Raw genomic sequence first — 72,089 nt, forward strand, 5'->3', positions numbered from 1 at the left:
TGATGCCATCCAACCATCTCATCCTCTGTCATCCCCTTCTCCTCCAACCCTCAGTCTTTCCCAGTATCAGGTCTTTTCAAATGAGTTAGCTCTTCACATGAGGTGGCCAAAGTATTGGAGTCTCAACTTCAACGTCAGTCCTTCCAGTGAACACCCAGGACTGATCTCCTTTAGGATGGACTGGTTGGATCTCCATGTAGGCCAAGGGACTCTCAAGAGTCTTCTCCAACACCACAGTTCAAAAGCATCAATTCTTCAGCGCTCAGCTTTCTTTATAGTCCAACTCTCACATCCATACATGATCACTGGAAAAACCATAGTCTTGACTAAATGGACCTTTGTTGACAAAGTAATGTCTCTGCTTTTTATTATGCTGTCTAGGTTGGTCATAACTTTCCTTCCAAGGAGTAAGCGTCTTTTAATTCATGGTTGCAATCACCATCTGCAATGATTTTGGAGCCCAGAAAAATAAAGTCAGCCACGGTTTCCACTGTTTCCCCATCTATTTGCCATGAAGTGATGGGACCGGATACCATGATCTTAGTTTTCTGAATGTTGAGCGTGAGGCCAACTTTTTAACTCTCCTCTTTCACTTTCATCAAGAGACTCTTTAGTTCTTCTTCACTTTCTGCCATAAGGGTGGTGTCATCTGCATCTCTGAGGTTATTGATATTTCTCCCAGCTATCTTGATTCCATCTTGTGTTTCTCCATCCCAGCATTTCTCATGATATACTCTGCACATAAGTTAAATAAGCAGGGTGACAATATACAGCCTTGCACTCCTTTTCCTCTCTGGAACCAGTCTATTGTTCCATGTCCAGTTCTAACTGTTTCTTCCTGACCTGCATACAGGTTTCTCAAGAGGCAGGTCAGGTGATCTGGTATTCCCATCTCCTTCAGAATTTTCCACAGTTTATTGTGATCCACACAGTCAAAGGCTTTGGCATAGTTGGCAATTTGATCTCTGGTTCCTCTGCCTTTTCTAAAACCAGCTTGAACATCTGGAAGTTCATGGTTCACATATTGCTGAAGCCTGGCTTGAGAATTTTGAGCATTACTTTACTAGTTTTTGAGATGAGTGCAATTGTGCGCTCTTTGAGTGCACAGGCATTCTTTGGCATTGCCTTTCTTTGGGATTAGAATGAAAACTGACCTTTTCCAGTCCTGTGACCACTGCTGAGTTTTCCAAATTTGCTGACATATTGAGTGCAGCACTTTCACAGCATCATCTTTTAGGATTTGAAATAGCTCAACTGGAATTCCATCACCTCCACTAGCTTTGTTCGTAGTGATGCTTCCTAAGGCCCACTTGACTTCACATTCCAGGATGTCTGGCTCTAGGTGAGTGTGAGTGATCACACATGGTGATTATCTGGGTTGTGAAGATCTTTTTTGTACAGTTCTTCTATGTATTCTTGCCACCTCTTCTTAATATCTTCTGCTTTTGTTAGGTCTCCATACCATTTCTGTCCTTTATTGAGCCCATCTTTGCTTGAAGCGTTCCCTTGGTATCTCTAATTTTCTTGAAGAGATCTCTAGTCTTTCCCATTCTGTTGTTTTCCTCTATTTCTTTGCACTGATCACTGAGGAAGGCTTTCTTATCTCTCCTTGCTATTCTTTGGAACTCTGCATTCAAATGGGTATATCTCTCCTTTTCTCCTTTGCTTTTCACTTCTCTTCTTCACAGCTATCTGTAAGGCCTCCTCAGACAATCATTTTGCTTTTTTGCATTTCTTTTTCTTGGGGATGGTCTTGATTCCTATCTCCTGTACAATATCACGAACCTCTGTCCATAGTTCATCAGGTACTCAGTCTATCAGATCTAATCCCTTAAATCTATTTCTTACTTCCACTGTATAGTCATAAGGGATTTGATTTAGATCATACCTGAATGATCTAGTGGTTTCCCCCACTTTCTTCAATTCAAGTCTGACTTTGCCATATAAAGTACCATAAAATATGACATGAACATTATTGAGTGGAAGAGGAATTATTCTGCTTACAGCAAGTAAGTGATGCAAATTGTAGGAAGAAAATAAGTCAAATAGAAATTCTGAAGTTGAAAAGTATAACAACTGAAATTTTAAAAATTGCTAAACAGGTTCAGCAGCAAATTTGAGCAGGCATGATTAAATATTGGCACACTTGAAGATAGGTTCTTTGAAATATCTATTCTGAGAAATAAAAAGGGAATTATTTAAAAAATTTAACAGATGCTCAGGGATCTCTGGGACACCCATCTAGGGTACCACCTTATACATAATGGAAGACCCAGAAGAGAGGAGAGAGAAAGGGGCAGAAAGAATACTTGATCAATAATAGTTTACGCATTTCCTCAAATGAAGTCCAAATATCACATAGTCCTCAAAGACTGTATTGCCCTGTGCCTTGAGAGGTAGAATAACAGAGTGATAAACATATATATATATATATATATTATATATATATATATTATATATATATAAAAAACTCAATTCTATTCTGTGTATATATATATATATATATATATATATATATGACTCAATTCTATTCTGTAAAATGGAATTAATAGGGATATACTCTTTAGAATATAGGGTATACCTCACCTTACTTCCTAGGCATATACTATAAGAATTAAATTAGGTAATGTAAGTAAGGAGTTTAGCAGGATGTCAATTACAGTAAATTCTCAATAAGTGTTGACTTTTTAATATCTGCCAAGTTGTTATTATTTCTTATGTACTGAGCATCATGCCAAGCACTTTATACCATGTCTATTTTCAATTCTCATAACAGTCCAGTGAGTTAGGTATTATTATTCCCACTTTCAGATAAGAAAAGTGGACTTCAAAGATACAAAATAAATTCCTCAAAGTCATGAGCCATGATTTGAACCTGAGTCTAATGGGGTTGCAAAGAGTTGTAGATGACTGAACATGCATGCTAATGATATAGTTGGTTTCTCAAATCACCAGACTCAATTGCTGCTCTGGTAGGACAACATTTCTGTGAATTAAAGATATGTCAGGTCTCTCTGAGTCCTTGTGAAGCAAATACAAAAGACTTAAAAATTAAAGCCATCGGAAGTCTCTAATATTGAGCATTCTGATTTTAGACCAATTATGATAATATACAAGGTGTATAGTAGCTTAAGCTTTGGCTCAAAAATGACACTCAAATGACTAGAATGATGGATGGTAGAAGTAATAGAGAGGTGCTGTCACCCCAAATGCATATCTTAATGCTCTCATCCCTCATGTGACCATGTTGGGAGGTAGGGAACTTAGGAAATAAGATGAAGTAAGATCATAAACATAGCATTGTCATCCAACAGAGATCTCTTCCCACCATGTGAGGACACAGTGAGAATGTGCCTGTCTGAAAAGGCAGGAAGAGAGTCCTCATTGAGACTCAACTATGTTGGTACCCTGATCTCAGACTTACTGTCTTCAGAATTTTAAGAAAGTTTCTATTGTTGAAGCCACCCAGAGTATGATGGTATTTATGGCAGTTGAGGTGATTAATACAGGAGGTCAGCTGGAGAAATGAAGGGATTAGTAAAGTCAGATTCTCCTTTTAAGAACATACTCATTCACATGAGTATGGATATGTTAGCAAAGAATGTGAGTTGTCAAGACTTTATATATAAAGTATGTATAAGTATGACTCATCACAAATGGAGTTTCTGGCTAAACAGAATTCCTAAGCATTTGGGAAAATGAAGGTACTAAGTATAGCTGCCTCATTCCTTCTGCATGTGTTTGCTGATGGTTGTGGCTTACCAGGAGCAAGGCTAAGTATTGATCATTACTTGGTTGGGGCAGAGATATCTGTTGAGGTAGATTGGGAAAACTGATTGGATAGGAAGAGAGAATTCCAATGACAGAGCCTGCCAGACTTGGCATCTCTGAGTAATTCTAGACAATGAGGAATTTGGGGAAATTTGGGGTTGGGTAGAAAATGATTAAAAATATGCAGAGCAGTCCATAGGACACTCTAAAAACACAGGGGTCTAGAGTAGGCCAAAGCTGGAGGAGATCTCAAAAGCCCAAGTTCAGCAGGTAGGCATCTGGATTAGAAATGGAATGATTTTGAAAGAGGGGCAAACCTGTACAATAATTGAATCAGAGGATGAATGAGAGGAATGATGCATAGATTTTAGGCACCTTTGCCAAAATTTGGGAAAGACCAATGAATTTATAACACCCATTCATTTGCTCATTATTGTTGAGTATCTACTCTAGGCCAGAAATTGTGTTAGGTGCTACTAATACAATTATAAGTAAGATAGACATGGCTTGTCTTGTAGCTTACAGTACGGTGATAATTTTTCAGCATCTTCAACTGAAGCATCCTGTGTTTTCTTGGTGACATGTACTGCTTGTAAAACCACATAACAAATTTCCTCACAAGATATGCATACACACCTCTGATCCAATACAAACAGAGATTTCACCCTTATGTCTACTCTATAACGTTCAAACTCTCTGGATGCCAGCCTAGAAATTTAATGTATTGTTATAGAATCACAAGTACATGTTGTTTCTGCAACCATTCTCCCTGAGTTTCTGGAGAAGAGAAAGTAAACAATAGACATTCGGTGTTCTCTTAGACCTTGAGTTTTCTAAAATCATTTCTCTAGACTGTTTTATTTTTAATTAAAACTTAGGTTGAACTGAATGCATTAACTTTTGGAAAGTCACTCACAAGGTGCCTCCCATGCAGTAGGCAGTAATGCCAGTTAGTGTCATTTTACTGAAAATAGAGATAGTTATGTTTCAGCAGTGTTAGTACTCCCAACTCTTTGCTGATCCAGAGGGGACCTCTCCAAATTATGGAGGGAAAGAAAATTGTAGACACTATCTGAATGTGAACTTTTCCCCATGGACTTGCTTATATGTGACTAGGTGACTTTCTTTTAACCCACATTAAAGAATTTCATATTTTCATACTTCAGACAAGGTAGTTGATGTTCAAAGCAGAACTGAGAATAAGTAGAAGCATGTTTGCATCTGATGAGATCCCTGAGATTTGGCTGTGACTTGAGAAAGAAACCAGAGTCTTGTATATGTTTAACCAGTGAATAAATTCATTACTAATAATGCTCGATCATTCATTCACTTGGTGGCTGGAAACCATCTCCCCCTAGACACCTACTGTTAAACCACAGCTTTCTTTTCCAGTTCGAAGGAAAAGGGCAAGATTTATGAACAAAATGGTGACTGTTTGCTTCCAACATAAAATCCTCAGCCAAAGTCAGTGGCTCTTGAACAGATTCTAGAAAAACACAGTGGGAGATATTATGGAAAGAACATTAGATTTGGAATTAGGATTCTAATAATAGCTGTGTTCCTTATTAGCTGTGTTGTGCTAAGTCGTTTCAGTCATGTCTGACTCTTTGCAACCCGATGGACTATAGCCCATCAGGTTTCTCTCTCCATGGGATTCTCCAGACAAGAATACTGGAGTGGGTTGCCATGCCCTCTTCCAGGGAATCTTCCTGACCCAGGGATTGAATTCACATCTCTCACATCTTCTGCACTGGAAGGCGGGTTCTTTACCAACTAGCACCACGTCGGAAGCCCTCCTTATTACCTACATGACCTCAAACCAATATTTGAGTTCCACTTCTATCATCTGAGTGCTGAGGATACTCACAAAGCCATGGTCATGTTTCTTCATAAATAATTTCAGGCATATATGAAAGAGATAAGAGTGTATCAGTTCAGTCGCTCAGTTGTGTCCGACTCTTTGAGACCCCATGAATCGCAGCACGCCAGGCCTCACTGTCCATCACCAACTCCCGGAGTTTACTCAGACTCATGTCCATCGAGTCGGTGATGCCATCCACCCATCTCATCCTCTGTCGTCCCCTTCTCCTCCTGCCCCCAATCCCTCCCAGCATCAGGGTCTTTTCCAGTGAGTCAACTCTTCGCATGAGGTGGCCAAAGTACTGGAGTTTCAGCTTCAGCATCAGTCTTTCCAATGAACACCCTGGACTGATCTCCTTTGGGATGGCCTGGTTGGATCTCCTTGCAGCCCAAGGGACTCTCAAGAGTCTTCTCCAACACCACAGTTCAAAAGCATCAATTTTTCGGTGCTCAGCTTTCTTCAAATACCCATAAACTACAGCCAGGTTACATTTTCTTAAATTTTGCCATCCAAGCTTTATGTAGCACCCCTTCCTACTTTGACTAAGTATTTTAAAGCAAATCTCAGAACTCAAAGTCATTTCACCCCTTTATATACTTCAGTACGTGTTAAAAATTTTTTTATGTAACTTGAATGACATTAACAATCCTAACAAAATTAATAATAATTCTTTGATTTCTTTTATGATCCATTATATTCATAATTCCTGATTATATAAAAAATGTCTTTTGATAGTTGAATTGTTCAAAACAATGGCCAAATAAGATCTAAACAATGCATTTCGTTATGTCTCTCAGAATCTTTTTAGCCAAAGCACTGTCCCCTCCATCATTCTAATTTTTAATTCTACTGTCTTACTGAAGAAAATGATTCAGAAACTATTATAGTATCAGTTTTTCTGCTTGTTTCTTCATGGTGACATTTGTTTCTCTAAATCTCATATTTTTTGTAAACAAAAATTTAGCTTTAAGGGTCAACTATATTCAGATTTGACATTTTTTCCAACTAATATCTCATGAGTGGTACTGTGTATTTCATCCTACCTCAGGAGGTAAGAATGTCTTATTTTGCTTCTAGAAGTAATGCTTTAATGAATCATGGGTTCAAGTGGTTAAGAGCCTGATACCTCTTTCACAGTATTCTCTGTGTATTTTTAAAACGTTGTTTTGCTTACTGATATTCTTTACCTAAATCAATCATTCCATTAGAATTTTTTGAATGTTGATTTCTTAATTCTGTCATTTTTTCTCAGTCTTTTCAAATTCATTAGCTGGAATTTTCTTCTACAAAAGTACTTTCTTGTTCAATGAAGGCTACTTAATGATCCTGAAATACTGCTTATCCAGAAATGCAGAATAAATGTTTAATTATTTCCCCTTACTTGGTGATTTTCAGAATGAGGCATTACTTCAAAGTTGACCAATGAGGCTTTCGGGATTTTTTTTGGCAAGGAGAGCTATACATTTTTAAAAACCTTTAGATTTTTATAAATTTATTGAGGTTTATTTGTTTGACGTTAAGATTGTCTCAGCAAGAGACCATTGAGGCTGGTTCCTGGTTCCTGGGTCCTTTTGTTCTGACTCCATTACTCTTTGATGGCTTTTTTCTGTCTGGTATGAAAAAAGTGACCCAGGCTCATCTTGTACATTTCCTGCCCCAGACTTGGTATTAGCCACTCCTCCACAGAGTTCTGGTTTCTTATGGGGTACAGTCAGTTTTTACAAAACAGGATTATGAATTAAAACTTTTTATGTGAGTGCCTGAATCCTTGTTCACATTTGATTCTACCATGGCATACTTTTGTCTACTAGAACATGTCTTTCCATTGACTGTAAAAAAGTTTTTTTTCCCCTGATTTGCTGTATCTTCTGCCCTGATCTTCAATGCATACTATGAATATTCCTTATGATGATGACAGTCTGATTCACTACTGAATCTCCAAGGTTTAGAACAGACTCTAAGGCAGGCCAGGGTGCCCAATAAATTTTATTGCATGAATAGATTTGTTAATTCTCAGATGACTTTCCCATCTCTTTCTTTCCTGAACCAGAATTACTTTTTAATTTTTCATTGTGATTTACGTCTCGATTAATTTCTGGCACCTGGCATACTGGCACATATAGGTATGCAATAAATACTGCTGAGTAAACAAATGAATACATAATACTATAGCACTCTTCTTTAAAAATGCATCATTTGCTTTACTGAATTCAGTGATGGAACACTGGACAGCCACATGTAAGAGAACGAAATTAGAATACTCCTAACACTATACATAAAAATAAACTCAAAATGAATTATAAGCCTAAATATAAGGACATACACTATAAAACTCTTAGAGCAGAACATAGGCAGAACTATCTGGCATAAATCATAGTAAGCTCTTTTGGACCCACCTCCTAGAGTAATGAAAATAAAAACAAAAATAAACAAATGGGACCTAATTAAACTTAAAAGCTTTTGCACAGCAAAGGAAACCATAAAAAAGATGAATAGACAACCTACAGAATGGAAGAAAATATTTGCAGATGAAGCAACTGACAAGGGATTAATTTCTAAAATATGCAGTTCAATATCAAGAACCAAACAACCCAATAAAAAATGGGTGGAAGACTTAAAGGAACATTTATTCAAAAAAGACATACAGATGACCAACAAACACATGAAAAGATGCTCAGTATAACTAATTATTCAGTTCAGTTCAGTTAGTCGTTCAGTCGTGTCTGACTCTTTGCGACCCCATGAATCGCAACATGCCAGGCCTCCCTGTCCATCACCAACTAATTATTAGAGAAATGCAAATCAAAACTACAAGGAGGTATCACCTCACACCAGTCAAAATGGCAATCATCAAAAAAATTTACAAAGAGTAAGTGCTAGAGAGGGTGTGAAAACAAGGGAACCCTCTTACACTATTGGTGGGACTGTAAACTGATCCATTCACTTTGGATAACAGTAGGGAGGTGCCTTCAAAAACTAAAAACAGAATTACCGTATGACTCAGCAATACCACTCCTGGGCAGAAAACCATAATTCAGGAAGATGCATGCACCCCAATGTACACTGCAGCACTATTTACAATAGCCAGGATATGGATACAACTTAAATGTCCATCAACAGAGGAATGAATAAAGATGTGGAACATACATACAATGAAATATTACCCAACCATAAAAAGGAAAGAAATTGTGCCCTTTGCAGCAACATGGATGAACTTCGAGACTGTCATACAGCATGAAGTTAATTCAAAAAGAGAAAAACAAATATCATATATTAATGCATATGTATGGATCCTAGAAAAATGGTATAGATGATCTTATATACAAAGTAGAAAGAGATACAGACATAGAAAATAAATGTATAGATACCACGGGGGAAAGAGAGATGCAGGATGAACTGGGAGATTGGGATTGACATATATACACTATTGTTACTAAGTATAAAGTAGATAAGGAATGAGGACCTCCTCTAGAGCACAGGGAACCCTACTCAGTGCTCTATGGGGACCTGAATGGGAAGGAAATCCAGAAAAGAGGGGATATATGTACACATGTCACTAATTCATTGCTTTTGAAAGTTAAATTGTTAATTGCTCAGTCGTGTCCAGTTCTTTGTGACTCTGTGGACTGTAGCCGGCCAGGCTCTTCTGGTCCATGGGATTCTCTAGGCAAGTATACTGGAGTGTGTAGCCATTTCCTTCTCCAGGGGATCTGCCCAACCCAGGGATTTAACCTGAGTCTCCTGCATTGCAGGCAGATTCTTTACCACCAGGGAAGCCCCCTATTCACTTTGCTGTATAGTAAAAACTAGCTTAACACTATAAATCAACTATAATATAAATCAATTAAAACATTCATAAGTGGCTCCCATTGCTCTTGGATATATTTTAAATTCCTTAAAGTGGTCCACAAGGTCCCGTGTCAATCTGGCCCCAACCATCAATCTTTTCAGCTCCATCTTCTGACACTTTTCTCCCTGATCACTTAGCTCTAGACCCTGAAAGACATTCCTTCCTCCTTTCCTTTCTTTCAAAGCAGCTTACCCATCCTGCCTTTGAACCTTCCAACCGACTCTTATCTCGTGTGATTCTCTTCCTTCTCCCCTTCTCCATTCTTTCTATCAACTCCAGCTTGTCTTTGGATCCCCACTTAAATAACCTCACCTGGGAGACCTTGAACGGCACACTACTCACTGGGGTTCCTTGCTGTGTGTTCCCACAGCATTTGTTAATCTGCTGCTCTACTAGTACCTGCCAGGGTGGTGTCATTACTTGTATAATGCTTGTATCCTCTCCTAGGCTGTAGGCTCCATCAGGACGGGAATCATACCTGTGTAGTCTAGAGCTCTGCTCCCAGTTATTCAGAAGTACCCAGTCAGAACTGAATCAATTAGTGCTGCCAAGCTCCTGAAATACAGGAACCATGTTATTTCCACATTTATCCCTTGTTTAGCTTCTACAATCAGTTGGGTTCTTAGAAGAGATTCAGGAAATGTTGGTTGAATGGCTAGACACTCTCTCTAATCAAGCACTTTTGCTGCCTTCACTATGCAGAGAAAAACATTCCCTGGCATAGTCTACCTCTCCAATCCAGATTTTTCTGAGTTTGAGGTAATTTCCCTCCTAATGCCTTGAAATGCACTTGTATCTCACCTCCCCAGCATCAGCTTTAAGCAACACACAGTGCCAGCAAGCCAGCAGCTGGAGGAGTGGGCTGTGGGAACTGCTGGCGCCTCCCTCTTGTGCACCCAAGTACTGGTACTGCATCTGTATGACCGCACTCTATGGCAGGGGAGAAAGGTGAGTGTAAGTCAAGGAAGAGGCCTGCTCTATCCAGGATGATTTAGCTTTCAGGAAGCAACGCAACAGCAGCTGTTTACTTAGTAAGAGAGCAACTCCATAGTCATTTTCAGCCACACCCGGGAGAGGAAAGTCTAGTGACACCTGCTGGATACAAGTCAGATTGCCAAGTTTACGTAAGAAAAACGTGATCTCCACGAATGACATGCATTTTGAAAAATAACGTCAATTATGGTGTGAACTTTTATTACAGCAATAATATGAGAAGACTCTTGAGAGTCTCTTGGAGTGCAAGGAGATCCAACCAGTCCATCCTAAAGGAGATCAGTCCTGGGTGTTCATTGGAAGGACTGATGCTGAAGCTGAAACTCCAATACTTTGGCCATCTCATGCAGAGTTGACTCATTGGAAAAGACCCTGATGCTGGGAGGGATTAGGGGCAGGAGGAGAAGGGGCCAACAGAGGATGAGATGGCTGGATGGCATCATGGACTCAATGGACATGAGTTTGTGTAAACTCCTGGAGTTGGTGATGGACAGGAAGGTCTGGCGTGCTGCTATTTATGGGGTCTCTAAGAGTCAGACACGACTGAATGACTGAACTGAACTGAATATTCTGGTCTATTAGGACAGGGTTCTCATGGATGGATTAGTTGCAAAGTAGGAAATAAGGATGCTTTAAAAAATGGCACAGAAGATACCTCAACACTTAATCTATTGCTGTGGAGAATTCCATATCCCAAAGCAGAGTCTATTGCCAGTAGGGACAGAATGGGGTGGTGGAGTGGGGGTAAGAGGGGGAGAGTGGTAAATCCTTGAGGCATCCACTGATATCTGAGCAGTCACCCATTTGCAAACACCATTTAAGTGTAAGGCTAAGAGACAGTTTGCATGGTGATAAACACCTCGAACTTTGGAATCAAGCAGATCTGGGTTAAAATTCCAGTGTTACCACTTATTAACTGGGTAGCTATGGGCAAGTGTCTCAACTTTGATGAGCCTTAAGTTTCCTCATCTGTAGAGTGGTATAATAATAAATTGTACCTACTTTAGAGGATTTAGTGAGGCACAAATGAAATAATGTATGTAAAATAGCCCATTTACCAATTCCAAGTGAGTTTATTAAGGTAATGTTGAAAATAGCTATCTCCATAAGAAAACCTCTTTAAGTGCTATTTTGATATGACTTTATCAGTTAATTATATAAAGATGCAAAAGACATAGCTCAGAGTCTCTGAGAACAGGCAGACTAGCCAGGGAAACCAGTGCATAAGCACTTAACTAGAATACCACTTGACCATTACTCCAGTTAGTCTATGAGAGAGTAGAGGGAACATTGAGGTGTGCCCATCTGGGGCAGGGAGGAGTGAGGCTGACAGCTAGGCTGGGCCTTGAAAGAGGAAGAGGACTACAACCAAGGTGGACCAGGAGGAAGGAGGAGAGAGCAAATAGCATGAGTTTGGAGGCATGAACACGAGGGCTTGTTCAGGAGATGTGGAGTTGCCCCATACAGTGCAAGTGAAGAGGGTCTTAGCTGAGATGAAACTCATCACATTGAAGCCCCTACAAGAAGGCCAAGTGGCTCAAGCCCAGCTGGCAAGGGAAAGAAGGGGATGGGTACTCTGGAAGGAAGGGTCCTCTCTGCTACCTACAAGCAATGCACACTGACAGTTTTGATCTGTCCCAGGTCCATTTTTCTATCTTTTGAAAATGACGGCTTTGTTTTCCTTTGAGAAACAATTCCTCCTGAAGGCTGGCTTTGTGACTTGAGAGGTGTTGATCAGCCAAACTCATACGCATATTCATGGTCAAGGGTAGTCACGTGATCCAGGTCTGGAGAATGAGCATATTCCATTTGCTTGACAATGGTGATTGGTTCAGAGATCAGTGATGCTGAACCTAAGTTAGTCTAATCAGAGTGAGCCCTAGAGCCCAGAAAAGCTACAACTGCCACTGATCAACTGCAAGGATGTGCAAACATGGGACAACCACATGTCCAGGAATGAAAAACAGCAAACGAAGACAAGTGGAGATATGGTAGAAGAAGGACTAAGCCCCAATTATGTGATTTGGACTCCTGGATCCAGCTATTTCTGACAGAAACTTTAACTTCTGGACATTCCAATAAATGTGTATTTTGGTTTAGGCCACATTTATTGACTTTCTGTCATTTTCAATCAACAGATTCCTGACCAACAAAATACTGCTGGCTTGATTTTTGTTTTCAAGTGTTTGCATTTTATAACTCATAGGGCTACCTCTTTACAATTGACTCATAACTTCTAGAAACTACTAACACATTTCACAGAAAAATCAGGGTTTCTTCTTGTGTTCCAAGCTGAAACAAGTCTTTCAGCTCTAAACTTGTACGTCTGCAGAGGGAGAGACCAACAGACTTAACAGATAGGTAAGAATGTTATTGTAACTAACTTGCAGCCCTGAAGCTAAAATTTAAATCAATAATGCATGACATCTTCAGACAATTAAGACCTGAAAGCCATCTTTCTGAGTTGTAAAGACTGGTATAGGGCTTCTGCCTTTTGTTGGTCCTGTTTTCACAGCTGAATCCCCACTGAATGTACAAGAAGAGAGAAAAGAAAGATGAAAGAGCTCTTTACTACTGACAGCTTTGATTCCAGCCCCAGCAAAGCATTGTATTTGGGAAATCAGCACGCCCTCTTGTTGAGTCTGGCAGCCAGCCAGCTGACAAGAAAGAGCAGTTGCTCTGGACAAGGCCACAGAACAAGGGCTGGTATGCCCTCTCTCTGCAGACCCTGCTGGAAACACACTGCTCAGCAGGAAGCATGTGTGTATGGAATGCACAAAGGCTTCGGCATAGTAAAAAATGTTCATGAAAAGAAGTATTCAGACGCAATAGCATTTTCCCTATCACTGTCACCATTGGTATTATTTTACAGTTGCAAAGTTTCAAATATTAAGTCACCCACCCCCAAAATAGACCTCCCTCCCCTCCAGGGGTAGTAGAAGAAGAAGGGGCAACTCTAGGAGACCTTATCATGAATCATGAAACCTGAAAACTGAGACACCCAAAAGGAATCGAAACATCACACCATCCACTGTGCTTAGTCAGTCAGTGGTGTCCAACTCTTTGCGACCCCATGGACTGCGTGGGGTTGCAAACATCAATGTAGCCCGCCAGGCTCCTCTGTCCATGGGGATTCCCAGACAAGAATACTGGAGTGGGTTGCCATGCCCTCCTCCAGCGGATCTTCCCAACCCAAGAATTGAAGCCAGGTCTCCTGCATCACAGGCAGATTCACACCATCCACAGTACCCTCCAAATGTGCAACACATTCACTCCATCTACCCTTTTGAGTCATTTTTCTAACTTTATACTGTAAAGAGTTAGATTCCACAGCAGATAACAAATGTTCTTTTCTAGGCTGAGCAAATGGCACACATACCTAGCATTGGTTTAAGTTCTTTTCATTGTCTTACATATTTTTCTAACAGTCAACTTGTTTTATTGGGTATTGGACAGCAAGGAAGTCAAACCAGTCGATCCTAAAGGAAATCAGTCCTGAATATTCATTGGAAGGTGTGATGCTGAAGCTAAAGTTTCAATACTTTGGTCACTTGATGCAAAGAGCCAACTGATTGGAAAAGACCCTGATGCTGGGAAAAATTGAGGGAAGGAAAAGGGGGCAACAGAGAATGGGATGGCTGGATAGCATCACCAAATCAACGGACGTGAGTTTGAGCAAACTTCAGGAGATGGTGAAGGACAGGGAAACCTGGTGTGATGCAGTCCGTGGGAGTACAAAGAATCAGACACAACTTAGCAACTGAACAACAACCTCCTTTAAATCAAATATGAAAAAAATAATAGCACCATTTTCAACTTCTCCCTAAACACTGAATGAAGATATTTCAGGACCCAAGACAACCCCATGCAGCTGACAATATTCCTTGATTAACTATATAATCTAACATCATTCAGTGTTTAGGTCAAAGAGATTCTCTTCTCCCTACAAGGCTACAGAAACTGGAGAAGGAGATGGTTGTACTAGCATGTGGTTGTGTTTATATGTGCATGACCCCCTTGGTATTCGCTGCTATTGAACACCACATTTTCCTCTTCACAGCACTTTCATAACTGTAATTATAGTATGTGCTGTTAAATGCTCTTCTTTCCTCTGCCAATGAACTAGCAGCTCTGTGCAAACTGGGGGTGAAATTTGATTTCTTCACTCTCAGGTCTTCCTGTGCTCATCATAGAGCTGGAAGCACTAGACCAGGCCCTGGTTAAATGTTTGCTACATGAATGACTGATGGAAAGAGATAGTGGGAAAGATAGAGGAGAAGCCCATTTCAAAAATGGTTGAGAATATGATTAGAAAATTTCATATATCACAAATTATATGTGTGTGTATATATACACACACACACATTCACAGTGCATGTATTTTATATGCATATATAGTGTGTGTGTGCTAAGTCACTTCAGTAGTGACCGACAGGATCTTCCCAGCCCAGCTATTGAACCTGCATCTCTTATGTCTCCTGCATTAGCACATGGGTTCTTTACCACTAGTACCACCTGGGAAACCCATATGCATATATAAATATATTTTATAAAAACCTCTTCATCCTTAAAAAAAGAAAACAAACGAAGGGTATGAACCCATAGTTTACAGGGGCCATGGTTTACATGGGCAGCAAATATTGATCAAACACCACCCTGGAACGAGAGACAAGAATAGAGCTAGGCTTGTAAGAAATTTACTCCTTCTCTAGGAAAATTGGTTAAAACACACATGCAAGGGTTGGATGAAGAGAATATTAAAGCACATTTTTTTTTCAGTGACTCCCTACACTGTCAGGATGCAGGCACCCATCTGCAAATAGCTGGACAATACTGGCTCCTTTTAAACTCTCAGACTGGGATCTTTGCAGTTCCTGAATCAGAGTTTCTTTAGGAGCTTAATAAAATGCAGAATCTTAGACCTTACCTAAGACTTATTGAATAAGAATCTAGAGGACTGGATATTAGGGGTTGTATTTATTTTTACTTATTTTTTATTTTTAGAAACTTTCTGATTTTTTTCATACCTTAAATTTTGGCAATCATTGTCAAGTCCAGAAAGGTACCTTGCCATAAGACAGTGACTTAAGAAACGAAAGTCCTCAAAATGCTAACGCTTAATAAAATTTGATTAAAACATGATTTTTTAATGTGCTATAAACTTTTATCCCAGGTGGCTCAGTGGTAAAGAATCCACCTGCTAATGCGGGAGACACGGATTCGATCCCTGATCTAAGAAGGTACCACGTGCCGCAGATTAACTAAGTCCAAGCATCGCGGCTACTGAACCTAAGCTTTAAAACCTGAGAATCCCAACTTTACTGAGTCCTCACACCTAGAGCCCGTGCTCTGTAATGAGAGGAGCTCCTCCAGTGAGAAGCAGGCACACCACAGCTAGAGAGCAGCCCCCACTCTCTACAGGGAAAACCCTGCACAACAGTGAAGAACCAGCACAGCCATAAATAAATAATTGTTTTTTCGTAAGAAATGGGATATCACCAATCACTTTTAAGCAGGGGCAAGAAGGAGTCTACTTTCCTTCTTGCATTTGTGAAAGCTTTTTCTGGAAGCAGCGAAGAGTATAGTTGGAATTGGGGACATGAAGGAATGACAACCCTGAGAAGTAATAACAGTGGTAGTTTGCTGAAGAGCCACAGGAGAGAGAAGATGGTGGCCTTGGATTAATGTGTTGGTAGTAGAATGCAGACTTGCATAACTTGAAGTGAGATATAGAAAGTAGAATGCACATAACTTGGTGACTGATTGGATGTTGTAGAAAAAGAAGCAGTAAGAATGACTTCCAGGTTTTCACTTGGGCAACAGGATGGTGATGACCTTTACTTAAACAGCAAAACCAGGATGAAGAGAAACGGGTTGGTGTGGTTTTACAGAGATGGTGAGAATTTGTCCATTTAATTTTGGATATTTGGAGTTTGAACTGGTGACCAAAGATCCAAGTAGAGAAATCTGGTGAAAAAAAAAAAAAATACATCTAATCTTTGAGGAAAAGATTTAAGTAGAATCAGAAATGTAGTTTTAGAAACCCCCGGAAAATGAATGATAATTAAAAACAGAGGAGTCAGTGTAGTTATATAGGGAGAGTGTGAGAACCGAGGTGGGAAGAGGGGCTAGGACAGTAATCGGTGAACAGCAACATTTAAAGGAGAAGCAGATGAAGAGGAGTATAGAGAAGGAATGGGAGAAAATATCCAGAGACATAAAGGACAATAAGGAGAACAAGGTGGTTAAGAGAAGAGACCGTTTTTAAAATGAAGGCATGATCTGTAGGGGTGATGATGCTCTGTGGTCAGGTCAAGAATGACTGTACCAGCAGGTATACACAATACATCCTCTCAGAGAAGAGAAAGACTTTATGTTGTGAAGGACTAAATTATATAGTAAAGGCAGTGCCTGTAGTGATGAAATGCAGAACACTATTCAGTTAAAAGGTGAAAAGAGGGGTGGGGTATGAGTTAATCCTTGATGAAAAATCACTGTTCAGTTAACAAAACTTTATGCTAACTATGAAGTCCTAATGTTTTACAACCCCAATTCCTTTATGACAGTGTATAATAGTGCAATGTCGGTTTTAATCATGGTCACTAGTATATACTGGCCTCTGTTTTTTTGTTTTGTTTTGTCTTTTTTTTTTTTTTTTTAGTGAATTTTTACTATTTTTAAGCTGTCCAGGATTTATTTATCAAACTTCTGTCCAAAGTCTCTAATTTGGTCTGATAACTTTTCCTAGTTTCAAGTCCTTTTGGGTCAAGCTGCCCTTCCCTTCCTTCTTGTGGGTCTGATGGTCCCATGATAAAACCTGTAACTTCTGCCTAACTTTTGCCCTTCTTAAATTATTTTGCAATTCCACTCCTGGGCATATATCCAGAGAAAAACATGGTTCAAAAGGAAGCATGCACCCCAATATTCATTGCAACACTATTTAGCCAAGACATGAAAGCAACCTAAATGTCCATCAACAGAGGAATGAATAAAGAAGATGTGATATATATATATATATATATATATATATAAAATGGAATATTACTCAGCCATAGAAAGAATGAAATAATGCCATTTGCAGCAACACAAATGAACTAAGAGATTATTATACGGAACGAAGTAAGACAGAGAAAGAGAAATATCATATGATATTGCTTACATGGGGAATCTAAAAAGAAATGATACACACAAACTTACTTACAAAACAGAAACAGACTCACAGACTTAAAGAATGAATTTATGATTACCAGAAGGAAAGGAGGAGGGAAGGGATAGTTAGGGAGTCTGGGATCAACATGTACACACTGCTGTGTTTAAAACAGATAACCAACAAGGACCTACTGCATAGCACAGGGAACTGTGCTCAATGTTATGTGACAGCCTGGACAGGAGGGGGTGTTTAGGGGAGCATGGACACGTGTGTATGAAATGGCCAAGTCATTCTGCTGTGCACCTATCATAGCACTGTTAATTGGCTCTACTCCTATCAAGTTCAGTTCAGTTCAGTTCAGTCGCTCAGTCGTGTCCAACTCTGCGACTCCATGAATCGCATCACACCAGGCCTCGCTGTCCATCACCAACTCCCGGAGTTTACTCAAACTCATGTCCATCAAGTAGGTGATGCCATCCAGCCATCTCATCCTCTGTCGTCCCCTTCTCCTCCTGCCCCTAATCCCTCCCAGCATCAGGGTCTTTTCCAATGAGTTAGCTCTTCACATGAGGTGGCCAAAGTATTGGAGTTTCAGCTTCAACATCAGTCCTTTCAATGAACACCCAAAACTGATCTCCTTTAGGATGGATTGGTTAGATCTCCTTGAAGTCCAAGGGACTCTCAAGAGTCTTCTCCAACACCATAGTTCAAAAGCATCAATTTTTCGGCACTCAGCTTTCTTCACAGTCCAACTCTCACATCCATACATGACCACTGGAAAAACCATAGCCTTGACTAGACGGACCTTTGTTGACAAAGTAATGTCTCTGCTTTTTAATACACTATCTAGGTTGGTCATAACTTTCCTTCCAAGGAGTAAGGGTCTTTTAATTTCATGGCTGCAATTACCATCTGCAGTGATTTTGGAGCCCCCCAAGATAAAATCTGACACTGTTTCCACTGTTTCCCCATCTATTTCCCATGAAGTGATGGGACCAGATCCTATCAAGTAACTTTAGTCAAAAACCCTGGTTGCCTTCTAGTAAATGCTCTATTTCCTCTCTGTGTCACCACTGGTTTTCCAGAAGGTAAGACTTGATTTAGATTATAAGCACATGAGACTCAGTTCCAGAATTTTATTTGTGCTTCTGGGGGAAGCACACTCCTTTCTCCCATTGTTTTTCAACTTGAGCTGCTACCATCACCTTAGTGTTGAAAGGGAAGAATTCATCTGAAAATGCAGTTAACACAGTGAAAGATAAAGGAAAAAAGGTGGAAAGACATAAACTTGCCAAGCCATGCCCTGTAATGAGCCCTATCCTTGAAGGTGAAGGTGAAGGTGTTATCACTCAGTGGTGTCTGACTCTTTGCAACTCCATGGACTATAGCCTACCAGTCTCTCTGTCCATGGGACTCTCCTGGCAAGAATACTGGAGTGGGCTGCTATGCCCTTCTCCAGTGGATCTTCCAGACCCAGGGATCGAAAGTTTGTCTCTGGCATTGTAGGCAGATTCTTTACCATCTGAGCCATCCAGCATGCCCCAATCCTAGAATGTGTCTCCTAAGTGAGCCCTGAAATCTCTTTTTATATAAATGAGTTTATAGTGCATTTTCCATCACCTGCAACTGAGAAGGTTCTGATTAATACATCACTAACTCTTTCACAGTCCTTTAACTGTGAAAGTCAGGATGACCCTAATAAAGGTAAGATGCACTGATCACAAGAATTCTGAAGGCTGTAGCTGTAGGGAAATCACTGGCAATCTTTTATTTTGAACTGAGTTTCCCATGCTCACACTACATTCTGAGAAAACTAGCTTGAACAAGCATGCCTCTCAGCTCTGCCTCATCCTTTGCTTCATTATGATATTTGGGTAAAGAGGATGCAGTCCTTCTGATTGTTGAAGAGAATAATCAGCAGACCTTGGTGTCCATGCTGGGAATGAGCTGACTCAACTATCCCCAGAACTGTACCAAGAAGGCTTTGAAATAATTTACCTTCATCCCACTGATTAAACCCAAAGAGAGTTTTTAAAAATAAAGAATTGATGACTCAACAAGACCCCCAAAGTTTTGGCATTGTTTTCTTCATACCAATTATAGATTTGAAATGAGAGGATTAATATCAAGCATCTCCAAGAAAGGATAAAGATAAGGAAATGATTTGGGGGTGGGAAGGGCATGAGTCTTGAGATGGGAGAACTTGATTCTGGACTGAATTCCACTTCTCACTAGATACATTACCTTGCCATCTCTGACCTCTAGTCTCTACTGTATCTGTGGACTTTATGCCTGACAGAATAAAGGAGCTGGGTTATTTTTTTCTTTGGTAGCTACCTAACTAATAATGGGGGGCTCATCTGGTGGCTCAGAGGGTAGAGCGTCTGCCTGCAATGCGGGAGACCCAGGTCCGATCCCTGGGTTGGGAAGATCCCCTGGAGCAGGAAATGACAAGCCACTCCGGTACTCTTGCCTGGAAAATCCCATGGACTCAAAGGTCTGGTAGGCTACAGTCCATGGAGTCGCAAAGAGTCGGACACTACTGAGCGACTTCACTTTCACTCTCATCTAAGAATAGTAATTTAGAGTCACGGAGATAATGCATCTCGGAGTCATAATCCCTGATTCTCACACTGTAATCCACTGCTGTGTTACTTTTAACAAGAGCTCTACTACTCTAATCATCTGTTTCATAATCTAGAAGTTGGGGAAAATAAAGAGCTGATATTTTCTAACTATTGTAGGAATTCAATAAGATTATAAACATAGAGCTTAATCACATCACAAATTAAACAAATAATTGCTACTATCACTGACATATTTTTATAAAGGTCCCTAAAGACATAAGGAGGAATTAACTCTTTTAGTGGGCTTCACAGGTGGCACATTGATAAAGAATCCACCTGTCAATGCAGGAGACACAAGAGACAAGGGTTCAATCCCTGGGTCAGAAAGATCCCCTGGAGTAGGAAATGGCAACTCACTCCAGTATTCTTGCCTGGAAAATTCCATGGACAAAGGAGACTGGCAGGCTACAGTTCATGGGGTCTCAGAGTCGAATGTGACCGAGCACGCACACACACACACAAACACACACACATACACACACTCTTATAGCCAAGAGCCCTGTTGTTGAATGGAGAAAGCACTGGAAACACACTCCAGTACTCTTGCCTGGAAAATCCCATGGACGGAGGAACCTGGTAGGCTGCAGTCCATAAGGTCGCTGAGAGTTGGACACGACTGAAGCGACTTAGTAGCAGCAGCAGCAGCCTGTTTAACATGCTTCGGGCAGTACTTAATACAGAGCCTAAGATGAGTGTAGGAGGAAGGTGGGGAGGGAGGATGGTTGTCTTCAAATTCTGTTAGTTTTTCACTGCTTAAGCAATTTTACTGAATATGTGGATGACTCTTTTAAAAGAAACTTTAAGGAATATCACATGAGAATGAAAGAAGAGCCCTTCCCTGAGCAGGGTTTCTTTGATAAGCTACGTATTAGCAGGAAAAAAAGAAAGAAAGAAAGTATTCTGGTTTTCACCTCACCACCCAGAAACTGACCTCAGGTTAGTGAGTTTGACACATGAGCCCTTTAGAAGCACCTGGGAAATCTGTCGGGAGGCCGGCCTGTTTCCATATGCTAGGCATTAAAATCACCCTGCTGACTCTGAGCAGCATTAAGTACAGTTCAGCTTAAACTCCTTTTCCCCTCCAGGGATCCTGGTCAAAGCACCAAAGTGTTTGAATATCTTAGTTAAAAAAAAAAAAGAAAAAGCTTCGTCTTAGTACAACATTGTCTGAAAATGAAGATTTCTGCACTAAATGACTTGAAGGTTTTAGACAACGAGGCAATATATCCTTTAAAATGTATCTTTTTAGAATAGGTAGAAGAAATCCAATTCTTGACATCTGCAAAGGCTTCCATATTTTTTTACAGAGTCAATTTTCAACTTGCTTCTTCAAGAAATATGACAGAAACAATTGCTTTAGAGAACAGTGAAATTATACTTAATATAGCAATGAGAGTATATCTCTCCCCTGCAGCATTTCACTTCTAATCAGTCTGAAGTAATAGTGAAAAGATGTTTATTGGGAGCATAATTTGCTCTTCACACAAAAGGAAAAAAAAAAAGACTCAAATAATTTACCACATTTACATCTCTAACCCAAACAAGGAATAGGAGGGAAACCAATTTTCTTATCTTGGGAGATGGTGATTTATAGAAGAAAAAGGAATAATTCATTTATCTTCTTGTAGGACATGAAAATATCCTAGAACAAATTATTGTGACTTTAAAAAAAAGCATAAAAAGAGACATAAGCACAATATAAATACCTTTGATCTCAAAACCTTCCTTTGCTTGTGTCTTGAAAAATTAAGGCACTACTCTCCTCTCAGTCAGACAGAAAGAGCATAGATTCTTGAAAGGGTTGTAGCCTCAATTTGGGCTGTAATGGTCCCTCCTGCTGGAAATATTCTGTATTGGACCTTCTTTCCACTGCACACTTTTTACATTTAATTACTTCCTTTACACACAAAGGAAATAATGCTTCCAAAGCACACTTCAAAAAATGCTGAGCAGATGTGGACCCTTCGCATGGGGTCAACATTTTGCCCAGAGTTTCCCCAATTCATCTCAAAAGTTTATTTCTCTGAAAAAAATTTTAGCTTCCCCCCTGCCAAGGCCCATATGAAATGGGGAGTTCATGTTTTAAAATTCATTTGTTCAGGAACATTCTGAACTAATTTCAGCCATGAGTGCTTTTCTCAGATGGTGTTTTTGGGAAAGTATATCACTCTTAGACAGGGAGTCCCCAGTAAAAGACAGGCTGTATTCCAGAAGTCAGGGTGTCAGCCCTTTGGCTCTCAGTTTATCTTTCCTCATAGGTATAATATTTAAATGGTAATTGCCTGATTCTAAGCTTCAGAGCATATTTCAGCTACACTGTTGGTTTTATTATTTTTTTTATAGGTTTTGAAAGAAAATTGCTTTCTGAGATCTTTTTAATAGTAAACCTCTGGCCTTGTAAGATAGTGTAGTGACTTTGAAAAACAGTCCAGCAATCAATCCCATAAATGATTAAATGCAGAGTAACATGATGTGAAGAGTCCACTCAATCGGAAAAGATCCTGATACTGGGAAAGACTGAAGGCAAAAGGAGAAGGGGATGGCAGAGGAAGAGATGGTTAGATAGCATCACTGACTCTGTGGACATGAATTTGAGTAAACTCCAGGAGATAGTGGAGGACAGAGGAGCCTGGAGGGCTGCTGTTGGGTTACAAAGAATCGGACACTACTGAACAAAAACCACCACCACCACCACACGACTCACTGATCCAGCTCCTAGTTATATGTCCAAGAGAAATGAAAACGTATGTCCACACAGAAACTTGTACTCGAAAGTTTAGCGCAGCATTCCTCAAACAGCCAAAGGTGGAAACAATGCAAATATCTATCTGTGGACGGGTGGACAAACAAAACATGGAGTATCTGTATAATGCAATATTATTAAGTAATAGAAAGGAATGAAGTACTGATATATGCTAAACTGGAATGAACCTTCAAAACATGCTAAATGAAAGAAAACAGTCACAAGAGTCCATATATTATGTGTTTTGGTTGAAAGGAAAGTCTAGAATTGAGAAATCCATAGTCGGATTTGTCATTGTCTAGATTGGGGGTGATATTTGACCAGCCTGTGCTAGTCATTAGCAGGGTTAATTTGCAACCTCTTACCTTACCTGGATTGTAAAGCAAAATCTTAGTTACTCTGCATTAATGTTGTATTGTATCTAAAGCCCTTGACAGTTGGTCAAGTTCACTTACAACTCAGGCAAAAGTGAGTCAAGGTTATGACGGGTTAAAACAAGGCCCATGTTTGCTATTCAAAGAAAGTGGTCTCTGACAGGAAATTCAACTTCAGTTACCATTTTTCTTTTCACTAAGGCATTTTCTACAGTCTGTATAATTCATTTTTATATGTGTATAGAATGTAGGCATCAAATTTGGAAGAAATCATAGGAAGCACTCAAATACTTAAAGGCATGTCTGGCAGGTCTGGTTCAGGCTCTTGCAGGGTCCCTGGGTACTCGTGTGCACAAGGTTTTATTTGAGCCTTCCAAGCATCTCTTGTGGGTATGAGGTTTGATTCGAAATGCAATTTCGCCCCTCCTACCGTCTTTTTTCCCCCGCTCCTACCGTCTTGTTGGGGCTTCTCCTTTGCCCTTGAATGTGGGGTATCTTTTTTTGGTGGGATCCAACATTTACATAAAACTAACCAGTTGGTTAAGAATCCACTTGCAATGAAGGAGATCCCAGTTTGATTCCTGGGTCAGGAAGAACCCCTAGAGAAGAGAAAAGCTACCCACTCCAGTATTCTTAGGCTTCCCTGGTAGCTTAGATAGTAAAGAAACTGCCTGCAATGCAGGAGATCTGGGTTTAATCTCTGGGTTGGGAAGATCCCCTGGAGGAGGGCATGGCAACCCACTCTAGTATTCTTATCTGGAGAATTCTCATGGACAGAGGAGCCTGGTGGGCTACAGCCCATGGGGTCACAAAGAGTCAGACAGACTGAGTGACTAAGCACAAACAAACCAAACTTATCCGTTGGACCACAGCCTTGTCTAACTCAATGAACCTGTGAGCCATTCTGTGTGGGGCCACCCAAGATGGACAAGTCATGGAAGAGAGTTCTGACAAAAAGTGGTCCACTGGGGAAGGGAATGGCAAACCACTTCAGTATTCTTGCCTTGAGAACCCCACAAACAGTATGAAAAGGTGAAAACATATGACACTGAAAGATGAACTTCCCAGGTCAGTAGGTGCCCAATATGCTACTGGAGAAGAGTGGAGAAATAACTCTGTAAAGAATGAAGAGGTTGAGCCAAAGCAAAAACAACACCAAGTTGTGGATTTGACTGGTGATGTAAGTAAAGTCTGAGACTGTAGAGAACAATATTGCATGAGAAACTGAAATGTTAGGTCCATGAATCAAGGTAAATTGGGAGTCATCAAACAGGAGATGGCAAGAGTGAACATTGAAATTTCAGGAATCAGTGAACTAAAATGGACCAGAAAGGGTGAATTTAATTCAGATGACCATTATATCTACCACTGTGGGCAAGAATCCCTTAGAAGAAATGTAGTAGCCCTCATAAGCAACAAAGGAGTCCAAAATGGAGTACTTGGGAGCAATCTCAAAAATGACAGAATGATCTCTGTTCATTTCTAAGACAAACCCTTCAATATCACAATAATCCAAGTCTATGCCCCAATCACTAATGCCAAAGAAGCTGAGGTTGAATGGTTCCATGATGATCTACAAGACCTTCTGAAACTAACACCAAAAAAAAAGATGTCCTTTTCATCACAGGGTACTGGAATGCAAAAGTAGGAAGTCAAGAGATACCTGGAGTAACAGGCAAGTTTGGCTTTGGAGTACAAAATGAAGCAGGTCAAAGGCTAACAGTGTTTTGCCAAAAGAATGCACTGGTCATAGCAAACACCCTCTTCCAACAACACAAGAAACATGGACATCACCAGATGGTCAATACCAAATCAGATGATTATATTTTTTGCAACTTAAAATGGAGACGCTCTATATAGTCAGCAAAAACAAGACCAGGAGCTGACTATGGCTCAGACCATGAACTCCTTATTGCAGAGTTCAGATATAATTGAAGAAAGTAGGGAAAACCACTAGACCATTCAGATATGACCTAAATCAAGTCCCTTATGAGTATACAGCGGAAGTGACAAACAGATTCAAAGGATTAGATCTGCTAGACAGAGTACCTGTCTACTATGGATGGAGGTTCATAACATTGTACAGGAGGCCGTGATCAAAGTCATCCCTAAGGAAAAAAAAAGCAAAGAGGCAATATGATTGTCTGAGGAGACCTTACAAATAGTTGAGAAAAGAAGAGAAGCTAAAGGCAAAGAGAAAAGTAAAGATATACCCATCTGAATGCAGAGTTCCATTGGATAGTAAGGAGAGATAAGAAAGCCTTCCTAAGTGATCAGTGCAAAGAAACAGAGGAAAATAACAGAGTGGGAAAGACTGGAGATCTCTTCAAGAAAATTAGAGATACCAAGGGAACGTTTCACACAAGATGGACACAACGAAGGACAGAAATGATATAGACCTAACAGAAACAGAAGATATTAACAAGAGGTGGTAAGAATACACAGAAGAACTACACAAGAAAGACCTTAATGATCCAGATAACCATGGTGTGATCACTCACTGAGAGCCAGACATCCTGTAGTGTGAAGTCAAGTGAGCCTTAGGAAGCATCACTATGAACAAAGCCAGAGGAGGTGATGGAATTCCAGCTGAGCTATTTCAAATCCTAAAAGATGGTGCTGTGAAAGTGCTGCACTCAATATGCCAGCAAATTTGGAAAACTCAGCAGCGGCCACAGGACTGGAAAAGGTCAGTTTCATTCCAGTCCCAAAGAAAGGCAATACCAAGGAATGTTCAAACTACGACACAATTGTGTTCATCTCACACACTTGCAAAGTAATGCTCCATATTCTCTAAGCCAGGCTTTAATAGTATGCAAACCAGGAACTTCCAATGTTCAATTTGGATTTAGAAAAGGCAGAGAAACCAGAAATCAAATTGCCAAAATCTGTTGGATCACAGAAAAAGCATAGAGTTCCAGAAAAACATCTATTTCTGCTTCACTGATGATGCTAAAGCCTTTAACTATGTGGATCACAACAAACTGTGGGAAATTCTTAAAGACATGGGAATAACAGAGCACCTTAAATGACCTCTGAGAAATCTGTATAAAGGTCAAGAAGCAACAGTTAAAACTGGACCTGGAACAATAGACTAGTTCCAAATTTGGAAAAGAGTACATCAAGGTTGTATACTGTCACCCTGCTTATTTAACTTATATGCAGAGTATATCATGCAAAATGCCAGGCTGGATAAACCACAAGCTGGAATCAAGACTGCTGGGAGAAATATCAGTAGCCTCAGATACACAGATGATACCACGCTTATGGCAGAAAGCTAAGGGGAACTGAAGAGTCTCTTGATGAAAGTCAAAGAAGAGAGTGAAAAAACTGGCTTCAAACTCAACATTTAAAAAAAGAAGATCATGACATCTGGTCCCATCACTTCATGGCAAATAGATGGGGAAACAATGGAAATAGTGAGAAAACTTATTTTCTTGGCCTCAAAATCACTGCAGATAGTGACTGCAGCCATGAAATTAAAAGATGCTTACTCCTTGAAAGAAAAGCTATGACAAACCTAGACAGCATATTAAAAAGCAGAGACATTGCTTTACTGACCAAGGTCTGTTTAGTTAAAGCTATGGTTTTTCCAGTGGTCATGTATGGATGTGAGAGTTGAACTATAAAGAAAGCTGAGCACCAAATAATTGATGTTTTTGAACTGTGGTGTTGGAGAAGACTCTTGAGAGTCCCTTGGACTGCAAGGAGATCAAACCAGTCAATCCTAAAGGAACTCAATCCTGAATACTCATTGGAAGGACTGATGCTGAAGCTGAAACTCCAATACTTTGCCCACCTGTTTCGAAGAACTGACTCATTGGAAAAGGCCCTGATGCTGGGAGGGATTGGGGGCAGGAGGAGAAGGGCACAACAGAGGATGAGATGGTTGGATGACATCACTGACTGATGGACATGAGTTTGAGTAAGCTCTGGGGGTTGGTGATGGACAGGGAAGCCTGGGTGCTGCAGTCCATGGGGTTGCAAAGAGTTGGTCACAACTGAATGACTAGACTGAACTGAATACTACATATATTGTTGCCCCCCCCCCATTGCACACGCACAGATCAGAACCTGTGATAAACTTAAATTGGTAACAGTTAAGAAACAATTTAACTCTGATGTGCTACACTCTAGATATGATTTACTTTTATATTTTTACACTGTTCAGGTGAGTGAGGTTGAAGAATGAAGACATTTGATGCTAGGAGTAATTAGGTTACTAGAGAATTGAGCCCTAGGGGACCCGCAGGCTCCTCTCTTGGTGGGGATTCTTGTATCTGTCATTTAAATATAGTGGAAATTAAAAGCCAAAAGTCTCAGTTCTGTACTGAAGGAAATAGGGCCACAATGAGACAAGAATTCACTGAAGTCTAAGGAGTTAGAAGTCAGATGAAAAAACATTTTTTCTCTTTCCTTCACAAACTTGAAGGGCAAGAAGCCAAGAGAGATAGGTTATAGTACTTTGTAGACAATTTTTAAGTTGAATAAAATAGCACCAATAATAAAGGAAAGAAAGATTAATCTGATTACATTAAAATTAAGAAATCTGTTCTTCAAAAGATACCATTAAAAGTGCAAATAGGCAAAGGAGAAAGTGAAAGAAGATATTTGCAATTTATTTTTCCAACCAAGGAAAGTATATACCAACCCCATCAAATCAAGTAGGAAAATACAGTTAACCCAGTGGGGGAGGGATGAATAAAAGATACCTCAAGATATTTCAATAAGGAGGATTCCCGAAGGCCAATACATGTATCTTGTTTAGTCATCAGAGAAATGCAAATTACCATCACAACTCAATACCATGATATACCTACTTGAATAGCTAAAATGAAAAAGACAAGTGTTAACATGAAGCAACTAGTTTACCTACTATCAGTGGCATGAGGAATTTCTAATTGTTCCATATATATACTAATACTATCTTTGGGAGACTGGTTGGGGTTCAGTAGCTACTAAGGCTGAACTGTATGGCCCATCAAGTCCATTTCAAGGTATACGCCAACAGAAACCTGTATATATACTTGCAACAAACTACTGACATAGGCAACAACATGAATGAATTTCAGGAACACAATAATAAGAAGATGACAGACTGAGAGAATATATACTGTATGATTCTATTTATATGAAACTTTCCAAACAGACCAAAGTTAAGTCAGGATATTGGGTGGAGGTCAGAGATTGGGAGGTACCTGAGAAAACTCTGGGGGTGCTGGCAATATCCTGTGTTTTATCTATGTGCTGGTTGTGTGGATGTGCACACTTTATGAAAATTCATTGAAGTATGTGCATATGATTTGTGTGCTTTTCAGTATGTTTATTATACTTCAATAAAAACATGTAAACACAAAGTGTTAGGAACCTATGTATAAATTTTCATTTACCTCAGACAAATTAAGACTCTTGAGGGGCAGATTATATCTCCATCTACAGTCTTGTGTCCTGCTAAGTATTAAGATTAGTGAGTGAGTTCACTGGATTAAGTACCTGGATCAAAAGGGAAGGCAGTATACCGTGTTTCCCTTTAGTGGAGCATTACTTCATGGGTTTCAGTTCATTTGTACCATGTCTATGAGGGCCGTGATTGTTTGCCTTGGCTAGGATCAAAACTGACCACTTAAGAAGGCTTGTCTGTATCTTAGCAGACCACACCTATACAATTTTCCCTTCTTGTTACTCCATCCTTTGAGAAGTTTCAATATCATTTTTACCCACTCTTCCAGGCTACTACAGGACTCTTTATATCAATAAAAAAATTATATAGAGGATAAATAGACAACACACTTGGAAAATTCTTAGCAATTGCCTGGTCTTTCATTTCTCTGGTTATCCATTTTTTGAGATAGGGTGAAAGAGGAGCAAGAGCAAAAGGAAGAAGCAAAAAAGGAAGACAATGCATCAAATCCATAGAGCTAATTAATGACAGTAACTCAGATTAAAACCCAGTTCTTGTGACTGCTGGTGTGTGCCCTCTTCACTGCACTGGGTTTCTCCATGATCTTGTAACTGTTGTTAATTTCCAATATTTGCTGTTCTCTCCTATTAAAACTTTATTTTTCACTCTGCAACACAGTCTTCTCCAGATCAGAGATTACACCTTAACCTGACTCGGGGCCTGACACTCACATGAGGCTTTTCCATAGTCACCCTCTAGCTGATTCAATTAACCACAATTACTCAACACTCTATCCAGATTCTGTTTTATCAGGCCATGTAAGGAAGAAACAATGGCGGCATGGAATAATAAGGGATGACTCTTGGGAGTAGAGTTTGTGCCAATCTAGGCAGTCATGGTCAGGTTAACAGACCTTAGAGTTGGACACAACTGAACGACTTCACTCACTTAAATTTTCCAGGTCTCCCTTAATCCCTGAACAAATGTAATCTACTTGACATAAATGAAGAACTCTACACTGAAGAATCTGACAAAAGGCATTTTTGCTGGCTCCTACTTCAATCCTTCACTTACTTGGAGCTGAAAAATCAAAGGAGACGATATTTTCATGTTATTCAAATGCACATTCATTTTCCATCAAATTTCCATTTTTTCCCTTAAATGGGTGCATTTTATTTTTTGGCTCATTATTTATTATCATTTCATTTGTTTAGAAATGGAAACTTCAAGCAGTTTGATTAAGAGATTAAATAACTGGACTCTGGAGAGCTAAAAATAATCTAGGTATGGGTTGCGTTAGGTTCCAAAATATTTGAGGTTTTGATCAAATCTCTAAACACATTATTGCCAAAGAGCCTCCCCTTCTTTTCAAATTTTAAACACATGTATGTCTTAAGGAAAATTCAATTCAGAGTTTTCAGAATCACTGCTAAAGATACTTGAGCTTTCTAAAGAGACTTTTCTTTAAAAAGTAAAATAAATCCTCCCTAAGTAAAACTAGAGGTTGAAGAAATTCTCACTAAAAAATTCTGTCATTTAATCTTCATGTCTTAAGCAACCCCTCAAAAGTCATGAATATCAATTCAGTCAAATACCTTCAACTTTCCCCAAGAAAAGTTTCACAAGAAACCAATATAACTTGACCATTTACAAGATGCATGTATTTTATGTCTGGTGCCTGGATTTATTTTTTGAAAACAGCTCTTAGATGAAGAAATGATTAGTTCTTGAGAGGCTGAGCAACTTGCTCAATATTTCAAAGGAAGAAAATGTCAGAACTGAGATATCACACCAAGTCTGCCTGACTCTAAAGACTGTCAGCTTTCAGTAGAATTATCATGGAGTGTCTTTGAGCAGGAGCAAGGTAAGAGATAAAAGATAGATAGCGTGAAAACATAAACTTTCACTATTTTATCTTGGACTGAGAAGAAAAAACAAAAGAGAAAAAAAGAGAAAGTACCATTAAATCAAGCCTTCAAAGCCTTTTTTATATCATGAAAGTTTTTAGCCTTCAGCATACCTAGCCAGGACCACCTAGTGGTATCTGTAAAATACTCTCTGGGAGCTAACAACTAATTGGCAAAATTAAGTAGATGAACAGAAATTACCATAGCAATAAGTACTATCTTTTACTAAAAGTGGCACAAAAGTACACTTTTAAGCACTTATGGAAAAAGGATGCCAGAAGAAGGAAGAAATGCATGTGGGTTAAAAATGACTTTCAGGAAATGATTGAACAGGGCTTCCCTGGTGGCTCGGTGGTAAAGAATCTGCCTGTAATGCAGGAGATGCAGGTTTGATCCCTGGGTTGGGAAGATCCCCTGGAGAATGAAATTGCAACTCACTCTTGTATTCTTGCCTGGGAAATTCCATGGACAGAGGAGACTGGAATGCTACAGTCCATGGGGCCACAAGAGTTGGACACGACTGAGTGACAAAACAACAACTGCCCTCCCCCATCTTTGCTGGCATCCAAAATAAAGCAAAATTTCCTTTCAAAAAAAGAAACAGAAATGCTTGAAGTATCAAGAGATCAAAGACAATGTGTTAGAGAAAGATGAGTCTCAATAAATTGTATGATTTAATTTCAACTCAACATGACTTTTTCTGACTACAACATGCTGTTTGCGAGATCTTAGTTCCCTAACAAATGATCAACCTAGGTCCACAGCAATGAAAGTACTGAGTCCTAACCACTGGATCACCAGAAAATTCCCTTGACATGCATTCATTGGTCATCATGCTGCTGCTAAGTTGCTTCAGTCGTGTCTGACTCTGTGAGACCCCATAGACGGCAACCCCCCAGGTTCCCCCATCCCTGGGATTCTCCAGGCAAGAACACTGGAGTGGGTTGCCATTTCCTTCTCCAATGCGTGAAAGTGAAAAGTGAAAGTGAAGATGCTGTCATGTCCAACTCTTAGTGACCCCATGGACCGCAGCCTACCAGGCTCATGGGATTCTCCCGGCAAGAGAACTGGAGTGGGTTGCCATTGTCTTCTCCATTGGTCATCATAGAGACCTTTGAAAAACTCATCCATAAAATAGGCAGTACATTGGAATCTGAAAAACTACCATGAAATACACCAATGGCTAGAATCATGCAAGCAGTTTTTGAGAAGATTAAAGCACCTATGATTATTTCAGGGTCATGGTGACAGGTCAGAACAGGAAGTTACTATCATCTCCATCTTTGAGGCACAAAAACAGTCTTCACAAGATCAAAGGTCCACCCAAGGTCATGTGACCCCCCTCAGAAAATACAGCTACCCATTCATGTCCTCCCTCCTACCCCAAAGCTCCTTGGTTGGACAGATCACACAAATGACAAAAATGCAGACAGACATAATTTTACGATAGATTATTCATGGTGCTGGCCAGTATTCATTGTTAGGTTCTGGTAACACAGACACTCTGAAGGACTGTGGGGCTGAGGATTCAACCTCTTGTCTTCTAGCTTAAACAAAACCAACAGAAAACAGTATCTCAACCACCATTCATCTCCCAGGGGAATCACCAGGGGGACTGAAGAATGTTGTAATCTGGAGAAGAGTTGCATCTATTGATCAAGGAATTTCAGGGCAATCTAGTGACTACTCATAGTTTTCCTGCATGTATTATTTCATGCTAAGATCTTAAATTGGTCAAGAAATTTCTAGGGAGCTGGAAAGAAAGGACAGTACTAGATAAATAAGCAGAAGAGATTTTCATTTCTATGCCCAGTCTTAGAGGGTACTAGGAAGCAAGTAAACAATTCCAGGGATTCTATACTCCAGACATGGAAGTGAAAAGTGAAAGTGTTAGTCAGTCATGTCCGACTCTTTGTTATCCCATGGACTGTACCTACCAGGTTCCCCTGTCCATGGGATTTTCCAGGCAAACATACTGGATTGGGTTGCCATTTCCTTTTCCAGGAGTTCTTTGTGATCCAGGAATCAAAGCCAGGTTTCCTGCATTGCAGGCAGATTCTTTACCATCTGAGCCACCAAGGAAGTGGAGGTCTATTGGGATAACTAGAGAAACTCCTCCTCATTAAAATAATGGGTATTATGTAATGCCACTTGGGGATTTTTTTGTGTGTCTTTAGTCAAATACACTTTATAAATAAAATGATAGTAGTATTATAACTAACACTTGTTGAACAGCTATCATATTCTAGACTTTATAAACGTATTTATTTATTAACAAAAAAAATAGTAAAAAATGTGTTGTAGATAGCTGTGAAACTAGCTTGTCCCTTGTCAAACATTAACTGTAGAATGGGAATTTGAACCTAGATTGATCTGGCCAAAACTCATATGGGTTTAGGACCATATCACCCTACATTCCACAAAACAAAGTCTCCACCATTCTTCTCGATGCGTGTTTATAAGAAGAAATGTATAATGCTATACACATGCTCTCCTGTGACTCTGGGTAAAGCATGGTTTTAAAGGATAAGTTTTTTTCTTGCCTCTATAGTGAACCATAGCATTCAGCAGTTGGACTTAGGGTATTCTAAAAACATGAAAAGATCTGAAAAAGGGAGATTAATCATTAATTAAAACAGTTTTCTGGGCGAGGATCCACAAGGAATGAGAAACTGGGTGCAAGCCGGTTGCTTTTAAATGTCCATCCCATTTATTTGGCTGCAGAGATACTCCTGGACCAATTAATCAATTCCCCTTTCCTTTTCTATTCAAACTTTGAGCAGACCTTACTTCATCTAAAGTAATTGCCTTGCAAGTCTGCAAAACACCAGGATGGCAAAGTCACTTCTTGAGCAAAGCAAAGACTAAAGCTTTCCTTCAGATGTTCCTGAAAATGGATAAGAAGAAGCTGGGATATAATTTTACTCTTGACCAGCGATGAAAAGCTCAGCCAAGTAAACTACTAAGAAAAGTCAGACAAAAGCTGGAATGTCAAGGGTATGATTATTTCTCATCTCTTCCATTACCTTCAGTATAATCTCTAGTTTGCTTGGTAGCAGCGAACTAGCCAGAATAAGAATGGTTTTGGCAGCAGAACTATCTTGGGTCAGAATGACTGAGTTGGTCACACAGGCGCACAAAAAGGATAAGATAAGAAGAGCAAACCACAGTGTAATGGTGCTCCCACTTAATTGACATCTATCACTTTCTGTTAGGCTTGATCTGTGAGTGGTGAACAGGGAAATGCTGTTTCAGCTAATGTGATCAGTGAAGAATAAGTTTCTTTTGAGGGACTTTGATGATTTTTCTAAAGAGGCTGCTAGAAATGCTGCTAGTAAATGCACCATCCAGTTGGTGACTCTAAACAAATACTCCATCCACAGATCAATACAGCAGAAAGCACACAGGTTTAGTCAGTTCAGTTCAGTCGCTCAGTCGTGTCTGACTCTTTGCAACCCCATGAATCGCAGCCCGCCAGGCCTCCCTGTCCATCACCACCTTAGATCTTCCCTAAATCAGAAGCCACTCCCTTCTCTGTCTTGGGCCCAGTTCTGATTCCTCAGGAGGAGCAATGAAGCAGAATCATGAGTCTGAGAGCCTAAGAACCAACACCAAGATGGAAAAGCAAAGGGGACACACTTTGGACAGAAGATTTTAATGGGAACGCAGTAGTCATTATGTGTTCCATTTGCCAGCTCATGTGAAATCAACATTTTTGAGAAAAATAACACACATATCTCAATGCAACATTCTTTATGTTCCTTTTTGTTGTTCTGTTGCTAAGTCATGCCTGACTCTTTCTGACCCAAGGACTGCAGTGCACCAGGCCTCCCTGTCTCTCACTATTTCCCAGAGTTTGTCCAAGTTCATGTCCATTGAGTGGGGATGCTATCCAACTATCTCTTTTTGAGTTCCTGAATTCACCTAAAAGTCAAACTACTTGGCTTATGGACTGTGCTGTTGACTTAAGTTATTTGTAACAGATGAAGTTCTGTCTATTGTTCCACCCCAAGTACTAATATTTCAGTTGGGTTTTCTCTTGCTAAATATAAAGTGAAATATTAAGTAAAAAGAAATTTGAGAAGTCAAAGTGGTCAAGCATCTCTATCAGTCTCCTCCAGGGCATCCCTAACATTAGTCTTCATTATTTCAGCCTGACCACGTCCTTGCAGTCAGCGGATCCTAATCGAGAAAAATTTACATAAGGCTTGTGTTTCCAAATTTCTTGAACTTAAATGGAAACTTAAAGACAGAAAAAAATACTGTCTTCAAATCAACATGCTGCAAATTGCTGGTAAAAAGCTGCAAGGCTTGCTTCAGAGTTTGAGATGAAATGAGCATTGTGAGCATATGTAGCACTTTCTCAATACGCCACTCTACACACAGTTCTCCCATGCTGCCCGGTAACTACAGTTGTATGATCCTTGTAGTACTGAAACAACCAGTGGCCTTAGCTTTAGTCTTTGGGACGTATACATGGCATTAACTTTACACAGGTTCTTCCATGATTACTATCTGAATCCTACAGCGTCCTGAGACCACCTTCCTGTCACCTACCGCACTATAATCAATATCTTTTCAAAGTACACTTCTGACCCTGGCTCTCTCCGGGGTAAAGGTCAGACTCCTTAATAGGGTCGGTGAGCCTGTGCACAGTCTGGCCCCCACCTGCCCCTCCAGTCCTGCCTAGGACAGTTCTCCCCTCTGCCTGGCTCCAGATTCACTGACCTTCTGTTCTCCAATGTGTCACACTGTCTCCATCCTCAGGGCCTTTGCATATGCTGTCTCTTTTGCATAGGATGTTCTTTGCATTTCAAGTCTAGGTCCAGTTCTTTTTGTCATATACTCTCATAGAACTCTATGCCTTTCCATCAAGGCCTTTGTCTCATATCATCATTAAATGAGACAGTTCTCCCATTAAATGGTAGTTCTGGGCTCCTGTGTCTCCCACCAGAGAGTCTATTCCAGAAAAGTAGGAACATGGCTCTGAGCTCCCTGGTGGCCACCTCGGTGCCTACTGCAGGATCTGAAATTCCCAGTGGTCAGTTCTGTCCTCCTCCCTTTCCTCTCAGCAGCATTTGACACAGGTGGCCACTCTGTACATGAAACCCTGTGTAACTCCACATCTGGGCTTGCATACTCTCAGGCTAACCCCGACTCCCCACTCTCAGCTGCTGTGTTTCAGCCTCCTTCACTGGTTCCATGTTGGTTTCCATCCTCTAAAGAGTCCTATATTCTGTCTTATCATCCAACTGATGAAATCTCTCCCAAAGAAAGAGCCTAAAGGGTAGAAAAATGACATTGAGAAAGATGCCCATCACCACAGTAGTTACAATAACAAGCAATTTGGAAGCAAGTTCAATGGCCAATACTAGTGAACAGTGCAGAAAACTGGGATGACATCCACTTCGTTGACTATTATGTTGCTAACAAAATAAGACCTACACCACCTGTCTGGAAGCTTGACAACTTTCTACAATGGAATGTTCTCTAAAAGTTAGGGTACATGAAATCACACTTATAACTGTAAAAATTTATTTTAAAAAAGATCTGATGAACATTGGGACTTCCGAGGTGGCACTAGCAGTAAATAACCCACCTGCCAATGCAGGAGACATAAGATACGTGGGTTTAATCCCTGGGTCAGGAAGATCCTCTGGAAGAGGAAATGGAAACCCACTCCAGTATTTTTGCCTGGGAAATCCCATGGGCAGAGGAGCCTGGCAGGCTATAGTCCATGGGGTCACACAGAGTCAGGGTGAACCCTGAAAAATACATACTGTTTTAGAGCATAAGAGTCATGGGATTTAGAGCATTTCTTCCTCTTATTTTCCAAATATTTCTATTTTATAAAAAGGTGTGTGTGTGTGTGTGTGTGTGTGTGTGTGTGTGTGCATGTGTCTGATTGTGTAGAGACATGGAGAGAACAGAAAGAAAATAGTTATACTGTAATTTAAAATGTGTATAAAAATGAGTATATTTATAGAAATGTTATTTAAAAATGAAACCACTGAGAGCCATCCTGCAAGAAGTCCCTGTGAATTGCAGTGCCGTGAGAGATATTACACCTCTGTGATACACACAGCAAGCTCTCAGGAGGCAGTGGTTTCTGCACAGTGACAGATGATTTTGCAGCAAAGCTTTCCCTGGCTCAACTGACAAGCTATGCCGTCCTCCTCCTGAAAAGCAGAGAACTGGGCTGGCCTCTGCAGACCATCAAAAGCTCCAGCCTCCTCCTCGGGTTCTTTCATCTTCTTTGCTTCAAAAAAACCATTTTAAGTCAATGAATTCTAGGAAGCAGGGGTACAAACATTCACCTCTTTACTCTGCCCACAGCAGCCCTATCAACCACAGGTGCTCCTCAGATTCTGCAAAGAAGACCAATTTAATTGATTTCCAGTGGCCTGGAGGATGAATTGGTACTGCCAATTCCCTTGAAAACATCCTCCTCTCCAAACAATGTCATCCTGCAGCAGCAGTAAGGAATGAATAGACTTCTCACAAGAGTCCTTTGTTGGAGAAAACACACTGGATCACTAGGGAGTAAACCTTGGAGCCATAGCTAAGGAAACTTCAGAGCAGTGAGATGCAGTTGGTGAACTCCAGCCCTCCTGACCATAAGAGACTCCAGTTGTCCATGCAAATAAACTGATGTATTTATGCAAACTACAGTACAATCTGTGGATGATAGAAGGCTAGTTTACGTAGGTTTAGTCAAAGAGTTGTGTTCAGTCGCTCAGTCATGCCCGATTCTTTGTGATCCCATGGACTGCAGCATGCCAGGCTTCCCTGTCCTTCAGTATCTCCTGGAGTTTGCTCAGATTCATGTCCATTGAGTTGATGATGCCATCCAACCATCTCATCCTCTGTCATCTTTCTCCTCATACCCTCAATCTTTCTCAGCATCAGCGTCTTTCCCAATATGTTCTGACAAAACTTGGTCCACTGGAGAAGGGAAAGGCAATCACTTCAGTATTCTTGCCTTGAGAACCCCATGAAAAATATGAAAAAAAGCCAAATAGCAATAATATTACTAATACAGCTTGCATGCATGGAGTGAATACCATGTGTCTGGAACTGCATTAACATTTATTCCTTGCTACAACTTTGGGAGTCACACGCTATCTCAGTTTTACAGATGGTCAAACTGAGGCTCAGTGAGCCTACATGGCCAGATCTTAATCTCTGTCTCTCTTCTTTTTGCAGCCTCCCCACCTCCTAGGATCCCTTAGCACTTTTTGTATGTTGCTTCCCCTCTGTCACTGGACTTATCAGGAGACTTCAATATTGATACTTTGCCAATAATAAGCTTCCTATATCCTTCAAGTTTGGAAAATCATTAATATTTTCTCATCTAGGATGACTTGGAACACACACTATAACTTAATCCATCTTCATTTGTTCTAACCATCTCATGATGGCAATAATTTTCCTTGGAGGACTGAGGACTAAGAGCCGCCAAGATTGACTGGACCTGTTGACCATTTTTTGAGAATGAACAACTTCATGCAGGAGGAGAAGGGGGCAACAGAGGATGAGATAGTTGGATGGCATCGCTGACTCAATGGACATGAGTTTGAGCAAGTTCTGGGAGATAGTGAAGGACAGGAAAGCCTGGCAGTGTTGCAGTCCATGAAATTGCAAAGAGCTGGACAGTTTAGCAACTGAACAATAACAAATTTCCTGCAGGTCAGTCATTGGACAGAGGGATCAACTGGACTTATAAACTTTACTCATAAACACATTCTGATGTTACTGACAAGAAAGCCCATGTATGAGAGTCATGTAAATCTTTCAGCACACCTGTGACGTAGCTGTTATCACCCGATTTTACAAATAACAGCATCATGCTGCACAGCCATGCACCTAAGACTTCTCTTCTTGGTGATAATTCACCAAGACTGCAGGCACCTGGTAGCCTATGGCTGCTTCTCTGCTTTGTGCTCATGTCAAGCACCAGTAATGATATTTGTCTTTGGTTAGAACAATATCTTCTCCCCCAAAAACAAACTTTGAGAGGAAGATAAGAGTACAAGAAATTGATTTGGAATTGATCCCATTGTGGGAAAGGAAATCCACAGTCCAGGCAGAGAAGTGAAGGCAGTGTTCAGTCGTGTCCAACTCTTTGTGACCCCATGAACCATAACTCACTAGGCTCTTGTCTATGGAATTTTCCAGGCAAGAATACTGAAGGGGGTTGCCATTTCCTACTCCAGGGGATCATCCTGTCCCAGGGATCAAACCTATAACTCCCTCATTGGCAAGCAGGTTCTATACCACTGTCCCACCTGGGAAGCCCAAAGGCAGTCAAGGCACGGAGCATTCATAAGCAGGTTAGCTCAGTGGCCAGGTCAGGCTTGAACCCTCTGGGAAGGCACGTAGAGAAGGCTGCAGAATTGTCCTCTAAGAGGGTCCTTGCACCAACTCCCCACCAATTCTCCTCTGTTTCTAAGGGTAATAAGGGCCAAGCACTCTCTGCTTTCCCTTCTTGCCAGGCCCACACCAACGACCAAGCACCAGAGGCCACAGAAAACCAACTGCATTTGGCATCTACAAGCACCAATCTATTGAGAGCTGAGGGGCTATGGTGAGGAATTGGCAGGGTTGGCCAATGCGGCCTTTCCTGTAACAGCTGGAAGCGGTTCTCCAGCAGCCTGCCAGGCAGCCACCACCGCTCAAAGGGGATTAGGAAGCCAACTGAAGCCATGTTGAGTCTGACTTTAGTGATTTATAAAGGTAGATCATTTCTTTTCTGATTGGGTGACAGATAGATTATAAATTTTGATGGTATGGAGTATAGCCTTGTGGGTTGCCTTATAGTTTCTAACAAAGGGTATGTGGTGTAGTGGTTAAAAGTACAGACTCTGATTTCCCTCCCAGATGCTCAACCGGTTTGTCACGTGACCTCCCACAAACTGCTTAATTGTTCCATGTCTCAGTTATTCACTTCATCAATAACTTGGGAACAGAATAGTGTCCATAGGTTCTATCTATTGATCAAGTATCTACCATTACTTAGTAACATAAGTGTAACCTATCCATATACTGCATATAATTTATAAAACATAAATAAGCAGATTCAATTTCAAAAAAGGAATCTGGTGACTTTTTAGTAATTTAACTTCCCGTTATAAATGGTGATTCAGTTACTGGGTGACCCAGAAGCTATGCTCATGGAGCTATACTTGATAATTCAGGCAGGAAAAAAGACAGAAACAATTTTCCTTTTACCTAAAGGAACATGGATCCAATTTCTGCAGCCAGGAAAAAAATATGTGCTCTGTTTTTCAACATACATAAAAAGAAAAATCTCCTGAAAATGGAAGTATGAATCTTGTCCCCCAGTACTTTTCAATCTGAGAGCGGAAAACACCTCCCTTTTTATTGATTTCATCTACTAAGTGAATCCTGGGCTTCTTAAATAAGACAAAATTGAACCTCAGATCTTCAGAGTCTGCACCCTGTAGGAACCCTCTTGGGACTTAAATTCACTGATGTTGTAGGAACACATGTAAGACAAGAAAATCCACCATTTAAATTACCCCTTTTCTCCTTTGGGAGATAAATCAAGCCAATGGAGTCCCTTCCTTTGCAAGGATGTGTGCTTTCCTTTATCTACTGACTCTGGTTGGTGCGGGCTGGCTAAAGGGACCAGTTGGGCAGCCTTGCAGGACAGAATGTAGATTAATAATGAGCTCTGACAGCCATGCCCAATACATCATTACACATCACTGGACATCTAATTCCTTCTTTCAGTGGGAGGAAGTTTCCAGGACTCTCTATATGTATTGGTCAAGAAATGTCCAGATCCTGATGTTAAAATCACTGGGAAGGTATATTTTCATACCTACTCTCTCCCCTTCTCTTTCCTCTGACCAGCAAAATGCCTTGAATAACTTGTAGCTCGATATCCAGCTCAAGGCAGACAATAGGATCTGTAACCACATAACGCAGCCACTGTTTCTAGAGTGGACTCTATTCTACTTTCATGTACTCCAAATTTTAAATCAATTTCCCTTTCTAAGTGGGGTTTCTGTGACAAAAAAAGAAGCTGTAAAACAAGGATAGCTGCATCTGCTAATGAAAAAAACAATAAAACTGGGGGAGTCCATTTTAGCTTTGAAATTCTATGGTGCTACAATTCTAAGGCTCTGATGAGAGAGAGAGAGATCTAGAAGTAGAAACTGACTACAAGGAGAATGCCAATTGAAAAAATAAAAATCAATTTTAAAAGGCAAGCAATATGAAGCTACATCATGAGTGTTTCTCTTTTTATAGGGAGATGCTTGCAACTTATCAGATTCTCAAAAACTGAGCAGTAATGCCAAAAGCCAGTGCAGTGTCTTTCCTGTTGGTTCACCCTGAATGTCAGCTGCAGCTTAACGGACCATTCCTGTATAGACTGATGGCTTCCTACCTCAAGCTCCAGTGTTACTCTGTCTGAAGGCTTTCCTCATCTGAAAAAAGTCAGAAAGGGAATCAAAGTCTCAGGGACCATTCACAAATGACAAGGGCCAGAATGCAGAGGATAAATAATATCTCAGGCTCTTTATTCTCAGTGGGACAGTCTTTTCAATTTTTAAAGTTTTAAACATTTTTAGGCCACATTTTGTGGCATGCAGGATCTTAGTTCCCCGACCAGGGATCAAACCCATGCCCTCTACATTTGGAGTGCATAACCACTGGAATATCAGGGAAGTACTGAGACAGTGTTCAAAGGAACTGGACTGAGTCCCTATTACCAAGTGATAACTGCTCATCATCACAAAAGCTTGATCACTGTCTCTGACTCACTTTCCCGCTCTCTCCCAGTGCTTCCTGGGATTACTTCTCAGTTCAGCTGTCTAAACCCAAATCTTGTCTTAGGATATGCTTTTGAAGGACTCAACATGAAGATTCAAATTATAGTGAAAAAATAGTGAACTGTAACTAGAACCTAGCAGCTAGCACTTTACACGATGAAGCTCTCTAAAGCATTAGTCTTACACCCGTTCTCTGAAGGACCTTTGAGACTTAGGCAGAGCTCCAGATGAGCTGGAGGGAAAAGTGGGACTGGGTCAAACAACGACATTAAAAATTCATGCAAAAGTGTCAAGTTATGCCAAGTGGTCCATAATTATTACGAGAATCAAATAATACACATAAACATACTTCAAAAAGAAGAAAGCATGGTTGGGATATTAGATGGTCTATTTCTTTGTGATCTTGCTCTAAAGCAAGGATAGGCAGATATTTCCGATGAAGAGACAGACAGTAAGTATTTTAGGCTCTGTAGGCCTTTCAGTAGTTATGCTACTTACTCAGCCCTGCCACTGTAATACAAAAGCAACTAAAGGTGAATGGATGATGATGTGTTTCAAAAAAACATTATTTTCAGATGTAGATGAAGAGTCAGATTTCAGATGTAAGTGAAGAGCCAGATTTAGTAGTAGCTGTGTTTTGTTTATTTTTCAGTAGAACAGTGGACAAGATGTCCCACTGGGCTTCCTGGAATTTTTTTTCCCCAGCTTTATTGAGGTATAATTGACAAATAAAATTGTAAGGTATTTAAAGTGTTCTTCTATGAGCAGTGGTTGAATGACCTTTGCTGCAAAGCATTATTTATTTGTAATGTATTTATGTTGATAGTGATTCATTATTCTCCAACATGGTCTAAGTGACTCCAATTGCTTTGGATAAAGCAGGAACACATGGCAAATCATTCCTAGTGATGAGGAGCTTTATGAGTGTTAAGGAAGTCTGTGTCTGTTGTCCAGGAGCTCACAGTTTCCAATTTCCAGAGATATTTGACCAGTTTGAGGAAGAGGCATCACTAATGAAGTCTTAGGAAAGCCAGGCTTATAAATCTCTGCCTATAAAACAGCATCCAGAATCCCAGCTCTGCAACCATGAGTGTTCACCTGGCAGACCTTCTTCTACAGGAAGTGTAATCGATCAAGGACCCCAGCTGCTGTGTTCTGAAATCCATCTCCATGTGTCACACCTCCCACAGGCTCCTCCCTGCCAATATCAGAGTTTGTGGGTGGAATATAAGCGCAGACCCGTTCCTGGAAAATGCAGAGAAACTCCACTGTGGGCTAGTTTTGACTCAAGGACTCCCTGATTGCTTTGCTGAAGCTTCCTTAGTCTGCATGCAATCTAGGATACTTCCCCCGACACTTTTTCCCTCTCTCGGGGTCAGACTTCCATCACAGTGACAATGCTGAACCTCACCTGAGCCCTGTGCTCCTAGAAACCAGCAATAGTTAAGAAATCTACTCCTTACCCTTTGGTGTTCTGTGAAACAACTTACTGCAAAGACTCACCCTTCCCCTATAGAAGGGAGGAGAATGGAACGACAGAGGATGAGATGGTTAGATGGCATCATCAACTCAATAGACATGAGTTTGAGCAAACTCCAGGAAATGGTGAAGGACAGGGAAGACTTGCATGTGTCGTGGGGTCACAAAGAGTCGGACACAACTGAGTGACTGAACAACAGCATAACTTAGACAAGACTCACGAGTGATGACAAGACCAGACACAGACTCCTCGGATCCTGTTTCATATACGGTTAGCTGAACAGTTTATCCTTACTAACCAATCTGAATGTCATGCCTGCTACCTTAATTTGACCCAACTTTTATGAAGCATTTTTCCTTCCCATAGGATCCTGAAATTTGGCCCACCTGGACAAATGCTGGTGGCTCAGACGGTAAAGAATCTGCCTGCAATGCAGAAGACCTGGGTTCAGTTCTTGGGTCAGGAAGAGTCCCTGGAGAATGGAATGGCTACTCGCTCCAGTATTCTTGTTTGGGAAATCCCATGGACAGAGGAGCCTGGTGGACTACAGTCCATGGGGGTCACAAAGGGTTGAACATGACTGAGCGGTCAACATTAACTAACTGAGCACTGGGAAACAGAACAACTTCTCCTTAACTGCCCCTCCTAAGAATCTGCTGACCTCAGGAAGGAACATCCCCTGTCAATATTCCATCAAGCCCTCATTCATCCCACTCTCCACACTTCATCTTTCTAGCCTTGTTTTCTTTTCCCTGCAAAAGACAAGTCCTTAAAGATCTGGTGATTGGCACCTCTTCCTGTTGAATGAAGTCTCTTCTTACCTACATCCATATACATTTTGAATAGGGTTCTGAGGGCTCTCCCAGTCCTCTCTGACTCCTCCCTTCATTTTTCTCTCTCTTTCCCTTAAGAACATTCTTGCATGTTTAATCCCATCTTGGCATCTGGTTCTCAGAGGGCCCACACTAACACACACAGCACCAAGAGTTAAAATGGGATTTGGTCCTGGCTCGCCCTTCACCCAGCAGGTCAAGAGGGTGCTGTCCTGACTGGTAGGTGGGGCATGGATATATCTTGGGACAAGGATGGTACAATTGCTAAATATTTCACCTGTGATGAGCTGAGAACATTTCCCAGTGGAGGGAAGTGCTGCGGCAGGTATGATGGCACAGGCATTTAAAATATGGAGAGAAAAATGCTCTCAAAGATAAAGAAGTTGGCTGATTGCCACTAAATTGTATCAGTAACCTGAATAAAGATAATGAGAGATGGAGAGCTGTTGAAGCCATTAATAGCCAAAGTGAGAAACCAGATGGCTTCTATGGTACTAGAGAGTCCCTCATCACCTGTATGGAAGATGGAAGGTTCAGTGATTCATCATCACAGGGACAGAGATCTTTCCCAGGTATGGGTTTGCCTTTCCTGCTCACATAGCCTCAGCTACAGTCACTATCCAGGGCTTAGGAAGTAAAATCCTCAACAGCATAGCATCTGACCAGAGCACACATTTTACATGGAAGGAGATGCAGGAATGGATTCATGACCCTCAGATCCACTGAACAAATCATATACCACCAACACATCATATCCACTGAACATATACCACCAAAAATCAGTGGGGCAGATTTTTAGGAGGTACAACTGAAATGCCAGCTCAGAGGAAATATTCTGAAAGGATGGTGAATGTCCAGCATACAGTATGTGTGTGCATGCTAAGTCACTTCAGTCATGTCTGACTCTTTGCAACCCTATGAACTGTAGCCCACCAGGCTCCTCTGTTCATGGGATTTTCCAGGCAAGAATACTGGAGTAGGTTGTGATGCCCTCCTCCAGAGGATCTTCCTGATCCAGGGATCGAACCCAAATATCTCTTGTCTCTGGCATTGGGAGGCAGATTCTTTACCACTAGCACCACCTGGGAAGCCCTCAGAATACAGAACATTTATTAAAAAAAAAAAAAACCAAAAAAAAAAAAAAAAAAAAAAAAACAGGGAGGACACAGAGGTTCAGGAACCAAAAGATGAAAGCAAAAGTGGCCCCACATATGTCACCACAATGGCCACTAGGGGTTCTCAGGATTGGAGGAGAAGTCCTATAAGGCGGACACTCTAGAAAGGGGTGAAGGGTTCAGTGAACTACAAATTCTGGCTGTCACCAGGGTACTTTTGTGCCCAGGAACGAGGACATAAAGAAGAGCCACCATACTGACAGGAGTAATAGATACTGATCAGCAGAAGGAAGGAACATTGCTTTTATAGAAAGGATGCTGAAAGGATACATAAGAAAGCCAAGTAATCAATGTGGGTGTCTCCTGGTGTTGCCTGGTAACTGTGGACCAACATATGCAATGTTCCCAGACAAGAAGGATGTGACTATCAAGTTTTCAAGTGGTTCAGGTTTGGATCGTACCACCAGATAAACCACAATCAACCACTGGGACTACAGATCAGGATGATGGGAGTTTAGAATGAGTAGTAGGTAAGGGAGAGGATGAGTACCAACTGCAGCCCCAAGGTACACAGCAGCCATGGCGTCTATAGTTCATCCCGCCAGCCACCTCCTGGGATTCCCTTGGGAAGAAAGGCCCATGAAATCATGGAGGAGTTGCTCCCTGAGCCTGTATGGAGAAGCACAGCTTTGAGGGACAAGGGAAGATTGTGGAGGTCAAGCAATATGTCTAATGCCCAGGAAGTGTGGTCTCTGAGCACTCTGGATGCTTCACTTTGAAAATCATTGTCAATGTATGGCAAAAACCACCACAGTATTATGAGGTAGTTAGCCTCCAATTAAAATAAATAAATTAATTAATATAGAAAAAAGAAACTCACTGCGGCATTTATAAAAGACCGAAGGTGGGGATGATACTAAGGCAGGCTCCATCTTACAGGACAGGGAGATGTCTTTGTTGGCCAGCTCTGGCTCAAAGACACCCCCATGGCTTTGTCACACTTTCCTTAGACTACAGAGCAGTCTAAGACACTTGTATCCGACCTCCTCTTCTTCTCTCCTTCCCTAAGGGTCATGCTCCTATAGCAGTCTGAAGGCTCTTGATCTTCTCCAGCTCCCTATTAACTTCCTTTCACATGAATATCCTAACAGCATAGAACTTTTTTAGATGGTGTTTATCTAAAATTACATCTGTTTCAATCACATGCATGCACATGAACTCAAGAAAGGGAAATTGATTCTATGTGTGCTCCAAGGAGTCTCCAAGAAATAAAAATAAACAAAAAACTCTGAAAGAGATTTATCTTTGTAACTGAGAAGGCTTATAGATAGAAGGCATAAAACATACCTTTCAAACAAAGCCATAACCTAACTCACAGGGCACCAGATTCATCTGTTTTTTGCAATAGAGGGAAATAAAATGTGGGATAGAGAAATGAGATGAAGCCATCAGTAAAGAGGAATGGGGGTGATTTGCATGGATGCCTTGTATTAAGCAAAGTAGGAAAGTAGGGTGGAGAACAGAGAAGAGAAAACAAAAGGAATACTCAACAGGCAAACTAAACACGTGCTTAGGGTCTCAGAAAGGCAGGAGTACCAAAAACAGAAAACGAAAGAATAGAAAAATATTTTAATATTGACTTACATAGGCATTTAGTGAAATTCTGAAAAATTACATTTAAAAACTGTTTTGTCATCTCAGTACTATTTTTAATTTCTGTATCACATGGCCATGCACAGCCATCTTTGTTGTACTCAGGGTCTTTAAAGGTCTTCATGTGGCCTGGGTTAAGGTGATGTGCCTGTGTGTATATGGAAAGAGAGTCTACAGAGGAAGAGTACTCTACAGAGTGGAAAAGAAGAAAAATTTTATACAGGATTCAGGGCCACAGAACAATGGTCTTTCACACTTGTTTAAGTTTTGTTAGTGGTGCATCTGCTGAAGGCAAGATCTCTAGCTCTTTGTGTCTTAAGCCTTCCATTCTTTTCTCCTATTTCATTCTTGCATCTCATTTTGTTGCTTCTATAAGCTCATTTGCAATTCTGTCATGTTCTTTGAACGGAAAAAAAAAAAAAAGACATTTAAAAATGCTGAGATTCTTTTTCCAAGAAGTTCAAATGTTTAACAACCCATTAGGCTCCGTGATGTCCTGGAGGGAAAAAAGGAAGATGAGCAGACAGGTCAAGGGAAGGAGGGCAAAGACTCAAGGCCATGATAGACTTTTCATTCCAAATCATAGGAGGTGTCTTTGCATCTTTATTTGATTTATTTTCCAAAACTTCCTAACCATATTTAATTTAAAAACATTTGGTCCAAATCTTCGCTCCATCTAAAAATTATTCCATCAATATTTGCAATCAATTCTAATACATGGGACCAATTAGCTCCCTTGTGGGCAATGACTTCCCTGGTGTCAGTGACCATAGCAAAGACCAGGCCAGTCCAGAGTGAGTGCTCAGAAAATAGTGGGTGGATATTCTCATGTCATTTGAACAAACATTTACTTAGTACACCCTTAAGGCAATGCATTGCACTTGCTGCATGATACCTATCTTTAAGGAGTTCACAATCCCATGGAGGCTAACCCATTACAAAAAAAACCCCTACACAATATTAAAAAACAATCAACACTCTCTCCTTGCTCTCTTTTGTCTTCATGGGCAACACTGAACTTCATTTCTTATCAAGATTCCTCCCCAGTCAATTTCCCCACACCTTCAACCACAATGCTGGGACTTACCTGCACTCTCTTAGGTGACTCTGTCTTTGGAGAAATCAAATGAGGTGACGGGGACCGAGACAGCCCTTTTGTGTTTAGGACTTCAGTCTGACTCATGAGAAAACATGTCAATTGTATTCATTGAGCTCAGCATCATATGAGGCACTGCATGTTTTCATTCCACATTTGCTGTATACCTACTGTATGACTCATTGCACATTTATTGTGAACCTACTGTATTCTGGGCTTGGTGACAGGCACTGAAATACAGCCCCTATATTTCTGGGACACACAGTAGTAATGAAATAATGAAACAGTATCATTCAGTCAAAACTATCAGGTGCTTTCTCGAGCTTTTAGGTTTGCATACTCCAGGTGATGAGGCATTGTAAGAGCCTAGTAGCAGAAACCTGGAGGAAAGCAATAAAATCTATATTAATTGACACTGGAGGGAGAAGAAAAGCACAATTTTACCCAGTGCCCTGTGCAAAATGTCATTGTAATCACATTTAAATGAAATTATATTCCAGGTATAAGAGCAATATGATTCATCACAATCCTCAGTGGAATCAAGAGAAAAATTTCTCAGTCACAAAAACTGATTAAATGTACTTTCTGTCATCTGTCCCAAATCAAAGCTTTTGTGGTGTATGCTACTCTGCCTTCTTGGGTTTTGAAGAGAATGAACACAGCTCCTAAATCTGATCATCCAGTCCCAAACTCCAAGTTGAGGTCAAGTCTGGGCCCAAATGTAGATCTTCTAACCATGAGCATGAAGATCTGAGGTAAATCCCTTCATCTCTTTCAGCACCAGTTCTCCATCTATAAAACTGTCTTTTTCATAGGCTTAATATGTGTAATAAATGAAACAAGATAATGTATGCAAAGTGCCCAAATCGTGGCTAAGTGCTCAATAACTGATGCTGATAATTGATACTGTGATCATAACAGTCATTTTACTGCTATGATGTTTTAGCAGTAACATTTTACTGTTATTATCAATGCTGATACTCCCAGGTTTACATGGAGATGGTTTCAGGCAATGTTGCACCTTTCACGTCAGGACATGTATACCATCTACTGTCTCCTGTGATGTCAGTTCTCTGTGGTACAGGGACCACACTATGCATGTCTTTTTGTGCCTGATGTCTTTGAATAGGGCACTGCCTCAGATAGTGATGCAATGTAACTCCCTGCAGTGCAGGAGACCCAGGTTTGATCACGGGGTTGGGAAGATCCCCTGGAGAAGGACACAGCTACCCACTCCAGTATTCTTGCCTGGAGAATTCCATAGACAGCGGTGCCTGGTGGGCTACAATCCACGGGGTTGCAAAGAGTCAGACACGGCTGAGGAACTAACACTAGAAATGTTTGAGATGAGCTTTGGAGTCATCCTCCACATAAATTTTCCTAATATTTATCAGTCTACCAAGTTGTCTAATTTTTTTCTGACTTAGTTGGTAGTTCATTTCTTTTAGGAAATTGTCCACTTCATCTTAATTTTTAAAATTAATAGGTATAATTTTTAAAAATATATTATTCTAAAATATCTCCTTCATTAAAATTACATCCTCCTTTTTCACGATCCATTTTCTTTGCTGCATTCGCCGTTTCTTGATAAGCCATGTGAGGGCAACACCCCAAGGCCAACACAGACTAAAAGTAACAAGACGAGTGGAGGGAGAAAGTGGGTCCAGGGAGGCACCTATTCTCTCCCAGGCAGTCGTGTTAGTCATTTGGTCGATCCCGTGGACTGTAGTCTGCCAGCTCCTCTGTCCGTGGAATTCTGCAGGCAAGAATACCAGAGTGGGTTGCCATTCCCTTCTCCAGGGGATCTTCCAGACCCAGGGATGGAACCTGAGTCTCCTGTACTGCAGGCATACTCTTCACCATCTGAACCACCAGGGAAGCCCCAGCCTCCAGGGAAGCCCAGGCAGTAAGCTGTTCTCGAACACGCCATCTCTCATGCCTATGGTAGGTTCTCATTGAGGTTGTTTACTGTTATCAGTTTGAAGGGGCTTCAGACAGCAGCACACAGCCGTGGAAATCCAGTGAGGGGTATATGCTGAAGCCATACCTGCTCTTCCTCCTTCATCCTCCCCACTAGCATTACCACTTATTTCAAAAATGCAAAGGCTGGAAAGTTTAATGTGCAAATCAAAGGCCACTGAAATACCCAGAGCTCTGCAGAGTGTCCTGATGAATGTGTTAAAGGGAAATGTGATTAGAGAAGTGAGGGAGTTAAGGAGAGAATTATGCAGCCCGCTCATGTTTTATGAATGCTGATGGAGTGGGGGATGGGCAGAAACAGTGCTCTTCTGAATGATAATAGTCTGAAAATCACCAGCTGCTTTAACATTATTTTTTATTTTTTTGGCTTGGGGGGTATGTTAAAGTGTCCCTAACCTGTGTTGCAGATATGGATAATATTTTCAATTAATCTTACCTTTTCTTACAAAAATTAAAGGAGAAATTGGTTTATTTGCACAAGTAGAATACTGAAAGACCTCTGTCTGCATATGTAGAAAGGAAGACCCCTGGAGAAAATCAGTTAGAAGGTCACCAACAGAGTCAGCAACATTAACTCTAAAATGTTTAATTCCTATGCTATGCAAGAAAAACATTTCATTTCAACCAGGGTATAAGCAAGACTCTATGCAGAAGGAGATACAATGTTTAGTTACCCCATCGGTGGTATCTGCTTTGGGTGGTTATAAAGATTCTGGAATCTATCCTGCCTGGAGATTATGTATGCCTTTGATGCTTCCATTCTAGTAATACCGCCCAGTCTACAGTACCATCGAGTTACAAAGTGATTCCTTATTTCAATTGCGTTCTGTGTTTACCCAGGAAAATAAACAGCACAAGCCTTCTTTCCCCATTTGTACAGATGGAAAAATTGAGGCTCAGAGATTCAGAAATCTTTCTGGAGTTTGACAGGTGGCAACTCCATGGTTCCCCTGGAGTAGGAAATGGCAACCTGCTCTAGTATTCTTGCCTGGAAAATTTCATGGACAGAGGAGTCTGGTGGGCTACAGTCCATGGGGTTGCAAAGAGTTGGACATGACTGAGCATGCACACACACACAACTCCATGGTAAGACTTAGAAGGACACACGTGGACTGGAATTCTAGCTTTGCCAGTTTGCTGGTGGATGACTGTGCTAAAGAATTTGCATAATCTGAGTCACAGTTTCTTCCTCCACAGCCGTGGATGATCATACACATTTGGTCTGATTGTGAGGAGGAACAGATGTAACACACTATACTACCTAGCCCCGTGTCTCATGGGGTTGGAGTCTCAGCACAGAGTAGCTCTCATCATTAGCCAAATCGAATACAGCCTTCCAGCAGGCCTTGAGTCTGCCCCTGATATCATTAACCAAGTTACCTAGCAGAATAAAAATCACAAATGCATTACAAATGATGCCAGAAAGGCAGTGTAAATTAATGAAATATATACAACCATGAAATATTCAGAAGAGTAGATCCAAAAGGAATTTTCAAAGGGATTAAGATGGGATGTTTGTCAAAAGCTAGAGAATAATTCCCTGTATTTTCCCTAAAATGTACTCATGTTCAGAACATGATCACTTGGGTGTTAACAGGAAAACATAGCATGGGTCATTTCCAGAGGATTAGCAGTTTTCTCTTCCTAATCACCATGGCAGTCTACGCAAAAGCCAAAGCAAAGCAAAGGCTACATCATCCCATCCCCATTTTGCAGCCAAACTATGGATATCTATCGCCAGGCATCTTCTGCTGCCTGATGAGTATCCTGGTTTCACGCAGGGAGGGATAAGTAGCAGTAATTCATGAAACCCAGTGTAATCTCCACGCTCCAGGCCAGAGGAAGAATTTGAAAAATATGGTCCCATATACTGACAGATCCAAATCAGACTGTGGTCCAGAATCTTCCTAATAATGTGAGCAGATCCACAAACAATAAGCAGATAAAAATCTGAATTGTTATTCATATTCTCCCTGAGGATATGCATATTGCATGTATTACTGCACCTGTGTTCCAGGGAATCACTTGCAAATGAAGAGCAAATAAAATTCCACATACCCACAACTGGAAAATCAAAACAGAATCTTTTTTTCAGCTGGGTAGAATGCAGCACTCTAATCAAGAAAGTGCTACCACTCTAGTAAAAGCCATGAAAATATTTCTCCAGCAGTACTTTCTCATTCTCTGAGATTATACTCTTGACTAGCCCCTCATTAAAGGCACTAACTGGGAAGACACCTCAGTGACAGTTTCGATAGAGAGATATGTACAATACCATATCTAAGGTGTGTTAAGAGTTCCAGCAAGCCCTGCATTTACCAACAGCTAAATCACATAATCTGCACTTCTAGAAGTTACCAACCTGGTGGCCATCAGTCTCAGGGTTCTGGTCTGCCTCTGGGAGCATAAGATAGTGGAGAAGTTAAAGACTAAGCAGAAGCAACTGGTGGGTACCTGCTGATTCATTATGTAAACACATATCCAAGTGGGATAAATAGGGCAGAGGGTCTGGAAATACGCTTAATTAGAAACAGACAAAGGGACTCTTGGTAATATCTTTGCCTGGACAACCAGCGTTTGTGTTTGGACCATTGCATTCAATAATTGAGGCTCAAGATTTTTATTGGAAGCATTGATTTTACCTGCTGAACCAGGAAAGCTGCTTCTCATCCTGCAGACATGTGATGTGATTACAAAACAGACTTTCCGTGCAAGGAACACAGTGCTGGGGACTGAATTAGCCCTCCTGGTCTCACAATAGAGAAAGACTCTCTGGATGAGGTGTGCCGTAGGGGATGAACACCTGTTCCAATAGGGTTTAGGGTCACCTGGCAGGATGCGGGGCAGCCCTGGCTAAATTCCTTTGCTTGTTTAGTGCTGTGTTCAAACACCATGTCTGACACCAGCTGAATGATTTCAGAGAATCTGAAAAGCCTCATTTTCGCAGTCTCTAATGACCTCTTAGGGTTGTGGGGAGGATTACACAAAATAACGAATGCAAAATGTTTGGAAGGGTGCCTGGTATTTTAATAAGTTCTCAGTAGTTGTGGCTATCTTAAAAATCATCATTATCATCACTAGGAATCGTGAGACTACAGATGAAGATAAATCTATAGTTTCTACCTGGGGTGAATTAATGGAGATCCAGAGAAATTTCCATGGAAAAGACAAGTAAGTATAGAAAAATAGACACACTGTTAGGGAAATGACGCTGAAGCTGGAAGCTGAAGTGAGGATGTTTCTTGCATGGAAGGACATTAAACTAACTACAAACATATATTGAGGGTCTCCTATGTGCCTGGCAGTGTGGTGGGCCAGGTACACCTACCTCAGTGATTTTACACACGCCAGGCTCAATGGGAGGGCTGACTCAACGGGGTACAAATAGAAAAAAAAAAAATGTCCCCTCATCATTGTCCTTTAAACCTGCCGATTAGAATTATGCTTCAGCAAAATCTCAAGTGGATTCCTTATCTTCTCTTGTTACCCTCACATAGAATGAGTCTCATGTAAAGGTGACTTTCTACAAATCCTGTGTCTTCTAAGATCAAACTATTGTTCTCTCAATAGAGTTATGATATTCTTTTCAAATAATTTTATTAGAGGATAGCTGATTTGCAATGTTGTATTAATTTCTTCTGCATAGCAAAGTGATATATATATATACAAATACATACATACATATATATATATTCTTTTTCATATTCTTTCCCATTGTGGTTTATCACAGGATATGGAATATAGTTCCCTCAATAGATTTAAATTCCCTGCTCTGACCTTGCACTGGACTCAAGCTTGGAGCCCACAGTGGGAAGGTAGTGGGAAGGTCAGTGTCTTCACTGTGTCCTCACCTTCTCTTCCACCTTCTTTCATGGTCACTAACCAGCTCCCTTTCCTCCAAGGTTGGAGCCAGAGGAGGAGAAGGTCTCACAGGGCAATGTAGTTGTAACCCAGCCTGGTACTATGATGTCCCTTCTGGTCACTGACCACTCCTTCTCGGCCCCTCTGACTGCACTCTCACTTCAGAGGCTGTCCTCCTGGTGGGACACCTGTGACAACCCAAGCCAGTTACTGCCTTCTGCACACACACAGCCTACCTGCCTGTCCTGACTGCGCTATGCACCGCCCATCCTCAGAGCCTCTCACACTGGCTTGTCCCCTTGAGAGAGGCTCCTTTCATCACCCAGAATCAGATGGATTCTCAGAGGTCCTCACAATTTAATTCACTTCAAAAATGTATTGGAGCCGCTCCCTCTTCCAGGCACTATTCAAAGTACTCAGATCAGAGCAGTGAAAGAAATAAGGGCCCCTGTCTGCAGGGAATTTGCATTCTTGAGTAGTGAGACAGACAGTTAACTAAAGAACTAATAAATTATGGAATATATTAGACAATGATGGGTTCTATGGAGAAAAATGAAGCAGGGGAGGGAAATGGAGATCACTGAAAGAGCACTGCAACGTTCAACAGTCAGGGAAGTGTCACCAACAGCACCTGAAGGAGACAGGCATCCAACACTGTCTTCTAGTGACGTTGGGGCCCCGCTTCTGCAATGTCTAGGTGGGGTGAGGGGTTAATCTCTCTCTTGGAAACATATTTTTTTCTACAAGCAATGGGCTTGAGGTGGGGAGAAAACTACTCTTCCGCTCCCCTTTTATCAAAGAAATTCTATTTATCTTGCATATTCTGTTATATATATTTAAAGCAGATGATGAACTACTAATTTTTTTAATTTTATTTTTTTAAATTATGAAAGTATAATAACACATTTACAGGAGACTTGGAAAATGTAGATGAACTACTAATTTTTAAAAATCATTCCTTAGCAAATTCTAAATATATAGTCTTGGCTTTATTTTTTAATATGCATGAGCATTTCATATTTTTTGTGTCCCAGATATTGGACCTCAGCCAAAATGTCATGACAATAGGAAAGATATGCTTAACTTCCCAGGAGTTACAGTGAAGAGATTAATAGTCATCACATCAAGGTCCCATAGATAAGAGGCTATGGAAATTTGAACCTAGTTTTACTATACAATATTTATTTACATATACATATATTGTATATATGTAATATGTACAATGTAATATATATTACTATACAATATTTCTTCCATTAGACTATGCTGGAATCTTAAGGGGTGACTCAAACAAACAAGCAAACAATCAAAGTAAGCAATACCTATGTTGAATACCTTAGTGATCACACTTACCTCCATTTTCCAAGAACCCTTAACATCCAAGTGGTTCTGTGTTACACAAGCTGTGTTCCCAATTTCTCTGCCTTGATGAGAGCATTAAAAAACAAATCTCTGAAATGTTCTTATAAAGGGTGTGATGAATCATTGAACAGATAGTTCAATCCCTAGAACCACTCGCTGAAACAGAATAATAGCTACTGCCATTCACTTGCTGGGAGTGATATCTTTCACCAACAAAAGAAAAATTTCCTGTATTCTTTTAACATGGACTTCTCATCCTCATTTTTGAAAAGGCATACTCTAATTACTAAATCAGATTTTAGATATTCCTCCTCTTATTGTATTGTCCCAAATGATGTTACAGGATTTTGAAAGGAACATGTTTATCTAAATAATTAGTTATAACTAGAGTTTGGAAATTATTCAAGATCACTTTAACCAGTTGTATTCAAGATCATTAACAGAGTTGCAAAAGACACCTATTTTGCAAAAGACACCTCTTTTGCCTCGTCTTTCCTTGATCTAGTTCCTATGAACTACTATTACTTGAAACCAGCAGAACCTGAGTGGGAACAATCCATATTACTGGCAGCTTCTTCCTAACTGCACATAGAATAGAGGCCAAAGTTTTTATCATAGTTGAAGCACCTCTTGATAGAATCTTGGAGAAGGATCAAGATGACAGGGATAGGAAGATCCTGGTCTCATCTCCCCCCACAGACACACCAAAATTACAACTACACATTGAACAACTCTATCTGAGAACAACGATACTAGCAGAATAGCTCTTCCACAACTAAGGATATATAGGGGAAGAAAATGCATCATAGCAGGTAGGCAGTGCAGAGGTGCAGTAAGGATCCACACTCTTTGGTATAGTGACCCCTAAGCAAGAAGAGATATCACAAATGTTGAGGTCCTTCCTAAGGAGTGAATGGTTCGAGCCCCACAGGGGACACCTCAGCCCGGCTGACCTGCACTAGAAAACAAAATTCCTATAATATCTGGCTTTGGATCCCAGTGGGGCTTACATGCAGGAGAGCCAGAGGACTGTGGGAAACTAGGACTCTGCTCTTAAAGGGCTTACACACAAACTGACTCACTCGGAGTACCAGGGCAGAGGCAGCAATTTGGAAAGTGTCTGGTCATACAAAGAGATGCATTGATTAGATTTAGGATGAATACTGAATGGGTAGGGATTGGAACTGTCTCTGGAGACACTGGCAGGTACCATTATTTTTACTCTCCCTCTATCGAACTGGCCTGGCACTGGTGAGCACCATTTCTGATATTCACCATCTACTTGCTAGCGCTGCTCCTCCTGGCAGGCATTTATCTGTAGACCTGCCCAACCCAACTTGCCCACCCGTAGCGGTGCCCCTCCAAAGTGGTCTCCTGTCCTGCTACACTAGGTGGGTGACCTTGGCTTGAACTGCTGTCCACACCCCACCCCAAGTGGTTCCTACCCCAGGAAACCAAACTTACCCACCAGCACACCCCAAACTGTTGCATCTGGGGCTAGCTATACTTGCAGCAATGGATAATTATCAAGACAGAAAATAAATAAGAAAACACTGGACTTAAGTGATACATTAGGTGAGAGTGACTTAGATATATACAGAGCATTTAATCACCAAACAGAATATACATTCTTTTCAAGTGCATATGGGACATTCTTCAGGATAGGTCACAAAACAAGTCTCAATAAATGTAAAAAGACTGAAATCATATCAAGTATCTTTTTTCAGCCACGTTGTTGTAAAACTAGAAATCACAGGAAAAAACTGAAAAGCACAAACACATGAAGACTAAGTGGCATGTTACTAAAGAACCAATACGTCAAAGAAATCAGAGAAGAAATAAAAAATACCCCGAGACAAATGAAAATGGAAATACCACATTCCAAAATAGATGAGACACAGCAAAAGCAGTTATAAGAAGAAAGTTTATAGCAATATGGGCCTATATCAAGAAAAAAAATTAAATAAACAATCTAATATTATACTTAAAGGAACTAGAAAAAGAAGAACAAATAAATCCCAGAGTTAGTAGTAGGAAACAAATAATAAAGACAATAGTAAAGATAAAGGAAATTGAGACTAGTAAATTAACAGAAAAGATCAGTGAAACTAAGAGCTTGTTCTTTGAAAAAGCAAACAAAATTGACATAAGCTCATCAATAAAAAGAGAGAAAGGGCCCAAATAAAATCATAGATATGAGGAGAAATTACATGCAATACTATAGAAATACAAAAGATCTTATGATGCTACTACAAATAACTATATGTCAAAGAATTGTATAACTTAGAAGAAACAGAATTCATAGAAACATACCAGCTTCCAGACTGAATCAGACAAAAAAAAAAAAATAGAATATTTGAATAAATCAATTGCTAGTAATGATATTGAATCAATAATCAAAAAACTCCCAGCAAACAGAAGCACATGACCCCATAGCTTCCCAGGTGAATTTTACCAAACATTTAAAGAAGACTTCATACCTATCCTTCTCAAACTATTTAAAAAAGCTAGAAGCTTCTAATCTCATTCTACAAGGCCCGTACAACACTGATACCAAAATGACGTAAAGACACTAAAAACAGTTTCAGGTCAATATCCCTGATGAATATAGACGCGAAAACCCTCAACAAAATATTATCATACCAAAGTCAACAGTACATTAAAAGGATCATACAAAATGATTGAGTGGGATTTATTCCAGGGACATAAGAATGGTTCAACACACACAAATCAGTCACTGTGATGTACCACAGTGATCCCCAATCTTTTTGGCACCAATGACCAGTTTCATGGAAGACAGTTTTCCAGGGTTGGAGGGTTGGTTTGAGAATGATTCAAGCATATTGCATTTATTGTGTACTTTATTTCTATTACTATTATATCAGTTCCACTTCAGATCATCAGGCATTAGATCCTGGAAGTGGGAGACCCCTAATAACATAATGAAGTTCTGAAGGACAAAAATCATATGATCATCTCAATAGATACAGAAAAAGCATTTGACAAAATTCAACATACATTTATGATAAAAAATGGCAACAAAGTGAGTATAGAGGAAATATATCTCAACATAATAAAAGCTATTAATAACAAATCCATAATCAACATCATACTCAATGATGAAAACTTTAAATTTTACCTCTAAGGTTAAGAATAAGATAAGGAAGCCACTCTTGCCACCTTTATTTACCACACTATTAAAAGTCCTAGCCACAGCAATCAGGCAGGAAGTAAAAGGTATCCAAATTGAAAAGGAAGAATTAAAACTGTCACTATTTGCAAGTGGCATGATATTGTATATAGGAAACCCTAAAAATGCCACCAGAAAACTTTGAACTAATAAATGAACTCAATAAAATTGCAGGGTGCAAAATTAATATACAGAAATCTGTTCGTTTCTGTTTACTAATAATAAATTATCTGAAAGAGAAAGTAAAGAAAATCCCATTTACTGCTGCATCAAAAATAATAAAATATCTAGGACTAAATTTAATCAAGAAAGTGATAGATCTGTACTCTGAAAACTATGACACTGATGAAAAAATTAAAGTTGACAGAAATAAATGGAAAGACATACTATGCTCACATATTGGAAGAATAAATATTGTTAAAATGTCTGTACTCTCTAAAGCAATATGCAGATTCAATGTAATCCCAATCACATACCAATAGCAGTTTTCACAGACCTTGAAACAACAATTTGAAAATTTGTATGTAACCACAGAAGTCCTTAAGTAGCCAATGCCGTCTTGAGAAAGAAAAACAAAACTGGAGACATCATACTGCCTGACTTCAAATTATATTACAAAGTTATGGAGTGAAAACAGTGTGGCACCAACACAAAAACAGACACACAGATTAAAGGAAAAGAACAGAGAGCCCAGAAACAAACTCAGGACTATATGGTCAGTTAATCCATAGCAAAGGAAACAAGAATATATAACGGGCAAAAGACAGTCTCTTTAATAAATAGTGTTGGGAAAACTAGATAACTACATGCAAAAGAGTGAATCTGAAACATGATCTTATATCACATATAAAAATAAACTCAAAAACAGATTGAAGACTTGAAATAAAACCTGAAACCATAAAAATCCTGGAAGAAAGCATAGCACATTAGCTCTTTAAAGTTGGTCTTAGAGACATTTTGGGAATCTCTCTCCCCAGGCAAGTGCAACAAAAGCAAAAACAAATAGGCAGAGGATCTCAATAGACATTTTCCAAAAGACATACAGATGGCCAATAAGTACATGAAAAAATGTTCAACATCACTAGTCATAACGGAAATACAAATCAAAACCAGAATGAGATACTACCTTATACCTGTCAGCAAGGCTGTTATCAAAATAACAACAAATAATAAGTATTAGTGATGTGGAGAAAAAGGAAATCTTGTGTGATGTATTGGAAATGTAAACTGGTGCAGCCAGTATGGAAACAGAATAGAGATTCCTCAAAAATTAGAAAAATGCCATGTAATCTAGCAATTGTACTTCTGGGCAATAACACAGATAAATCAAAAGCACTAATTTGAAAAAGATATATGCACTCCTATGTTCATTACAGCCTTATTTACAATAGCCAAGATATGAAAGCAACCAAAGATTCCAATAGTCAAGTGAATAAAGAAGATATGATACATACACACACATGATGGGATATTACTCAGCCAATATAAAAGAATGAAATCTTGTCATTTGTGACCACATGGATAAACTCAGAGGTCATACCAAGTGAAATAAGTCAGACAAAGAGACAAACACTGCATGATCTCATATGTGGAAATTAAAATACAAAACGAAACCTATTCATAAATTCAGAGAGGATTGTGGTTGCAAGAGAAGAGGGGAATTGAGGTGGGCAAAATAGATGAAGGGGATTAACAGTCACAAATTTCCAGTTAACAATATTGAATAAATAAGTCATGGGGATATAATATACAGATTAGGGGCAGAATCAATAGTGTAATCATTTTAAATGGTGATACACTGTAACAAGAATTATCTTGGTGGATCATCTCATAACATGTTAATATCAAATCATTATGATATACACCTGAAGCCAATATAATATTTTATTTCAACTCTATTTTAATTAAAAAATAACAACACAAAAGCCCAAAGTACCTCTCACTCCAGATTTCTACTACTACGTCATCTTGTGTTATTTCCCAACCTTTTCACTCCATTCCAACCAGTTTAATTTTTTTAGTTCTCTAAAATATTAAGCTTTTTCCCATAGTATGGAATGCAAGATTCCATAAAAGACAGGGACCATGTCCTGTATCCTTTTGTGTCGGTAGAGCTTAGCGTAGTGCTTGGTACATAGCAGATAATCAATAAATACTTGTTCAGTAGCTAGTAAGTGACAGTCAAGAGCTCAAACCTGTATCTTTTCATGCTCTATTCATTATTCTATATTGCTTGGTCAATCAATATCTAACTAAAAACTTTAATTTCTAAATTATGAAATCTATGGTTATCATGGATATCCATAAACCCATATGTATTTAGTGAACCCTGAGAGGAGGCACAGGAATTACAGTCATTCTGCTGTTATCACATGATATGCCATAGGGTTATATAGGAAACACTTCTGGAATCTCATGAAAGGAACAGAGAAGGACAGCATTAATGTATTTAGCAAAATGTGGGTAATAACATCTCCTTTTCTTGAGTGTTTGAAAGTGTTAAACTGTAAGCTGCACAAATTAGTCAATTTTAAGTAGAAAATGCAAAACAGGTTACTACAATAGTTTTTCTTTGAATCAAAGGCCTAGAGAAACATTTTGGATCTGTTCCTATGAACATTAATAATGGTCTAATAACATAAAATTACACCATATGCTTCCAAAGCTGAAGTCCATTTTTTTTCCCTTTTAAGTGAAGAAATATACTCTTATCCAAGAAGAAGCTGGCCATTGGCCAAAGGAAAACAGACTCCTGGAATTCTGAGGATTAATTTTCCTCCTGGTGTCTCAAGAACACAAAATTGCCCAAGTACCACAAGCCCTTACCTGGATGCCTGTACAGGTGCAAACTGTATTAAAATGTCTGCCAGGTGACATTCTCCCATAGCAGGGCATACACCCTCCTGCTGGCCTGCTGTACATCTTATCAGCAATAAATCCCATCCCAGTCTTCAGTTTAGGGCCTGATAAGATTTTTGCCTGAACTGCCCACCCAATTGTGAAAGTTGCTCAGTTGTCTGACTCTTTGCAACCCCATGGACTATACAGTCCATGTAATTCTCCAGGCCAGAAGCCGTTCCCTTCTCCAGGGGATCCTTCCAACCCAGGGATCAAACCCAGGTCTCCTGCATTGCAGGCAGATTCTTTACCAGCTGAGCCACCAGGGAAGCCCAAGATACTGGAGTGGGTAGCCTATCCCTTCTTCAGAGGACCTTTCTGACCAAGGAATCAAACCAGGGTCTCCTGCATTGCAGGCAGATTCTTTACCAGCTGAGCTAAGGAGAGGCTCTGAAAGACAGAAGTTTGAGACTTGGTTGTTTTGGAATCCTCAGCATCTCATCTCATGTTTGGTACAGGTTGCCTATACGAAGACCCATGAGATGCAAAACTTCAGCCTGGTTAAGAGCTCATGTTCAAACCACGGCTTCACAGCTTTCTATATACATGATGTTGGCAAAGTTGTTTCACTGCACTGTGCTTCGGTTTTCTCAACTGTATGAGAGTGTATTAATAGTAACTACTTCATTAGCTCATAGTGAAAATTAAGTGATATGACTCAAGCACTCAATAGATGTCAGCTATTTTTATTATTATTAAATTATTGTTGCATGAACATCCTTAGAGATTGATTTCCCAAGTCCCTGGTTTCCTGCCTTAACCATAGAGCTCTCAAGAGCTTCTCTTACCACAGCCTCCAGGGCTGCTGGAACCCTGGAGAAAGCCTCAGAACCACAAATGGGAAATCTGGAAGCCAGCGATAGGCTTCTGATATGAGTAGGCGAGAACAGCATAGAGAACACGAAAAGGGAAAATCTCATCCATTCTCTGCTGTGTGGGCACTGACCTTTGTTCTCCATCCTACAAGACAGAAGGATTGTTCTGAGCACTGTTGTCACCACCGGAGATAGGAAGAGGGGGATAGAGAAGAATAAAGAAGGACCTAGAGTTCCCCTGTCCTCACCAATGAGCCAACCTGTAATTGTTGAGCACCACTCAGATGGTAAAGAATCCGCCTGCAATCTGGGAGACCCGGGTTCAATCGCTGGGTTGGGACGATCCCTTGGAGGAGGGCAAGGCAACTCTTCCAGTATCCTTGCCTGGAGAGTCCCCACGGACAGAGGAGCCTGGCAGGCTGCAGTCCATGGGGTCACAAAGAGTCAGGCATGACTAAGCGACTAAGCACAGCACATCTTATGTGTTGGGCTCTCTGCCAGAGGCATCAGCGCGGTCTCCATTCTCAGGGAGTTTATAGAGCAGAGAAAACAGATATTAACAACTGAGCAAGTGGACACAATGTCACGGGATGACAGAGCTAGTGCCCAGGGCTCTGGCAGAACTTAGCAATGAGACCTGACCTAGTTTAGGGCATCAGGAAGGTTTCTAGAAGAAAGTGATGTTTTAATTGATACCTGAGGATAGAATATTAGTTAGATGAAAAGTGGTAGGGAGACTGTTCCAGGGAGGGGAGGGAAGAAAGTGCAAAGGCCCTAACTGGGGAATGAGGTTGTAAAGAACTGAAACAAGGCCAGTGTGGCTAGAAGGCAGAGAATGAGAAGGATTATGGCAAGCAGTGAGGCCATGACCATGATTGTCTTGCTCCTTGTCCTTTATTCACATCCCTCCTGCACTCAGGTTCTGCCTTGGACATCTTCAACCTTCTCATCACCAAGAATCTCCCCCACCTTTTTTTCTTTTTGCCTCTATCATTTTTATTTTTGAATATTGGATTTTGGCATATCTCATCAACTACACAGCACTTATTAAGACATGAGTTAATTTTCCCATTTTAATTGAAGTCATCTTTAATTGCTAGTCACAGCTGATCAGAAAAGGATTATCAGTGCTATCACACAAAGCTGATGGAATTATAGTGAACAACACATAAATGTGACAGTCTGTTTAAATAGTACTAGTCATCACTAACTTGGTTGAATACTTGCTGTAAGTCAGACACCATGCTAAACACATTCTGTGTATTTCATTTCACTTTCACTTAATCCTCCTCACTCTAGGAAACATCCCGCTTTTTAAGAGGCAACTGAGATTTGGAGAGGCTATGTAAGTTGTCCAAATTCTCACAGGTAACAAAGGGTGAATCTGGGATGCAGATTCAGGTAGAGTAACCTCTGATTCAGTACTTTTAATCACTCCACATATAGTTTCTGGTCTTGCAGATGTTTTATAAGTAGGCCCATTTGATTTTTAAATAATTTTAAAATAGCCCTAACGTTGCTCTTCCCCACTACCTCTAAGTTAATTTCTTTGAAGACAGGTCAAGAGTTCATGAGGGTTTTCACGCCCTTGGGTGATTGATCTTGCTTTCAACCCTGGGCTACTCAACTTAATTACAAGATTCACAAAGCAGGGACCAGATTGTGGCACTCTCCTCAATCCATAGGCATGTGTAGATGTAGTTCTTTCAAGTCCTTTGACTTGAATTTTTACTTGAACTTTAGAGAAGTGTTTATTTACCCTATTAAGTTAATTGGAAAAGCTTTACCAGTATGTTGGAGATTCCCTGAAATTTTGCTGAGAAACTCCTACTTGTTTTTGTACTTATATGTAGTGCTTAAAATGAATCTTTTCTAGAGAAGTCATCTGATTACCATGAGATTCATGAGAAAGAAAATAAAACATAAGTGCTGTCTGCACAGCTCTGGCTGCTTGTCCATGAATCAAGGTTAAAATTTCCAAATATCTCTAAAAATAATGATAGATGGATTGTGTAGTGTCAAAATTATAATATTTAAAGTTGGTGGGAGAATTCTCATCCTTTAATTTGACAAATTTTCCATTCTCAAGTGAAAAACAATACATCAAAGAAATTATTTGCACCATGCCCAGACAACTGTATTAATCTATTTGCTCCTATGGCGGCAGAAGATGAAACAAGCTGAGCCTAAGTGATTAGGTAGAAAATATACTTGCTAAAAGCAATTATTTTGAATTAAAAGTGAATATTAGATTTACTTCCAAAACAATGATTGATATCAATAATGGTGTGATAATGGCTTTCATCTTCCACAGCATTATGCTAGTTCTACACTGAACTAAGAGAAATATCATTATTCCTTTCATCTCAGGTTCCTGTCCAAGGCTGGATCTGGATGTTGCTGCCTAATACATGTTTTATTGATGCAAATTCCAACTAATTAATTTGAATGGGAGTTGACTACACTGACTGAATCAACTACTTATTCAGATAGGTAGAACCGGCAAGCAGGTAACATAGCTCAAGGAAAAACAAACAGGCTTTTATGACTTAGCAGCACTGACCACTAAGCCAATCAACTGATATGGCAATATTGCCTAAGGGGAAAAAAAACTACTACAAAGGAAATAAAAGAATTCAAATAGGTAAACTTCATGAATCAACCACCAAGTGCTTGGCAGGCTGTAAGATCAGGAAGATAAATTATGCCTTGTCTTTAACTTCAAGTAACTTTTAGCTTTCATAAGTTATTTTTTTTTAAAGAAGGGCTTCCCTGTCCTCCCTCAGTTTTTTTTAATACTAAAATATTTTTATGAAAAAGATTCTCATTTATTGATGGTGGGAATGCAATATGGTACATCTACTTTGGAAGATAGTTTGGCATTTTCTCATAAAACTGAACCTACTCTTACTATACAATCCAGCAATCACACTCTATCTACCCAGAGGAGTTGAAAACTTGTCCACACAAAAGTCTTTACATCTATGTTTTAGTAGCTTTATTCATAATGATCAAAACTTGGAAATAAATGTTTTTCAAAGGTGAATGGATAAATACACTTTAGCATAGCCTGATAACGAAATATTATTTAGTGTTAAGAAGATATAAGCCAGGAAGCCACAGAAAGACATGAAAGAAGCTTAAATGCATATTACTAAGTGAAATGGCTATATCCTGTATGCTTCCAACTATATGACATTCTGGAAAAGGCAAAATTACAGAGGCAGTGAAAAGATCAATGGTTGCCAGGTGCTTGATGGAAGAGAAGAATGAATTGGTGGTGCACAGGGGGGTTTTAGGGCAGTGAAATTGTTTGATATGATTTCAAAATAAAGATTACATGTCATTATTCATTTCTCATAACACAGAGAACATACAACACCAAGACTGAACCCAAAGTAGACTCTGGGTGTTTATGATATGTCAATATATATTCATCAGTTGTGACAGATATATCCCATTCAGATGTGGGATACTGATGGTGGGGGAAGTTTTGAGTGTGTGTGGGAGGGGATATGTGAACACTCTGTACTTTCCACTCAGCTTTTCTGTGAACCTAAAACTCTAAGTAATAACCTTATAATTTTTTTTAAAAAAATCTATTTCAGAACAGGGTTTTCAGAGAAAAGATTTTCCATAAAACAATGAGACAAAATGAAAATTACCATGGAAATGAGTCATAGGGAAGAAAAATATTAACTCATTTTAGAATTGTAAAAGAAAACTTTTGACTCAAAATTCTCACATGAGTGAGCTTGGCTCACTTAATAGTAACTTTGCACACACAGTACAATGTAAGCGTGGGGAAGGTTGGCTTCCGTGTAGTTAGAAATAGAACATGTAGAAAACATAAAGGAGGAGGTGGTAGAGGACAATGATGATCGTGAAGAAATGACTAAACTTAAATTTTCCATTGTTCTTTAAATTTATCCCTTCATTCAGCACAAGTTTTGAGGGCCAGATGTGGGAATACTGAATCCAAAAGTCAATTCTTGTCCTGAAAGAACTCACATACCCATTGACAAACATGATTATTAGTTTCTTTTAGGACATCAGGAGGTTTCCCACCTGTGTTATCCTGGTCATTTAGCTCTACCTTTCTTCCCTAAACCCCCATCCCTTCCCTAACATGTTGGTCTTCTCCATTTAGTAAACACTGACCAAGTTCCTTCTCGCTTATGGGTCTGGCCTGTCATCTCTCCCTTTGGGTGTTCTTCTCTTCCTTATGCTATTCCAAATTCCATTTTCTAGCAAATTCCAGCTCATATTTCTTTTACTCTTAAAAGTCTTTCTTGGGACTTCCATGGTGGTCTAGTGGTTTGGAGTCCACCTTCTAATGCAAGGGACAGGAGTTTGATCCTTGATCTGGAAGTTAGGATCCCACATGATACAGGGCCGCTAAGACCGTGGGCAGCAACTAGACAGTCCAGGGGCTGCAGAGAAGACACAGTGCAGCCAATATAAAACAATAATGATAAAAATGTAATAGAAAAAATCTTTCTCAACCACTCCAGGCAACTGGCTTGGCAATTTCTTCTCTGGACTTAAAAATATATATATATATTTATTTATTTTTGCTGGGCCAGGTCTTAGTTGTGGCACATGGGGTCTTCGTGGTGGCATATGAGCTTAGTCGCCCTGAGGCATGTGGTATCTTAGTTCTGCAAACAGAGATCAAACTCACGTTCCTGCATTGGAAAGTGGATTCTTAACCACTGGACTGCCAGGGAAGTCACGGCTGGACTATCCTTTACTGCTGATCAGTGTCCTGAATTCTTAATCATTTCATGTGTGTGTTCTTTATCTCCAAATTCAGGGTGTGAGCAATGGAACATACCTTACCTTATGCACATTTCACACAGATCATCAGAATGCAGGCACAGAAAGAGAACTCAGGTGTCTGTTAATTGTTTTATATATAATTTTGTTTTTGCTAATTAAAGTATACCACTTGAAATTGGCATGTTGCTTTTTCAAATAAAACTCATGTAGCTATTATCTTACAAACTCGTGATTTTAATAATAACCTTTGGAACAAATTCCATTCTCCCTGATCAGATTCCAAATAGTGGCAGATGAGGCAATTCCATGATGTTTAAATTAAAAACAAGAGCCATTTGTGTTGGGGGTTGTCAGGGGAGAGATTTTATACCTAATTAGTGCCTTAGGACTTATTTTAAAATTTTTTTCACATTGATTAGTGTGAACAGGAACTTGTTGATAATTCCATTTGGTCTAGAAGAAATTAAACATCTCTGAACTAAAGAAATAGCCTTGTCACCAGCACTGTCTAATCAAGAAAAATTTCTACATCTTAATAAAATGATTAATGTATTTCATGCATGACGAAGGGAAAGACACGTTATACTCTACAACAATAACAACTACCCGTTAAAGAGTGGGAGTGTTAGTCACTCAGTTGTATCCAACTCTCAACCTCATGGACTATAGCCTGCCAGGCTCCTTTATCATTTCCTTCTCCAGGGGATCTTCCTGACCCAGGGATCAAACTTGGGTCTCCTGCACTGCAGGCAGATTCTTTACCATCTGAGCTATGAGGGAAGCCCATTCATTAAAACATCATGCAAATCTACAAGCATTTGTTCTCCAGCAACTCTAACAAGCAAAAAAAAAAAAAAAAGAAAAAGAAAAAAAAACTAGAAAAAACTCACAGTCCTCAAATGGAAGGAACCCTATCAACACTTTGATTTCCAGAATTCTAGCCTCCAGATATGTGAAACAATATGTTTTTTTTTCTTTAAGTCACCCATTGTCTGCTGTTAGGCAGCCCAAACAAACTAATACAATAGGACAATAGAAATCACTCACCTGAACAGCAAAGAGAAAAGAAATTGTAAAAAATATAAACACTGCTCCATGGATCTGTGAAACAATAATACAAATCCAACTTTCATGTCTTTGGAACATCAGAGGGTATAACAAAATTGAGGCTGAAAAACACTTGAAATACTAAAAGCTAAAAATCTCCCAAATTTAGGATGAGGCATAAACCCATAGGTTCAGTAAGCCAAGTGAACACCAAACAGAATAAACCCAAAGAAATCCCAAGCTTGTACACATTGTAATTAAACTGCTGAAATCTAGGTAAAGAAAAAATACTGAAAATAGTCAGAGAGAAAAGACACCTTCTGTACACTGGAAAACCAATTCAAATGACAACAGATTTCTCATCTAAAATCAAGGAGGCCAAAAGGACTGAAAGAGAACTTTCAACCTTGAACCCTATAGCTAATGAAATATTCTTCATGAATTAAAGGCAATAAAGGTAATCTGAAATAAAGGGGAAAAAGAAGATAGAATTTGTGACCACATGGACTGTAGCCCACATGACTCCTCTGTCCATTGGATTTTCCAGGCAAGAATACTGGAGTGGGTTGCCATTTCCTACTCCAGGAGAGATAACCTGAAACAAAGGGAAAAAGAAGATAGAATTTGTGTCAGCAGACTTATCTTTAAAGAATGGCTAAAAGAAGATGGCTCTGAGCTCTAGAAATGAAGGGAAAATAACGCAATAAGTAAAATAAAGGTAAACAAACTGTTTTCTTACTATGAGATTTTAAAATGTCTGATAGTTGAAGCCAAAATCAGAACATCATCTGACAGGGTGTATTATAAACATGGAGAAAACACTCAAGTAAATTTTACTTAAACAGTAGGTAAAGAAACATATATAAATGAGGTTTCTATAGTTTGTATGAAGTAGAATAACATGGCTACTAGGAGGCAGTGATAATTCATATTCATATATATATATATACACACACATATATACATATATATATATATGCAATAAATTTTAAAAAGATATAAAACAATATACACTATGACATTATACATAAATCAAAATGAAATGCTAGAAGATGCTTAAACAACCAAAGGAAGATGAGAGAAGATAAACAGGAATGACAAATAAAGCAAGCACATAAATAAGATAGCAGGCCTAAGCTCCAGCATATTAATTAATAACTTAAAATAAATGATGCATGATGATGTTTGGCAGAAACCAACACAATATTTTAGAGCAATTATCCTTCAATTAAAAATAAATAAGTTTAATTATAAAAATCAATGATGTAAATATACTGATTAAAATACCGAGGTAAGCAGAATGTATTAAATACAACCCATCTATCTGCTAGCCACAAGAAACTTACTTCAAATAAAATAAAACTGGGTAACAAGACTTGAAATGAAGTCCTCAGGGGTGGGATTAGGAGTTGGTAGATCAAACTATCATGGGGTTGTTACTCCAAAAGGCAGCATCACGAGTGCTGAATTAGATAAGCTGTCATAAGGGAGCAGGAATAGTAACTGATGCTGCCGTAGAGCTGGGAATAGCTCTTGTTCTCAGCAGCCAAACTGGAAAACCCCAGAAATCATAGGGTGGAGTACTCAAAAAGATTTTGCCTCAGGGTTCAGGATGAATTAGCCATAGAAACAACTTCCATTTCTGTCCTGCTGGCAAATCTTTTGGAGAAGGGAATGGGCTACCCACTACAGTATTCTTGCCTGGAGAATTTCATGGACAGCAAATTGTAAAGGGAAACTCAAAAGGACTAAACTTTCTTTGTAAATTAAGTACACCCCAGAACAAGTACAAGAATATTGAGAGTAACACAGAATATTCAGCATTAAATAACTTAAAATTCATACTCACTAGCACACCAAACAGGCAAAGAAGCCAGAAAATATGACCCGTAATAAGAAGGAAAATCAATACATCACAAACATTTCATATGTTTGGAAAAGTCAGCAGAAAAGATTTAATTTATTAGGTGGAAACATGAACAATATAAGACTTGGAATAAATTTCTAACAATAAATATTACATTGAGGGAAAAATACACTGGATAGAATTAATGACACACAGACGTTGGGAAAAAAAGATGAGTAAATTTAAAGACTTAGTAATAAAGATCATTTATAATGAAACACAGAAGGGGAAAATGCTGGAAAAAAAGTGAACAAGAGAATTAGTGAGCAGTGGGGCAATTTCAGGCAACCTAAAATGCACATGCAATTGGATGCCCCCAAAAGAAAACAGTCAAATATTTAAAGAAATATTTGCTGAAAACTTTCTAATTTTGATGAAAACAATAAACTCACAGATCCAAGAAGTGCAACAAACCCTAAGGATTAGAAATACAAAAGAAAATTAAACTTAGGCACATCATAATTACATTGCTCAAAACTATTAATGAATAGAAAATCTTAAAAAAATCAAAGAAAAAAATGTATGTTACCTGCAGAGGAATGAAGATAATGATGACAGATTTCCCTTTGGCAATAATTAGAATGACAGTGGAAAGACATCTTTAAAGTATGGGGAAGGGGGCAATCTGTCAATCTAGAATTCTTTTTTTAAAAAATTATTTATTTATTTTACTTTACAACATTGTATTGGTTTTGCCATATTAACTTGAATCTGCCATAGGTATACATGTGTTCCCCATCCTGAACCCCCCTCCCAACTTAGAATTCCACATCCAGCAAAAATTCTTTCAAAATCAAAGTCAAAATAAAGGCTTTTTTTTCATACATAAAAATCAAAATATTTAATACCAGCAGGTGTATATATAAGAATGATTTTAAAAGTCCTTGAACCAGAAGGAAAATGGTATCAGAGGAAATCTGGACAAAATCCAAGGATTAAAAAGCATTAGAAATGGCAACTACATGGGTAAATATAGCAGTTTTCTTATTTAAAAATAAAAATAATAATTTACTTGAAATATTAATATATCATGGAGCTCAGAACATGTTAGAATAAAATGTGTGGCAACAGCAGCATAAAAGCAAGAAAGGGGGAAATGGAAGTAGACTAATAAAATTCTTATAGGTGAAGTGGTCCAATATTACTTGAAAGTAGAATGATAAGTTAAGGAGAGGTGGTGCTTAGTCATTCAGTTCTGTCCAATTCTTTGAGACCCTTTGGACTATAGCCTGTCAGCCTACTTTGTTCATGGGATATTTCAGGCAAGAATACTGGAGAGGGTTGTCACCATTTCCTCCTCCAGGGGATCTTCCTAAACCAAGGATCAAACCTGCATCTCCTATGTCTCCTGCATTTCAGGCAGATTTTTTACCCACTGAGCCATTGGGGAAGTCAATTAAAGATGTATGCTGTAAATGCAGCCAACAATATAAGAGGCTAGACTTAATAGTAATAAGCCAATAAAAGAGGTAAAACTGAATCACAAAAAAATATTCAGTTGATCCAAAATAAGGTATAAAATGAGAAAAGATGGAGCAACTACAATGAATGGATAGGGACAAATATAAGTGAATAGTGAGATGGTAGATTTAAAATTAAGTAAATCAATAATCATGTTATTATAGGGAAGGAGATTATCCAAGGCTGAATTTCTGTTTGTTTGGTATAAGGAATAATATGAATGGTAATAGCACTTAATGAGTTCGTAAGGCTTATAAGACAGAACAGGGTAGTAAATTTGATGGAGAGACAACAAAATTCTATTTGTAGCATTAAATAGAGGAATTAAGTAGGTTTGTGCATCCATAAGGCTCAAGCTCACAGGGAGAGGACTGGATTGGACAGAATTTTGAGTCAGTAGCAGATGGTATTTAAGCTGCAAAAGAAGTTGAGATCATCTAGGGAGTGGGTGTAAACAGAGAGAAGACAGCCAGAGCGAGTCCTTGGGTACTGCTATTCAAACGTCTGGCAACCAGCAAAGATTGTGGAGCCAAGCAAGTAGACTGAGAGAGGACAGTGAAAACACAGGAAAACACAGGTGAGAACGGTATCGTGAAGTCTAGAAAAGAACATGTTTCAAGTAGGTGGACAGGATTAGCCATGTGTAATGCTGCCTAGAGGTCAAGTAAGATAAAGTCAAAGACTTGACTGTTAATTTTGTCAACATAGAGAAAATGGTTGACCTTGATCTTGAAACTTTTTAACGGAGTGGGAGGAATAAAAAGCACTTGCAGTGGGTGTGAAGATGATGGGCAGGAAGAGAGGAATGAATGATAGAAGGAATGAATGGTTGTTCACTTGCTCTGAAATTCAAACTTGAACATGACACTTTTGAAAGTAGCCAGCTAAATCGATTACAAATGAAATATGCATGATAGAAAAGACAGTTATAACAATAAAACTCTAAACTCAAAAAGAAAATACTTCAAGTATCCAGTTCACTCTGTTCCTGAATTTATTAAAGGTTAACAAAAATATAGTTAGCTTAATAAATAAATCATCACAGCTTTTTCATCTGGGACATTTTTCTGAATCATAGGTACAAAGCCACATAGATTATACACAGAAATAGACTACTTCTTTCATTTGAAA

Source organism: Muntiacus reevesi, chromosome 2 (genome assembly GCF_963930625.1).
Source record: "Muntiacus reevesi chromosome 2, mMunRee1.1, whole genome shotgun sequence".
NCBI lineage: Eukaryota > Metazoa > Chordata > Mammalia > Artiodactyla > Cervidae > Muntiacus > Muntiacus reevesi.